Below are 64495 nucleotides of genomic sequence, written 5' to 3'. Positions count from 1 at the left end.
CTAAAGTCAGGAGGGGGGGGGGGGGGTTCGCTCATCGACTTCGTTCACTTCCGACTCCGCGGTTTCGTGCTCTTAGACACAGTGCTCCACCAAAGAGTTGACGCTTGGTTCGCAGCACCCCCTCGCTCTTGGCCTTGGAGCTGTCTCCTTCGTCGTCCACTGCAGGACCGTGAAACGCGAGCGCCTGTGGGAATGTGGTGCCCTCTGTCGGCATCGGATGGAGTCTCTGGCACGACATCACCAGGTGCTCGATGGTCTCCTCCGCGTCGCCGCACGCTCGGCATATTGCTGCCTGTGCTTCTGGTGTTGCATCGAAACGACGGCGGTAAGTACATCAGTGTTCGCAGCGCTCCGGCACGGGCCTCAAACAGCAATGCGCTACCCAGGCCGTTGTCAAAAATCTTTTCGGGTCCGATGCTGTTTTTGCACTCGCGGTACACAGCCAGTGTCAGTTTTTCCGCGAGCGCCTGCAGCCATTGGCGATTCTCTTTTTCCTGGACCCGTCTCCTTGCCTCCTGTTTCCATGCCGTTGCCGATTCGGCACTTAGTAAAAGGCGCAGTAGCGCCCCTTGCGGCGAGGAGAGGCGTTTTGCCTCAGCCGCTACGCTGCCGCGCGCCTCCGTTCGCGCCACTAGATAAGTATTCTAGGGCTCCGTGCGCTGGTATGGTGGCGCCAGCAGCGACCACATCGCCAGCGCCGCCTCGTGGCACTCGCCGCGTTAACCGGACGCTCAGTCACGGCGGGTCTCTCGAAAGGGAGAGCGCGCGCGCCCTCGAGACTGGCCGTGGTGGCCCTGCGCCTTCCTCCATGCCTGATGCGTTCGCGCCAGCCCGGCCGCATAGCAGACGCGCACTGGCCGCGATGCCATTCTAAGGCAACGCCTTCTTCTCTGCGGATTTCAACGCATTGAAAGCCTTGACGCCACCACTGCTGCATTTCGTTTCAATTGCTTTCAGGTTGGGCTGATCACCGATTCCGAGCAACCATGATTGTGTTGCAGTCCCGACGGCACTGCAATATCTGGCAGCGCAGTTGAGCTTATTGAGATTAATGAAGTACCTTTACAGTTTGAGAGAGGGCCCCGCCGCGGTGGCTCAGTGGTTAGGGCGCTCGACTACTGATCCGGAGTTCCCGGGCTCGAACCCGACCGCGGCGGCTGCGTTTTTATGGAGGAAAAACGCTCTAAGGCGCCCGTGTGCTGTGCGATGTCAGTGCACGTTAAAGATCCCCAGGTGGTCGAAATTATTCCGGAGCCCTCCACTACGGCACCTCTCCCTTTCTTCTTTGACGGCCTCCTTTACCCTTCCCTTACGGCGCACTGTTCAGGTGTCCAACGATATATGAGACAGATACTGCGCCATTTCCTTTCCCCCAAAACCAATTATTATTATTACAGTTTGAGAAACAAGGCTCTGACCCAAATAATGAAATCAGCTATGTAATTTACATCCACTGTGACATCGACTATGTGAATGGTCGGCTAGAAATGCGAAAAACGCAAACTTACTACATATATATATCAGATGATAGTGCTCTACATCCTGCAGGATCGACACTTCTTTACTTTGTGTATTCCTCTCAGAGAAGCATAGCTCTAAGCATACAAAAAGACGATGTGTTTCTTGCTAAGTATCTTCCACAGGACTTTAATTTCAGGAATTTCATAAAGACACCAATTACATGAATTATTTTGGTCGTATTTCTGTTTTGGTAAATACTTAACTATAGAAAGGCCGCCGCGGTGGCTTAGTGGTTATGGAGCTTTTTTTTTTTTTTTATTCGAGAAGTGTGCCATGAGGCATAAGTTGAAAAAGGAAAGGGGGGAAGGAATGCACGGGATTGAAAGTTAAAAGAAGGAGTGAAGAACCGTTGCGCTGAGGTAGTCGCAGAGGTTGTTAATGAAGCGGTTGTCCATTGTCCACTTCACGAAGTCACTTTCGCGGTTCCACCGCAGGCCAACCTCCCTGAGGAGCCGTTTTCTGATAGCAGCCGTCGCTGGGCACGTCCACAACAAGTGCCGCACATCACATATGTCCGGTGCAGCGCCACAGTGAGGGCACCTGTCAGGTAGTGGCAGATCTTTGGCACGCCACCGATGACGGACAGATGGTGTCAGAGCCGCCCCTGCCCGAATCCGGCGCACGGATACCTCCTCCTGCCGAGTAAGACTACGGGGGAGAGGGTGCGAACACGGAGGAATTAGAGCGCGTGTTCGCTGGCGCAGAACTTCGGAATCGGAAACGTGGGACAGGAACGGATCTGGGGGAAGAGGGGAAGGTGGCGGATCGTCTAATGTATGAAGATGAGTCATAGCATCCGCTTGAATGTTATGTGGATCCTGGGCATGGCCGCGAATCCAGTGTATGCGCACAGGACATGGATACTTTGCGCAGAGCACATGAATAGATTGTGAAATCTGGAACGTTCGTCGAACAGCCTTCAGCTGTTTAAGGGCGGCGCGGGAGTCGGTGTAAATGTGAACTGTATTGAATGTTGGAACGAGCGGAAGGGAAGCAATGGCATTGTAAATGGCTTGAAGTTCCAATGCCAGGGGAGTGCACGTATCCGCAGTATACGTCGCGCGAGAGTTGAGATGCGGATGAGATGGACTATACACAGCAGTAACTCCCCTCTCTGCAGAATGAGATGCATCCGTGTATAATATGCACCCTTCAGGCAGATACGCTGCTGATACCGACGGGGAAACAGTGGGGCGATTGTCAGTGAGCTGGCAATAGGACCACGGTGGAAGTGTCTTTAAACGATGAAGTTTGAGAGACTGTTTTCGAGCTCTATTTGCCACCCGTTGGTCGATGATCTCACTGAGTGTATTAAGTTGGGCGAACTCCTGTAGCACAGGTATGGGTGTTAAACGAGGCAGATATGTTATGACTCGCATAGCCTCACGATTGATAGCTTCAAGGGAGTCCCACTGTCTGCGGGTGAGACGTTGAAATTGAGCCTGATATACTATCCGTGGCTGAAGGATAGAGCGCACAAGCTGGCGGGCCGTATGAGCACGTGCGCCACCAGAGCGCATAGCTATGCGACGAATCAGACCTAGAGTAGCGTGAGCCGATTTACGGGTGGCTGTCAGCCACGGGGTGCCAGTCCCAGATGTATGGAGGAGAAGACCAAGAATACGAACAGTTTCTACCTGAGGAATCAGAGAATTATGTACCGTAAAATTTAAAGGGGGAGCTTTCCGTAAGGCGGCTTTATTTCCAATTCGAATGAAACATGATTTAGTAGGAGAGAGTGTTAGACCCAAAGGTGGGAGGCGAGATGTCAATACATTCAGCGCGTGTTGAAGGACCGACTGATGAATAGACGCATCTGGATGACAGCACCACAAGGTGATATCATCGGCATATGCAAGCACGCGGATAGAAGGGATGGTCTCTAGGGCTCGAACCAGAGGAATTAAAGCCACATTAAATAATGTGGGGGCGAGAACGGAGCCCTGCGGCACTCCTCTATTGGAAGTGAAATTACCAAAGGGCTTTCCGTGGACACGCACGCTGAAGGTTCGATTTGCTAAAAAGGCGTGAATGGAGAGGAGGAACCGGTGAGGGAGACCAAGAGTTTGAAGGGAGGCAAGAATGGCAGAGTGAAGGATGTTATCATATGCCTTTGTTATGTCTGTAGCGATTACGGTTCGTACAAGGTGACTCTGTGGAGAGTGGTCAAGCACGTCAGCAGCCAAAGTAGCAAGGCCGTCCTCCGTTCCAATATGTGGGCGGAAACCAATTTGGGAATCTGGGTAACAATCATGGGATTCCAGCCACCATGATAAGCGTGCGGCTAGAATGTTTTCATAAAGCTTGCAGATGGTAGGGGTAAGGGAAATTGGACGAAGGGCCGAGAGAGATACTGGAGGCTGACCTGACTTGGGGATTGGAACCACAATAGAATGCTTCCAGTCTCCCGGCATGATGCCAGAAAGCCACACTTCGTTAAAAGTATCAAGTAGGGTTTCCAAAGCCCTCCCTTCCAAGTTACGGAATAAGGAGTTAGGTATGCCGTCGTGCCCGGGAGTAGTAGTAGTTTTTAAACGGTCAATGGAGGCCAGCAGCTCTGCCATGGTGAGGTCAGAAGCAATCCCATCGGGGGGCTCTGTTACCGATAAGTCAGGTGGAGACGTAGCGGTGCAGTCATGGTTTGGAAAAAATTGACGGGCCGCTTGTTGTGCAAATGTGTCCTCATCCACATTTAGCGCGAGGCGAATGCTCTCTGTGTAATCTGCAACCTGAGAAGGGCGCTCCATGGCGTGAAACACTCTCCAAAGATGTCGATTGCCCTGCGTAGAGGACAGGCGGGCACACCATGCAGCCCAGCGTTGCCTGCCTAGCCGCTTTGCATAGCGCCGCGCCCGTGCGGTAGCGCGGTGAAGAGTAGGAAGAGCCGAAGGGTCATCGGGGTGACGAGTAGCGTAAAGATCCGCCTGGCGACGAAGAGCCCACAGATTCAAGAGATGTATGTCCGGGTTTGGGTCATCTTTATTTACAGTAGTGGTAATAGTGTGAGTAGCGAGAACATCAGATAGAGTAGACAATGCTGAAGAGGGGTTGAATGTAGATAAATGATTGTCTGCGCGTACAGAATCCCATGATGTTATTCGTACAGTGCGGCGTATTTTCCGTAGACGCGTAGGCGTGAGGGAGATAAAAATAGGGCTGTGATCGCTACCCCAAGTATCAGAATCAACAGCCCAACGAGGGTTACCGGGGCCTAACCACCAAGTCAAATCAGGTGAATACGGGCCACCTCGTGGGCGGGTAGAAGTATTCGGGTGGTTTAAAAGTTGAAAGGAATGATCTGAAAAGCTCCCTTGGATGTGTGAACCCCTTGAGGAATCCGATGGGTAACCCCACGCAGTGTGTGCGCCGTTGAAGTCACCGCCAACTAGAATAGGGATACCCGAGTTGGTAGAACGTAGAAAACGAACCCATCCCAGATTGGGAGATGCGGAGCCAGGACGACTATAAAAAGAAACTAGAATAAGGGGTGTGCGTGCAGGTTTTACGAGAAGGGCGACAACCTCTTGACGTGTGTTGCACCACCGTGAAAGGTCGAGCGGTGTGTGCGGAACTGAACTGTGAATATAAATTGCAGATTTACCTGGGCTGAGGGAGGAGGCGGTGCAACGGCGATCAGGGATAGACGGTGAATGGTATGCGCAGAAACCTGAAAGGCGTGGGAGTGCATTATGCTCTTGCAGTAGGAACGCCCATGCCCTCAGCTTTCCGTCGCGAAGGCGGATGTTCACTTCAGAGGCCTTATTAGCGAAACCTCGACAGTTCCACTGCACCACCACCGATGATGATGCGCTATCCATGACGAGGCCGAAGAGCTTCCACGATGAGGGATGTCACCTGCTTCATCAGCGCTAATATCTTGTCCACTGTCGGGGTAGTCACGGCTAACAGGTGGTCGGCACCTGATTGTGGGCCAGTGCTTACCCTAGGTGATTCCTCTGATGATTGCTCCCGAGTTATGAGAATTCTTCGAGAGGATTGAGAACGACGCTGTTCCCGGCGCTGGGTGAGTTCGTCTAGTCGGCGGCGAGCCTCCGCGATTGCATTGTCTAAAGCTGTGTCTTCATCTGTAGTATCCACATGTGATGGATGCACTGGACGTTTGGGCGTACCATTTGATCCGGGAAGGTGAGCCGCTTGTGCATATGTACGCTGGCGAGGAGACGTATGGTGAGCAGCAGGCTCAGATAAAGGAAGTTCAGGGAAGTCGTTGTCGTCACATGCGAGAGCTGCAAAGCGATTACTTGTAGGGACATCCATTTTTGCAGGCGACTTGTGAAACTTCTTCGCTTGCTTCTTCTTTGGACAAGCGGGGGAGCGAATGTCATGGTCCGGCGATTTGCACAGGGCACAATGAGCTGTTGGTTCATTCATGTCGGCCACAGCTGCTGGATTAGGGCAGGTATTTTGCATATGTCCTTCTTTGTGGCAGTGATAGCAAAAAATACGACGAGGTCGGAAGGGCTGTGGTTTGACGATCGCACCGTAGTAGGTAAGGTACTTCGGGAGAGTCAACGGGCCTTGCAGGATGAGCAGGTATGAGCCCCGGCGACCCATAGGCCGTGCTTGCAGTACAACATGAGTTGAGCAGCGAATATTTGCGCGCACCTCCTCGGGAGGGCTCGTGCTGTCGACATGATAAACCATGCAGCGGAGTGTGTCAGGACCAGATGCAAAATATATTTGCACCGGGACATGCTTGCTGTCATCCAGGGGGATCCGCGTAACTGCGCAAAGTTTCTGGGCGTCCATCAAGGATGACAAGTTTACCGTGATGGTGTTCGATGGGCGATGGACGACAAACCCGCAGTAGTTCGAAGAGCCAAGGGCATGGTCAATTGTGGCTTGAACATTCCGGGCAGGGATGGCAGTCATATCAAAGCGCAATGTAGGCTTGATGGTAACGCGGAACGAGTTCGCAGCAGGCGGAAGAGAGCCTTGACTCACGGGAGGCATCTGTGGAGGAGGCTCAGACGCTGGTGACGGCCCTTGGTGGGAATACTGAACTGGCGCGACGGGCACAGTTTCTTGAGGGAGTGCCACGGGCACGGAGGCGGTAGAGCAGTCCATGTCACAGGCCAAAGTCGTAGCATCGGAAGACGGCGCAGGCTGGAGGCCTAGAGGCGCTGACGATTGCGTGGACGTGGAGGCTGCGTCAGGTGGCAACACAGCGGGCATCCGCGTAGCCGTCGTCGACAACGCAGAATCCATGCAGACGCGTAGCGCGGCCTCGCTCGGCAGCGCCGAGCTAAGCCTAGCTTGCCCCTGAGGGTTCCGGTTGGGTTTACTCACTTGAGAATGCGCCCGCCGTGCCGGGAATTTCTCCGTAGGGGCGTCGTCAGCATTCGGTCGCACGGAGGGCACTGTCCGACCCACGCCACACACGAGAAGACAGCGAAAAGCGAAAACACAGACCTAGAAGCAGACACGTATCCACCCACTAGGTCTTCGTCTTCTGCTGACCCAAATGACTCGTGTTCGATCCTGGTTGCGGCGGTCGCATTTCGGTGAAGGCAAAATTATAGAGGCCCGCGTACTGCGTGATGTCAGTGCCCGTTAAAGAACTCCAAGTGGTTGCAATTATCTGGAACCTCCTACTATGGCGCCCCTTATAGTCTTCGTTGCATTGGGACTATAAACATAATTAAAATCAAAAGATTAATTCCCGAAATTAAGGGTTTAGTGATGTTGTGAAATCCAAAAAATATATAGAGAGAGAAATTTGAACCACTCTCTATTTCTTTTTATTCGTCTAGAACAGGATTTGAGATCTCATAAATGCAACAAATAAAGATACAAAATTTTAAACCACTTAAGGAAATAAAATGATGCAAATCAATACACAAAAGCTTAGGTGAAACAATGTGAAAAACGACATAAGCACTCTCAGAAGTACGACGTCGCTCCCACTGCATACACACACGCACGAAAAAAAAACTAGAAACAAAATTGACACGCTGAACCACAGATGAGCATAACAAACGAAGACTTAAACTTCAGATGCTAGCTCCAAGAACTTCACCGTAGACCATTTCCTGTAACTGACTGAACGCATTCCTTCGCTCTACATAAAGACATAAAGCAGCTTCTGCCAATGATGTCACGTTCGAAACACCCCAGTCAATGTAAACCCTTTCCCAGTTCACTCTCATGAATTTAATTCCACAGTGCACTCATTTCCAGCATACCCTCTGTGTATGAGCTAGCATGCACGATGTCCAAGAAAAGCGTTTAAATATATTCGGTACCTTGACTGCAGTGTTTTTATAGCTGTTATGACATTGGGTAAACACAGCAGTAGGTAGAGCACCCGTTATTATCCAAGTTTGTTTTCGGCTTCGGACGAAACACCTCACCGCTCGCCTCGCTCACTGCAAAATGAACCAGAGAGCTACGTTGGCTGCGTCACGGCCACCTGGATCGGCGCGCGCGGGGAGAAGCCCCGCAGCCCCGCCGCGCGCGCGTGATCGAGGCGGCCGTGGCTGCGTCCGCCTTTCGCCGCCGCACGTGGCCAACGCGAGCTCGTGTACTTCAACGAATTACCAAGTTGGAAGCATCGACCATTGCTATGATTCGCAGAAACTGGAAACGCGCCTACAAGCCTTGAAAACCCGCGCTCAACACCTATACGCGTTAGGACTGATGCTTGGGCGAGTTGGTATGCCATGTTCAAGAAGAACAGCGCGAAAAGACAAGGACCACAGGAGATACACAAAGACAAGCGCTGACTTTCAACTAAAGATTTATTGCTCGGAACGTGGTAATAAATACATCAGGCTCTAAGCAACAAAAAGAACACATAGGAGTGATACACACTTGTCCACGCACACAAAAAATACCAAACAGATACAGCAGCATTACTTCCTTGCAGATAGAAATTCTAATTCTTTCTTTGACAAAGATAAGGAGGGACTACTGATACATGCGTCATTTAGCCGGGCGATTTCAGCAGCTTCAATGATTTCTCGAGTCAGCGTATTGGGGTGTCTACTTAACACTTTTGTTTGTTGGAAGAATGGTTGGCACGTTTTGCTTTCGCAGTCTCGGCAGTGGATGCCGAGGTGCCCTTTAACAGTATTATAAACAGTGATATTATGTTCTCTTAGGCGCTCGTTCACACATCTGCCCGTCTGGCCAACATACTGTTTCCCGCACGAAAGTGGAATAGAATAAATGACACCTTCTTGGCATGCAACAAACTTATTTTCATGCTTTATGGAACACTTTTTTGGCGTGAATTCATCATTAACTCGTTTACACAATTTCCCAGGCTTTTCGGGAGCCGAAAAAACAACTCTTACTTGAGCTCGGTTGCCTATCTTCTTTAGCTTATGGGAAAATTTATGAATGTAAGGAACAACTGTTGTTTTTTATTTTTCCTTGGCAGACTCTGTCAGATCATTCTTGTTGTTTTTGCTTAAACTTGCGAGCATCGATTCAGAAACGGACACGAGCAGTTGCTTGGGATATCCTGCCTTTACAAGGCGATCAGTTTGCTGGTTGAAACTGTCTTGTTGAGCATGAATGCAAGATTTATTTAGAGCGTTGTAATAGCATGACTTAGCCACGGAACGTTTAACTAGCTTGGAATGCGACGATGCGAATGGAAGTAGAGGCTTGTTGCTTCGCGGTTCAAACGACCAGCAGGTATGATTCGGCGTAAAGCTGAGTCTAAGATCAAGAAATCTAATCGTATTATTTTCAGGAACTTCGGAAGTCAACGTAAATGGATGAAGGTACTGGACAAAAATATCTTGAATCTCTTGCTTGACTGGTTCAAAATTGTGGACATCGGTGTCCAACAGAACAAGGAAATCGTCAACAAACCGAAAACAGCGCAAGGCTTTTGACCCTTCTAATTGTCGTTGGAGCCTTCTGTCCTTTTGTGCGAGCAACAGATCACTAAGCACGGGCGCTATGCATGAGCCGATGCAGACTCCTTTTTTCTGCAGGTAAAGAACACCATCCCAGATTGCAAATGTTGAATTCAAAATACACTTCAAGCAGTTCTAAGAACCCTGAGACTGAGATGCCTGCCTCATTTTGGAAGGCAACAACGTCGTGTTTTTCGATGCATTCTTCGATACATAAAAACAGCTCATCATGCGGCAGTGAATAATAAAGGTCTTTTACATCAAACGAGCAAGCCATGAGGCCTTTGTTCTTATGGGTTTCTAAAACCCGAATTACGTCCTGTGATTTTTTCACCAGAAAGGGATCGTCTAAGGTCAATGAATTTAAAATCTTCTTAAGAAATACTGCTACACATTTTTGCCACGCGCCGTTCTCAGAGACGATTACACGGAAAGGACATTCCGGTTTGTGCGTCTTGGCATGACGCATGTATCAGTAGTCCCTCCTTATCTTTGTCAAAGAAAGAATTAGAATTTCTATCTGCAAGGAAGTAATGCTGCTGTATCTGTTTGGTATTTTTTGTGTGCGTGGACAAGTGTGTATCACTCCTATGTGTTCTTTTTGTTGCTTAGAGCCTGATGCATATATTACTACGTTCCGAGCAATAAATCTTTAGTTGAAAGTCAGCGCTTGTCTTTGTGTATCTCCTGTGGTCCTTGTCTTTTCGCGCTGTTCTTCTTGAACCTATACGCGACGCCACTCCCCGACCTTTTGCCTACCACGAGCTCGCTAGCGACTGCAGCGCCACCTCGTTTGTTTACAAACATGCAGGAGGTCCATACAAAGCGAAAGCTGTCGGCGTTCACTGGCGTTGGCGTTGACAACCTTCTAGTAGTAAGTAATAAGTGTTTAATGTAAAATAAAAACAAAAAGGAAGGTAGAAATTTCTTTCCGGCATTTGCCATCACTACGGCGGCGGCAATTTGAAGATGGGGCAGCGGAAATAAAGGATAGCAGGCAGTTAGAAGAAGTGAAATGAAAGAGGTGAGATGAGAGAAAGGATAAAGGGAGAGGTGATACACTATTTACATAGCAATACATTTGTACAAGTTGTGCGTGTGCAAAATTAATAAAATAAAGGAAAAACACTCGCGCACAACACTTTGCACACATCAGCTTGGGTGGGGCGCCTAGCTGTTAATCGTCAACCTTCTAGACTCCGATTCTGAGGAAAGGATGGGCGCATAACTGACTCCCTTGGTCAATGGACGCCTCAGTCTGCGCCACTGTGACGTGATTGGCGATAACAGCGAGGGCGAAGACAGCCTGTTCGGACTCAAATTTCGCACAGCTACCTAAGCATGGAGGGAATTTCTTCAAGCTGGAGGGGTGGGGGTTGCTGGAAGCTGTCTAAGCACTGACGAGAGAACATGGGGAGAGGATTGAAAACTGATTTTGGGGGAAAGGAAAAATGGCGCGGTATCTGTCTCACATATCGTTGGACACCTGAACCGCGCCGTATGTGGGAAGGGATAAAGGAGGGAGTGAAAGAAAGGAAGAGGTGCCGTAGTGGAGGGCTCCGGAATAATTTCGACCACCTGGGGATCTTTAACGTGCACTGACGGGCGCCTTTGCGTTCCGCCTCCATCGAAACGCTGCCGCCGCGGTCGGGTTCGAACCCGGGAACTCCGGATCAGTAGCCGAGCGCCCTAGCCAATGAGCCACCGAGGCGGGTAGGTCTACAGATTTCGAGGGGGCAGGGAGGTGCGATGACGAATGCTCGTTGCTCCTGTAGGCACGATATGGCGCTACATGCACCAATCATGCAAAATATTTTGTTTCTTGGTCGCTGCAGACAGTGAGGATTTATGGAACAATTCTCACCAAATCGGGTAAGGACTCTATCCAAACTTAGTAAAAAAAAAAGAGAACTTGCCCCCGAATTCTAACTCTGTACGAAATTCGAGCCCGAACAAGCTAGTGGTGAAGACGAGTTTTTGTTCTGTGTGGCGGGAACTTCTGTCAAATTTCTTTTGCGCAAGACATCCGAACAGAAATGCACTGATTGTAACCAGTTTCCTGAAGACGCGGTTAATCAACCTTTTAGCACGAAAAAAAAAATTAGCCCAGCTTCACTGACTTAACGTCGCGAACGCTCATGTTAGCAGTGAAGCTGCCTGGCGTTTGGCTTCTCTCACTCGAAGCTCGGTATCCCTCGTGCGGGCTTCTGGGTTCGCCCGGCAACGCCGTGCCCGTTGGCGCTCCCGACGGGCGGTTTCCTTTCCGAAGAGCGCGCGACCTGAATCATTTTCCGAACATTCAAGAAATGCGCTCCTCCGAACATCTGTTGGCCGACTCCTCTCCTTGACTCCGCCCACCTGCGCCTGCTCCCCTTCTCCCAACGCTGCACCTGTGCTTGGCGCTTGCTCTCTCCCTCGCTAGGCTATGCCCTCTCCACATTGCAGCGCCCGCGTTACCACGCCTTGTCCCATGAAAGTATCGACCAAGAACAGCTTCGCTGTTAATATCCTCTCGTTTCGCAAACGCACCCCATGGAGGGCGGCAACCACGCTGAAGTTGCCAGCCGTTTCGGAGCACTGTGCTGAATGCGCAAGATTTCTGCACACAGCTGGTGAATAGGGCAGAAACATGGAGGCTAACGAAAAGGGCTCAGCATGAAGGCAACGCAGCGAGCTATTGAACGAAAAATAATAGGTGTAACATTAAGAGACCAGAAGCAGGCAGAGTGGTGAAGGAACAGACACGGGTTAACGAAGAAACGTGCTTGGACATAGAACTCATCATGATGCAAGAGAAGTGCTGGAAGAGTATCTTAGAGCATCTTATCAGGATAACACTATCTCGAAGCACTGCTTAACAATTTGTGGCTCTTCAGGTCAGCCTTTCACAGAAAAACATTTTGAGGACTTTCTGGGATTAGTCTAGCTTCTTGGTGAATGTGACACGGTCATGAAAGAGAACATGAAGTGTGTGCTGTGCCGAGGTGTGCAGATCACTATTGCTGAAAAACAATTCAGAACGAAATATTTTACATTACGAATGCTTTGGCCAAGCATATCACTGAAAGTCTGAAAGCTGCAAAAAGTGCTGTTCCATCATGTTGAACAGTACGCATAACATCAGCCACAGATAGTTAATATATTAATTTCATTTCTTGGACAAAACTGGTGAGAAGACCCCTATCCAAAAATGTTTCACCAAGTTTAAACCAGCCAGCGATGCTACTGAAGCAAGCCTCAAAGTGAGTAGGCTCGCGCATGAGCCGAAAAATAAAAACTTTCTTTGGCCCAGAAGAAAAAAGGGTAAACAAGCAAGCAGGCAGGCAGGTCGGTAGGCAGCTTTTCCCTTTGTAAAGAATGAGTGGAGAGTGCCACATTTCCCAAGTTGATATTTCTAGTAACTTGATTGCAGTTTCATCTCTTCCTCCAGATGTGCATTTGGGAATATTTCCTTCTCCCTTTTTTTTCCATTTGATAGGTCACATCTATGCTTTCTATTATGATGTCCTCTGTTGCATCTTCATTCAGGGAGATTACCCTATCGTTACTCTTAAAAAACTAAGCTATAACTGATGTAATGTACTTCAGTGTAGTCTCCCTCAACATTCTCGCTTGGCATCTTGAATCCGTTCCTTAAATTGGTTTTTGGGGAAAGGAAATGGCGCAGTATCTGTCTCGCATATCGAGGAACACCTGAACGGCATCACACCTAAGGGAAGGGATAAAGGAGAGACTAAAAGAAAGAGGTGCCATAGTGGAGGGCTCCGGTACAATTTCGACCACCTGGGGATTTTTAACGTGCACTGACATAGCAGAGCACACGGGCGCCTTAGCGTTTCGCTTCCATCAAAACGGGGCCCCTGCAGTTGGGTTCGAACCCATGTACTTCAGATCAGCAGCCGAGCGGCCGAACCACTGAGCCGCGGCGGCGCGTAATCCTTTCCTGCTCTCCGAGATTCTTTTTACCCAGACAGCTTATATGGTTCCAAAATTTTCATGGCCCACCTTTAGTTGCATCCCGAACTTCAGCCATCCAGCGATCAGTTGACTGCTTTATCTTACCCTAGACGAGGACCTATACCTCCAGTTTCTTTTGTTGATAAGGCTACCATTTTTGGTCTATTTCCCCGAGATAACTAAGTCTTCTTAGCCTCGTGTTCCCGTGAAGCCTCCCATTGACGTTCGATGGCATCCTTAATCTCCTTATTCCACCAGCTTCACAGCTCCCCCGTTCATTTCTAATGGTTCGCTACTTTTTCTTTTCATTTTTTACTGACAAATAGTTCTGATTATAACCCCTCTTTTCCATCAGGCGTTCATCTACATTGCTTCATCAATGCTTGCTGCTATTAGAACTATTTGTTTAACTTTGCATGTTTTCCGGTTTTTGCATCTCTCTTTTGATCAGGGCTCCCATCTGCATAGCAATATGCATGTGATCACTTCCCAGACTGTACTCCACCTCCTCACCTATTTCCATTTTTTTGAGCTTGCTGCTCACAGAGGTCTAGCATTAACTTCCAGTTAGAATCTGTTCCTGCCTCCACGCACTTGCCTGTTTATTTCTGCCACTTCGAAGCCTTTCTCCGGGCTGAACTTCCTATCTCTCAATTAACAGTCAGCACGTCCCCGTCAACCTCTCGGCTCTGTCGTAGCAACTCCGGAACTGTGCACATCGCGATCTACACCTGCTGTGCTATTGCCCTTGCACCGTCAACTCCCTGAGCGAATCTTTCCACCACTTGTATGGTGCCACCGTTGAGGTCACCATCCAGTCCCACCACTACCATTACACCCTGCCATTCTCTTTGGCAGTCTGCCTTTCATCTTTCCTGGCAGTGCGTTTAGTGTCCTCCTTGGAAAAGAACCAACTGATGATCACCTGACTGAGCAGCGCCACCGCGTGGCACTCACGCATTCAGGGGACAGTTTTGCCAGGCTGGTTTCCACGCCTCCTCTTCTAGTCAGATACAACTCAAGTCTGGAGCAAAGCTCCGCCCACATTCAGTACCACTGCACACAATTCCTCCATGACAAAAAAGTAGTCCATTGTTAACAATTTTCGTGCTACCTGAAGAAAAAGCTAATCGCAAGAACAATTAGCCCTATAATTTTGATATCTTGCTCATTTAATAAGCTCCAACATTAAAAAGCTGATGTTTATTGTTCCAGTTGGCTAGCAGAGTAACACAAGACGCCGCAGACCGTTGCCCAGTGTTAACTGCTGTTTTTAAAGTTGTATCCTACTAGAGACACCCTAGCTCAGTATGCCCTCCATGTGAGAGTGACGACCAAGAATCATCACCGACTGCACCGAACATTTTCATTCTAGTCGCAGCATGTGATACAGGCAAAAGGTGTCCTTTAATCATGCCTGGGCCCAACAATGCCAGTGTGAACTTTAACCAGAAATGGATACAAAGGACATCAGCATTCAAATGTCAGTCATGCCTGCCACTCAATTAATGACACGCCCAGTGTATGAATGACATGGCCATCCCAGCGACCATGACAGCGTCACTCTGTAATGGCACAGAGAAGCCATCTGGTCGGGAGACACAGAAAAACAGCAGTGATGTAAGACTCAGAGCACTTTGTTCAAGTAAGCGAATACAAAGCAAATTCTATGCACAAGAAAAAATCATGGAAAAGAAAAAAAACGAACGACACACGTATTTGATCTGTGCAAGGCAGGAACATACAGCCGTGCTCGATAAACACGCATGCAAAGGCTTTTTCACACTCGTCATCCAAGAGAGAAGTTTACAAAAAGATGAGGAAATGCCACTCCTAAAAAAAAAGCAAAAATGGCTACTACCGAGCAAGTCCAAATGGAAACCATCTTGTGGAGAAAACACATGCAAACACCACTTCCTTGCTGGCTTCAAGAGCGCACACCAAGCACCCCGCATCAATTCCTGGAAGTGTCGAAGAAGTCGCCTGTAGAAAGTAATCGCTTGTTAGCGTGCCATCTGTGCAAAAAGCTCTTGTTGTTTTGAAGGTGAAAGGGAAAGGCAGGAGCGGTGCCCAAAGCACACCACACATGCATGCACACATTCTTTGTGCCTTGGGGCTTGCTTCTAAAAATGAGGACAGAGAGAGAAAAAAAATGCCGACCATGTCTGCATGTGAGCCCAAAGAGGCCTTTCATCACAGCCATAGAAAACTTTCCCGGGTGAGGGAGTGTGGCAGCCTGAGCCGCAGTCACGAGCCAAGGCATGATGCAACTACTGCTGTGAATGTTCGCATGACCACTACGCTCAAGTTCTCGGGTGGCACTCATCAAGAGAGGGGGGGCTTTGCACAATATACGGTGGCTTACAAAACACAAATGCCGCCGTTCTTTTGCCATAGGTGCTGACAAAGTTCAGGCCCGCTGGACAGGCAGCGACGCCACCAGTCTTCATGCTTTGGAGTGAATGGTGTTGAGGCTGCTTTTCTTAAGCCTTGCCTCACCTGACATTAGTGTACGCTTGTTCCCTGCCAGCAAGTTGCACTGACCTCTTTGAGAGCACACATACCGATGAGGGCAAGGCTACAGACTAGCCCTTCCAAGTGCTTCAAGATCAGCGCCCAAAGCATTCTTTTCAACGTCCTTTGCCATGACGTTTAACAAGACATCATCCTGCGAGCATGAAGTGCCACCCTTAACACTGAGGACACAAACTTTCTGTGTGGATATCGTAGTAAGGTGTGCCATGCCAGCTGCTGTTGTAAATGGCAACAACGATCAGCTTCAGTGAACCAAAAATAAAGACTAGAAACTACAATGGCTGCTCTCAGTTTTCATTTCTCTGTGTGCCAAGTGCTGCCTCAGAAAGGATGCTGTGTTGCTAGAAACAAAAGGTGCCTACAGGTAGTGGGAAAGGAAATTGTTGGTGCGAACAACACGCCATGACAGACGAGGCACCATTTCCTGCTGACCACAGGGGAACATGGCAAGCACCTACGTGGCCGACAACAGGCACAGTTTCTGCGAGAGTGCCTAGCGTGAAAAACGCACACACCACACATTTGCAAAGAGCACAAGGTCCCACAAATAACACGTCCTGACAGCGGGACAGTGCCGTACATAGACGAAGATATAAACATGTGGTTCTGCTAGCACAGAGTGCTTACAAACTGTTGGTGGCGGGGGACCATGCACACAAGGCCAGTTTCCTCGACAGGGTTTACCACACAGGCAAAAAATGCGCACAGAAAAACACGCACGGTTTCCTTAACAGGGTTTACCACAGGCAAAAAACACGCACAGAACGGTGTACAGGCGGCAGGCTGGCACCTATCATGACACAACACCAGTGTGAGAAAGGGCAAAATGCGGTGTAGCACCCAATGGTTAACTACCGGTAGTGGTGTTTACCCGCTGGACTTGTACCCATGCATAATTCTAATCACACCCTTTAAAAACGCTCAAAGCATTATGCGAATGGCACTGAGAAATCATGCACAACCACAACAGCCCTGACACATTGCAAGATTGCATTCAGTTTATGCCTGCCACCACTTCACATGTCCTCGTGCAACTGATGGAGCATCTTTAGCTACAAAGTAGAGGGCGAAAGATTATCTTTTAACAACCCTTGGGCATCTCAAACATGCTCAAGTGCATACTTGAAAGGTGTAAAAGTAGCAGCACACTGTAGAGTAAAACATTACAAAAACTATGCCGCCCATTCACACAATTTTACATCTTTATCCCTTTCCTGCATGAGAACCCTTTCAACAAGAATTCTTGCCGGCACACTTAGTGCACAGCTTATGACAACACCTATGAACGGCGTCAAAATCACTTTCTGGCATTTTCCTTTATGCAAGGCTGGCAGAGGGAAACCACATACGTGCTCCTAAGCGATCATTCAGCGTTGTCTAAAAGGCAAATGGAAGAGAGTACAGAGGGCCCAGAATATCGTAGGGTGCAAGAGCAGCCTAAAAAAAGCAACCTTAGCCCACCACTGAAAAGGCATGCCATTTTGTAGACAACATTCAAGAACCTGCCACATGCATTCAAAGGATCTGAAAGCTTTCACTCAGATTTTGTCTAGATCATGTGAGCACCTCTACCACTGCAGGAAACTATGCATTGTGTCTGCAGAGCTGGCTTCCCTTTTTACTATGCACCTTCTGGTGGTAGCGTCCCCTTAAGCCACCGTACCTTCCTGAGCAATGCTTTCCACCTGCAAACAGTGTCGACCTACAAATAGCGTCCACCTGCAAACAGTGTTCATCTGCAAACGGTGTCCACCTGGAAATGGTGTCCATCTGTACATGGTTGCACTACGGCTGTTCCCACTCTTCCCATTCTGTGCACCAAGAACAGACATAACTCGCAACCACAGTAAATCGCAGAAATATACAAACATGCATATTTCGATTGATTCAAGCAAAAAGATCAGTCCCCGAGACTTTGATATGCACTGGCACTATGGCAAACTCACAAACCATTCAACACATTACAAGATGGGAGGCAAACGTATGGACGACTCATTGGAAAGACCAAGCAGTACCCAATATGAGCGCAGTGTACATTCAGTTAAAGCACCCAGATACACACGAGGAGAAATTCTGAAGGACATAAGAGAAAAATTAAAGCGCTTGTTTCAGCACACAGGTGACGAAACCCAGCTGTTTACAACAGACACTGGGCACACTGTGTATGGACCAGTACTAAATTCTGCTTACAACAAGAAGAGTGTTCAAAATAGAACAGATACAATGCGAATGACACAGCTTGAAGTGTCATGGTCACCTCAGTTTTCATGTCGACCACATGTAAAGAATCAACCGCTCGTTGCAGTCAAGGCTGCATTAGTGACATACATTGCTCAAAAGAGCTCTAGCAGCCAAACTGGTAACAAGCTTCGAGCTCACTTTTAGTAGCCTGGAAAAGGTTAGGCACCGCTTCCTGTTGGCTTGGCCAATCAATCCTTGTAGTGCACCCTAGAACTAGCAAGACATGCCAATGAATATCTGAAGTGCACTTAAAAACGCACTCTAGCACTTCACTATTCCTCCTCCGATGTGCAATGACAGAGTAGAAAATCAACTGTTATGGTTGTAAAACGTGCACATTAAGCGTCTTCATAACTACAGGATTATTAACGTAAGTGCGCCTACATGTGTTAAAACCCATCTCTTCAGAACCTGACAAACTTTTGCTGACTACCTGCCGACTTCCAGTGAAACCCAAGCCACTAGAAAAGCTTCTGTAGACTTCTTGCTGACTGTCAATAATAAACTAAATGAAAGTTACGTCTAAGTTTGCACAACATAAGCATAATAGAAAGTCAGACCAAAAGTAGAACAAGACACAAAGCTATGCAGACCTACTAGGAAAAAAAACAAAACAAGAAAACCTGCACATGTGAGTGGACCCGTAGTTGACACTGCCGAGAATTGATTTCTAAACTATATGCACTCAAAGTACACGAGTACGCAGCAGCAGTTAGGGTGCAATACCTTGAATACAAATGTAAGTCAGTATGTGCGCAGCAGTAGTTCAGGTGCAATACCTTCAATACAAATGTAAGTCAGTACGTGCAAATGAAAGCTGAGAAACTGCCTTCACAAGGTTGCATGCCAGTTACAACAGTAATTTCATTTTGGGAATTAACGGGAAGCACAACTTCCCTGCCTATTCGTCCACATAATACGACCTCTTTGAGCGAAATGGGCAAAATCCTGCTCGCATAATTACTGAACACACAGGGAACATGAAAACTCCATAAACAGAGCCACCAAACACAATTAAGTCCTCTCTTCCAAACTTAAAAAAAGTTTTTTGAAGAGACAAGCAAAATTCCTCAACTGACTGGCTTGATAAAAAAAAAAAAGATTTTGCGCTTCGACAAAAAAAAGCTGACACTGAGGAAACCATGAAAAGAACATGTTAAACAATCCTGCACAAAAATCCCATTGTTTTTTTCACTAGCAGTGATGAAATTGCAAACTTTAACACATGCAAAGCACACATGGAATTTCTTCTTGTGAAATTACTAAAATTGACTAAAATTAACCCTGCACGCAACTTATCTCCATGTATTCAATTCCTTGATATTAGTTTTTCACTTCCCTGCGCAGCCTCCACTGAAGAGTGTGCATTTGTGAACTCCACGAAATGAAGGCATTGTGAAAGTTGACCTTGATGCAGTGAACTCGCCAAGCTAGCTATCTATTGGCTGGTGCTTCCTTAGCTGGAGTTTGGCTGAACCATTCAACAGTTTCATGACAATAAAACAAAAAACCATTACTATGAGGAAAACATCCATGATCAAACGAGCTAATACAGTTGACATAACGCACCATGCTTTAGCATGAGTGGCGCCTCTCCGTGGCAAACGCAGTAGTCGCTGTAGCTTTCGCTTCTGCGACATCGCACCAGCTGGCATTAAAATCGCTGCAGGCCGGTTGCTTGCACAACTTGGGTGTCAGCGCCAACAGCAGATGTATGGCATGAGTGGGGACGGTGGAGGGTAGCGGTTATGCGAATAGTCCATTTACCAGGCCAATCAATGGCAGACAGGCACACCAAAAAAAAAAAAAAAATTTGGTACGGTTGAGCTCTGGTTAAACCTGGAGTGACGCGAGAGCTACATCTAGCCGAGTGGAACTCACTCAGTCGAAATGCAATGTCAGTCTTTCGCCGCTCCGTTTCGCTGGGCGTTCCTTCTTCGTCTTCGTTCCTGGACGCGGATTCACTCTCTTCTCCACCCCCCACCCCGTTTCGCTGGCGCGCCGCGCCGCCGGCAGCAGCAGCTGCTCCGCACAACGTGACCAGCCACGGCGCCGCCACGGAGCTCAAGCGGTGCCACGCTGAAAGGCTCGAAGAGCTGGCGTAGTGTAGCTCTCCCTACAAAAGGGGACACGCGGGAAGAGGTGGTTGCTTCCGACTCCCGCAGTCTCACCACCTTACACACAGCGGCTTTGTGCAAGCCACGGCGGAGATGGTCCAGCTGCTGCTGCTGCAGCCCAGTCGTCGCATGACCAAAAATTTTCTCCATATTACGGTTTCGAGTAACAAGTGCTTACTGTGAACGTTTGCAAGGTGATTTCATCTACATTTGTTTTTCATTTTGCTTTCCATTCTGCACTGCCTTTTCAAGTATTTAAGCAAAAGCTGTACGTAATGAAAAATTTGACTTTTATTATTTAGTTGTATCCAGGTTTTGCTGAATAGCAAGCTTGAGACTACACAGCATCTATTTCTCAGAACAAGATAATAATAGAAAATAAGACACCGAGAGCAAGAAATCTACCAAACTGGACTCCTAGAAAACTAGAAGCCATATCTAGCGAAGACGTGAACATTCACCTTGCGCTTGGGCTCTCAAGACTAAGAAGACGCAAGAGGAACATCGAGTGTGGTGATTTCTGAACTACAAGGAGAACAAAGCCCTTAACACCGCAGTTGCAAAGCCGCACCATTCCTAGACAAAAGCACATAACAGGTAAACTTTCAGCTGCAATAAAATTTCACGCCAGTTTCCAGCTTCACAAAGCTCCACCCCAGGCATACAAAAAGTCCTCCATATGCACATTTTGTGGTTTTAAAATGCCACACACTGCTGTTAAAATCTTAGTTCGCACCAACCTGAACAAACCAGCTCTCCTGCACTTCCAGTGCCGTAGCTCAAAAGGGGGCAAGGAATATTAGCATTTCAGACAAGAGGTTAAAAATAGCTGTGCCGAAATACTTTCCCTCTATCAAGACCAACACAAAGAGCCTTCTGTCAACAATGAATCATCAAAAAGAATAGGATTATCTTTCTAGAAGCAAAAGAACGTGCCTCTCCTAACTGCACCATCTCCCCTTCACTGAAGCTATCACGAAGTTGAATCAGGGACAGCGGCAGAGACACTGCGCGTGTGAATGTCGCACAATTTTGCTGCACAAAAGCGGCGGCAGCTGTTCTAATGTGCCCACTGTTCGAATCAACAAAAAAGATCGGAGGGGTGGGGGCCAAAGACATAAAAGAAAGGAAAATTCACACACGGCATTAACAACGCGCCCACATGCACACACACGCGCACACACACACAGATCAAACTAGCAAATTCAACATAAGACGCGATGGCGCACTCCTTCTTTACATGGGCAACACGACACGCATCAACTCCGGGCCCCAGCGTCATTACAAGGTCCACCAGCACAGGGCTTGTCAGCCTTGCTGACACACACGCTATCCTAGAATCCATGGCCATTAGCAGCTGGTGGGCACCACATGCCATGCCCGTTGCTCGGCACCTGTCCCACCAACTGGTGGGGTGTGTGACGGTCCTGATGGACCATGCGTCGTCTCTATCGGATGATAAGTCACAACTCTCAAGGCAAAGCTGTCGACACGGCTGTGCAGCGGTGATGCAGAGAGTGATGCGCAACGGTGTGCGGAGAGAAGGTGGCAAGAGGGGCTGGCAATGGCGGGAGGATCAAATGAGGGGGGGCCCCCCAAGGTGCGCATGCCCGGTCATTGTCGGGTGCACCTATGACTCGTCGTCATCAGGGTTCTCAGAGTCGATGAACTCAACATGCGTGAACGGAAAGTGTCCGACGCGCCCCTTCAGCTCCCCTTCCCACTGGCCGTTGATATTTGTCTTTGTCACAGTGATGATGTCTCCCACCTGTGAGAAGAAATAAAATGGGAGAACACCGTCAGTGCTGCCTTAGACCAGCAACAGCACAGTAACGCAGTCGAAACCAGATACACTGAGATCAAAAGGGACCATTATAATGCCATGCAGAGTTTCACGTCCCAAAACTGTTTGTAGTTAATGACAGATGCCATACTGGAAGAGTGTGGATTAATTTCGACCACCTGGAATTCCTTAAAATGCCCTAATATTGCACAGCACACTGGCATTTTAACAGTGTCGCCCTGTTCTCTAGAAATTCTCTAGAAAGAAATCACGGGCATGGCTCTGGCACACAGTTTCTAGAGAGCAACCTAAGAGGCCGGTGGGCCACCTAGGTCACATGACCTTGCGGCATCATCACAACCTGCCCATCGCATAGTAACCAAACTGCCCACCATGGCAGGTGGCAGTTACATTAATGATTGGTTGCTTGGGAAGAGCAACCTGGGTCACACAAGCCCACCGCTGGAAGCACCCACCATTACAGCACAGTGGCGCATCGCTTAACCGCTGCACCACTGCGCCAGGAGGGGTGTGAGCACTCCCAGGGATGTATGAATGCAAAGCAGAGAATGACCTCCTGCATATATGAGCATTAACCCATTACGTTATTGCGTCGTACCCTTCAGGCGGAGCTCAAGTGTGTCCCTTTCAACTTCTGCAGTAAGTTTCCATCTAAATGCAACCTTCACAGCTGGGATCCAATACCATGACCATGGGCTCAGCAGCAAAAGGGCACAGCCACTAAGCGACCTCAGTGTGTCAAGGGAGAGACCGTGAATTGTCAAATATACTATAATGATATTTAAAAAGTGGTAATAGATGCCGTATGTACATGACTGTCACAAAAATTTTTTTGTGACAGTCATTTTCTGAAGTTCATTTTCTGGCGATGTCTTGGGACAGTGTGACTACGCAAACAATCGCGAACTGCTTCAGCAAGTGTGGATTCACGACTGCACCGGTAGCAACTCCGATTGCCGAAGAGACCAGCGACGATTTTTCTATTGAAGGTTGGGAGACACTCGACGTTCAAGCTTCTGCGTTTGACTTTGTCACTGCGGATGACAACGTTGCAACTTGCGGGTTGTGAACCACTGAGGATTTAATTGGCGAAAAAAATGAACAATCTTCATCAGACAGCGATGAAGAGGCTGAACCGCTATCATCGATGGCAGAAACCCTCAACGCCCTTGACGTCCTGCGCCGCACCGTCAGCTCCGCCTGCGTGAGCGACGAAACTGTGGCACGGTTTTATTCTTTTCAGGCTGGGCTGATTGGCGAAATCCAGCCCAAGAAAGTGCAAACAAGCATTACTGACTTTTTCGGCCGAAAGTAATTGAGCTAATAAACTTGTTTGATTTCCGTGTTAAACTTGGCTTGTTTTGGATCATACGAATTCGGGATGATACGAATATTTTTCGGGGTCCTGCGGAATTCGTATCATCGAGATTCTACTGTATTTTATTTTTAACTCCTCGTCAAGATGGCTCTACCATCAAGCTTACTAGTTGCGAGAAGAAACCAACTTTTTGGCAATGTCGGGGCTGCAGAACGCTCGTGGATGGAGGGAGAGGCTATGAAAGTGGAACGGATGGGAACGTGTGGGTATTGAGAGAGAGAAGACAGGAAAAAAAGGGGAGTGGGAAAGAGGAAGATGGGACGAAGGTTTGGGAAGGGCAAAACACAAGGCACTGTGCAGCAAGCAGGCGGTGGCACGGCGGCGGCAGTAGGCTTTGCAGTGACAATAGCGCCGGATCGCCTTAGGCCTACGAGACGCTTCGCAATCCATTCGGCCAGTGCCTGGTAGAACTTTTGATATGAAGAAGAGGATGCAGAACACTGCGTTTTTCAAGAGGAAGGCAATTCCGTTGTTGAAAGAAATTGGCAATTAACTGGTGGCGCAGCGCCACAGACTTAGTACACTGCTTTTGCTCATTGATAAATAAAGCGTTCTGAAAGGGAAGCTACCCATCTGGCGTGGACGCACGAAGTGGCTCCGCGCTTCCCTATGCTGCGAATGTTCGCCCCTTTTTTCCCTTCCCTAGTCCTTGCTGCACATCTACTGTCTTTCTTTTCTCAGCAACCAGCGCTGCTTTTTTTCTAAGTTCATAACCAGCTTAACTTCCCTCTCGCGCGCTGCGTGTTTTGTTTAGAGGCCCCGATACCTTCAAAAAGTTAACTTATCCTCGCAGCTCACAAGCTTGGTGGTTAAGCCACCTCAAAGAGCACCATTTTATCATTTACAACAGGGCTGGCCTGAGAGCTATATACAAAGAGCGATAAAAAGATAATATTTTTAGTGAAGAGCCACAATATAAAGTGGGGCGTGGCAGTTTTTTCTTTATTTCTGGAAACAAAGCTGGTGGTAGCAGTGAATTGCAGTCATGCAGAGATTTCTCACTGTGCCTCTGCATTGCGATGTCCCAGTGGGGAAGCAAGCACCTCTCTAGAACATAAGGGAAGCTGTCTTTAGAGGCAGAAATGGGAGAGGGGGGGTACAGACGCTATAGAGCCGCGAGCCATACTTGGACCTGCGAGGGGCCGCATGTGGCTCGCAAGCCAGTTTGGCCACCGCTGATGTACCACCGCGATGTTGTCATTCCGCAGGAAGTACGCATCCACAGCCGGACATTCTTTAATGATTTCTTAACTATAAGCAAAAAATGCACAGTCATCTATGGAAGGCGAAACGGGACAGCAGTTTCAGTTTACTATATCAAAGTTTTTTGTACGGTGTTCTACTGTACCCTACCACAAAAACCAATGTACGGTATGGCTTGCAAACTGCTGAAGCGAGTGCATGACAGGAGAAAACGTGCTTCACTGCAACACAGCCATGGATACTGATGACCATTCTTGCTCCGTGCCCGCAACAGCTGGACTGCATGTAACGCTGGCCTGCGCCGCTTCTTTGAGCGGCTTGCCAGGTTTATGGGGCTAGGTTACCGGCATCTCGTAACTTTTAAGTACCGTTTCATATAAACGACGATTCTTCGGAAAAACGACCATCCACAATTGGGAGGAAGACCTATACGTAGAGCCGACCAATTTGCAAGGTCTAAGGTAGTTTTGGAAGAGTGGTGGGCAGTATGGTGGCCTCTGCTGGTGCCCGTTCCCGACAGGAGGCATGAAACTCCATGTGCCACAAAAGTCGTTCATTCTTACGCAAATCGGTTCCGCTAAAGAAAATCTGAATTGCCGACCATTTACCCAACTCGTCCATGCCAGTGGCAGCTTCTTCGGACAAGTGATAGGTAGTACGAGAGCAAACTTGCGATAATCTACGGGGTGTGCGTCATGCCGGAATCCAAAACTACAGGACTGACCGCAGCTCAGTGTGCTGCAGGCCAGTTCGGTTAGAGCCAGGGTGGAGCATGCTTTTTTTCTAGCTCTTGATCATTATTGGTTTCAGGCTCCTGCCCTAGTGATTGCATTTTTATGCATTCATTGCTCAGAGTTGAGTGCATGCCGCAATGCCATCCCACGAGAATCCACAAACAGTGCGGCGGCGGAATGAAGCAGGGGGAGGGGGTGTACGCAGACTTATATTTGGAGTCAACTTTTTCTTTTTTGGCCAGCAAGGGCTGCGAGATGGAGTGTCGACACTGACGCAGCCATATACGATAATCACAAAGTCCATCCAACAATGGTAGCGCGTTCCCACTATGAGATTTTTCACCTGGGACCTATTTTTTTATGCTGTGCACAGCTTATTTCAAAATCCGGTTAATTCAAAAACTTTTCACAGTCCAGATGACTTCGAATAATGAGGTTTTGCTGTATCTTCCCGTGTCCCAGGAAGACCAGGAAGTGGGAACTCTGGAAATGAAACAGAATCAACCACCTCGTTGCCGAGGTCACTCACTTCCAACTTGAGGGCTGTCTTGTCATAGGCGTTGGGCACCCGGGCTTGTTTCACCCTGGCCCTGGCAGGCAACTTCCTCTGCAAAGAGGCAAGTGAGAAGGCAGGGACAAGGAGGTCAGGACCAACCAAGTGCTTCAGCACAAAACGTAAATTAGACAAAAATCCAACAGCAGACGAGGAACCACAGGCCTCTGCAGTCCCAGGCAAGTCAGGAAGTGGCTAAGCAGACCTTCTCCGAAGAGAACAATTATAAATGCTAGCTTCCTTATACCTGAGCTACACGGACAACTTCTAGAAGGGCATTTGAGTTTAATGACATTCGACACTCAGAATGACATTCAGACTTCACGGAGTTACATAGTGCTCCCCAACAATTCTCCAAGGAAGTTGGACACCTCAACATTCGCTCGATGTGTTTCAGTGGTGCTGTTCCTGTCGAGTTTCGCTTTTCTCAGCTTGCTCGTTTTGCTTGCTTCTACTGTTTGATGATTATAAATGATGGGGACAGAGCTGCCGCCTACGATGGCTGTCATTTTCCTTCGAGGGTGGCATGCCTCTATGCATTTCAACTACAAAACTGAGAAGGCAAAAACCGAACCCAACGAGAATGAGTATGACTGCTGCTGCCATGTCGCACTGTGTTAAGTAGCCAACCAATTTTTGGTACTCCAATAATTCGGACCTGCGTGATATTTCGGACCTCGCTTAGGAACGGCCACGCACCTTCATAGCAAGACATACTTTTTCATGACCGAAATTTTTCAGACTGAAACAGGCACCATCAATACTGTGGAGATTGTTTTTCTCCTGAAAGTTTATTTTTCAGCTTAATATAGATGCGCGCAAAACAAAACTGTTCCGTCGTCCTTGCAGCTTTCAGTAGATGCTGGAGGATCTGGTGGCCAAAACCCTTGCATCGGGGTGATGACTGGTGCCACCTTGCCGCTGGTCCTTCGGTCACAACCATCATCATCACATTCCCATGCCTCTGATGCAGCTTCTCGTTCGATTTCGGTTTCCCTGACCCTTCGGTCTTGCCGTTGGTTGCAGCAAGGGGTGGCGCACCCCTGAGTCTCTGAGTATCGCGTGGCTCAAAGCTTGGAGTTGCGATAGCCCTCTAAGGGGTTTGCCTGAGTTGACCGGTGCACAACTAAATGCCTCCGAGCCAACGAGTAAGTGACACCATTGAACTGTACAGTTTTGCTGAGACCGCGCCACAAGTCAAAGTTAACTGAAATTCCGAGTTAACGAGGTCAAAGTTAACTGAATTTCCGAGTTAACGAGATCCGGATAAACGAGATTTTACTGCAACCTCCTCAAGCTGTGTGTTCGCTACCAGTGAGCTAGCGGACACCTCATACATGTCAATGCACGCACTGTGCATCTTGATGCACTGCACGACATGCTCATAAAAAGCTTTCTCCCATTTCTGTTATTCTGGTTGCACTACAGCTCACATTTCCTGCGACAACAAGCTACGAAGCGGAGAAGAGTTGACATGCGTTGGTCTTGCCGTGACGCACCACAATTAGCGATGACACAGCACAAGCAAATTAGTACAATAAATGATATCAACACAGGAAGCAAGCAAGCAGGGATAGAAAGTATGAGATGGAGGTAGTGCTACAGCAGGCAATACTCCCACGATCCCTCATGTTGACTCTGAAAACGCACCTCAGCCATCCAATAAAATTTCTAGGACATTTCCAAACAGCAAAAAATCTGTGATGCTTGTACGCATTCCTCACTGTGATTGCCAACAATAGTGAGCGTCAAACCACAAGAATTTTAAATTTGGTCCTAACAGCAGCATCCCTTCTGCCAATGGTCAGCGCCGTGCTCAGCATGCGTTATGAATGTTGGTGCAACGAGCGCAAGGACTGACCTGCACATTAGACGGTGTGTTGTATTTGATGGGGTCGCCAACGGCAGGTGTGGTCCTGACATTGGGTGGAGCGACAGGTGGCGATCCCATCTGCGGGGGTGACACGGGCCCATTCCACCCGTGTCCGTCATTCGGGAGCTGACAGTCATCGAGCTGCAGAGAACAGGGCATGCCGCTCAACACAATATCACTTCAAAGACGCGCCTGAGAGATGTTAAACGCGGTGACAAGCCAAAAAGCGCAACAGCTGTCTGCGCTGAAAGGGTTCAGAGAAAAAATAAAAGCGACAATAAGAGAGCGATGTATGCCCACCTTCTCGACGTAAGGCACAGGAATGGATCCCGTGTGCCCCAGACTGTTCCGTGCCGTCCACCATTGGTCCTCGTCCTTGGAGATGACCGTGAGCACCTCACCCTTTCGGAAAGGCAGGTCATCAGCATCGCCCTGCACATGTCACACGTGTAGTGCAATATGAGGTGTCCGCTTCACCTCTGTGGCACTCCATACAAAAAAAAAAGTAATGCAAACATTAACTTTAGCAAAGATTTCCACAAGGAATCAAATGCACTGCTAACTCTGTTAACATTACATGCATCGCTTTGACAAGCCCTTACTGTAAGTGCATGTCAAAACACTACAGTTATCAAGGTTACTCATAGTTCTTACACTACATTGTCCAACTGCATGAAAGTCTGCACGGAATGTAAATATGTGCGCAGTGTACTCTGGCCACCTATAAATGAACAGGCTGAAGAAGGCAGGACCCTGATGTTTCCATTCACTGCAAAAACCTATGTGTAAATAATGTCTAAATATTTGAATAATGCCTAATGTTAAATGTCTAGCAGCAAGTATCAAACACACACCTATCGCTTGGAACCTAACGGACACATTCTAACGGCCACCTTCCCAGTCAGATGAGACGGTGCCCCACAGAAATGTATCGACCACATGTATTGCATGGCCTCTTCACTACAAGGAATCAAGGGAAGAATGTACACGTGATCTTCCACCAAAAGATAGCAGCCTGTTCCAGCTATTCTGCAAGAACTGGTTACGTGTACAAGTCACACTCACTTCAAGTGACAGTTTAGCAGTACTGAGAGTTGAATAGCCAGTGATCGTCAAATTGGCCTTAGAGAAATGAAGCTGTACACGTTCCATTCAAGAGCGTACAAAAGGCACCCCTTCTGGAACTAGAAATAAGCTATCAACGCTTTTTACTGACAGACACGACAAGACTGTCATGGCACCCGTGGCTACAGTCTGCACATGTGTGTGTGCTATAAGATTTCTCGTTGGCACCAGAATGAACTGAAGGCAATAGTGACCCTAAAAAAATATGCTTTGTTCCCTTTTTGTGTTCACGGTAGTCCAGAATACCTCCCACACACAATAAATACCACTGCTCACACCAGCCACTTTCTAAAGAGCCACAACTAATAAATGAGAAAGACATCACTCAGCTACTCACGCTCCCCTCGAAGTCGTATTTGGCCTTGACCCTCTCCACCTTCTTGGCAGCCTGCAAGAGACCAGGAGGAAGCAGGAGTCATTTTCACGCACAGGAACAATCCTTTTCGTCCAGCCGCAGACAACGCAAGTACCAAGCTTAAAATCCGTAATTTAGCTACACCAGCGTACTCCACCTCAAACTTACAAAGCATAAATGCAGTATCACCATCATCAGCTAGGTTACGTGAACTGTAGGCCACAGGCTTCTATCGCTCATCTCATATCAGCTCTATCCTACACCAGCGTTTTCATTACCTTCATGTCCGCCTTGAATAGTGTTCCTGCATATGCACCCGCAGAGAGCAAAGTTACATAAAGGTCCGCCGTTATGTTCCATGCTCTGCGGGAAAGCCGCTTCTAATGACACAGTGGTGGCTATACAATACCCCCTCAGTTGGACAACAAGATGGGAGTGGCTGGCCCCCTCCTCCTGGCAGTGGCTATACAATATCCCCTCAGTAGAAAAACAAAGAAGACTGCACTCAAGATGGGAGCACCTGGTCCCCTCTGGCTCATACGTAGCCAAAACGAACTGGAATATTTTAAATCAGTGAGACCGTGTGATCGCCGCTCTGCGAATTGTGTTGCGATCGGTGCGGGGAAAACAGCCGCACAACTCTGCTCCCACCTGTGGGAGCATGCATATATATATATATATATGAACACTCGCTCTGAATGTCTTGACTTGGTGTCCGATTTCAGCTCCGCATGTCCCACTGAAGTCCACTTCCATTTCTCCCACGTTTTCATTTCACAATGAACTCAAATTTCTTCTTGTATCCACATTGTTATATTAATGGTCTCTTCAACATTACACCTCAACCACGTCCCTCCTCAATTATATGTGTCCCCAGCTCTCCCCAATCCAACCCTTTAAATACTTCACTGCAAATTTGAAGTGAATACCAGCTGAGAGGTGGTGCGTTTCTACCTGAAAGCTTTTCTAACTGGCATTCCACCACTCCCAGTGTGCAGGACCACGGCTCCTCTGCCGGTCCCAAAAGCAACGTGGAAACTCCCATAAATGCACAGCCATGGAAGGGTGCCCCTGTATTTGTTTTCCCACTGGCTTCACAAAACTTGGCAACTTTTTTTTTCTCGGTCACATCAGGCCATGATGAAGCGCACGCAACTGGCTTCACTGGTAAGTTTCATCACACCACCATTGGCCCGGATGGGTGCCAGCATTGTAGTCCCCAGCAGAGCAGCATGGCAGCCATGCTTAAAAATGGACAAGTAATGAAAACAGAAAAAGTGAGGTAAGCCATACAAATGCACCCTGAGAACATGCGGCACAGTATGTTTTTGGAACAACGTATATTTAATAATTTTTTTACTTTACAACATTGCCAGCCACCTTGAAGCCCCCAAAGCTGTTTGGAAGTATGAATCTAATTTTGACATAATTTGATGTTGGAGCTAAAGGATTCATATCTCTTGACTGAAAAGGAATATATGAAATACGGGAGGGGTTTCTGAATTGAGTTTTATGAAGCCCATGGGTTCCATGGAGTACTCCACCTGCCGCCTTTATTTTGCGACTGACCGTACTGAAATTAGCAACAGCACAATGTTTCACTCTATTGCCAATCATCACTGCTGAAGCAACCCATCTTGTTGCTGCTATAACTGCATTTTCTTCACACGAGAAAAATTAAAAACAATACAATTTTTTTTTCCCTGTTGCACGGAACGTCTCGGAAATGAAGGAATCCCGGCACTAAAACTCTATCCTGTTGTTTATCATAAACCAATAGTAGGATCTTTTTGTTGGCGCGCATTGAGAGACAGTTCATTTGTGGACCTCACTGCAATGCTGTGTTCAAATAACTTCAAAGGAACACGCCTGGCCGCACTGAAAGGTACAAGAGAAGTCAGAAAGAAACGGAGCAAAATGCAGCAGCAGGCTGCACTACAGCAGCATTCTTAGTGGAGCGTTGTAACACCTGATACACGGCTCATTTGCACTAGTGCATTCACCTAATAAAATGCTGTGCTGCGCTGTTTCAGCTATCAGCGAGCACGCACCATCGGATCCACCAGAAGGCGACCCCCTGCATCTGCTTTGTTTTGTGTTACTGCTCACGACTAGACATTTGAATTCTCATAAGAACCGCTATAGAAGGACCTTCATTAGATGGCTTGACAGATAGTAGAATGTTCCAAGACAGTATCTTGTTGTCTGCCTTTGCCTCCCACAATACACGTCTATGCTACCAGGGACACCACTGGAGAACATCATATTGGTTTAGGACAACTCGTCTTTAAACACAATCTATGCAATAAACAGGCGCGTCTGCCTTTCGTGTCAGAGCCACCCCTCCCTGGCAATAAAGGCTTTATCCATTTTGCTCCACAAAAACGTGGCCACTGTGACAGGCAATAAGCTCGCAAAATTGCGATCATTGAAAAAAAATAAAATAAATGTATATGGCACAGCTTTGAGGATGTTGTAATATTAGGCATCGTGGGCTGTAAATGCAGGCTATGCATGTATGCCACCCTTTTCATTTGGTTCTCGGAACTTCAGCACTATTCAAAGACCAGATCATTGTCCAAAATGCTGAGCGCACGATTCCATCTCATCTTTGTTTGCTTTTCTTGTGATATGACCGCCTCTGCTGGCCCCTTCTTCTGTAGGAGACTGCTGCAAGAAGCAGTTTACCTTCCGAACCGCAGCCGGAAAGGGTCTGGGCGGGGCCTGGGCCAGGCTCGGGCCTCAGAATGTGGCCCGCGCAGTGCTCTATTGTACACAACTTCCTCTTACAGTCGACGACCGAAAATTCGGACGCTCTATTTTTAGGACATGCTTGATTATTCGGACTTTTTCCCGGCACCGCCACATGGTCCATAGAGCGAGTGTATAAGAGCACCTCAAATTTCGGACACACCGCAACTGACCACTCGATTTTTCGGATAATACCCAGGCTGCCATATAATGTGTATAGTGGAACCTCATTAATTCAAAGTGCACGAGCAATCGAAAACTTGCCCAAACGAAACAAAATTCAAGCTTAAAGAGACTTTGAGGAGAACTCTATCAGATTTTTTTCGTTAGCAAAATCTGATAGTTCGGCATTTCATGGCGTTGTTGCCGCTTGCCTGGGAGCGAAAGATGCATTTATTTCAAAGAAATTTGGATTTGAAGTTGAAAAAGTTTTTCCCGCCGCTCCGATTCAAACTCGAGAACTCTTATGGCATCACAGAGAACTCTTATGACGTCGTAAAACAGAGTGACGTGAAACGTGACGTAAACACAGACTCCGTGATTTCTGGTGGCTAGCGGTGCGGTCTAGCAGCTGCCGAAATGAAAGCTACCACCGCCGCACGTTGAATTCATCTATCGGGGGTCGCTGCCGTCGCTTCGTTTACGTTTGCACCGGCGTCTTGCCAGTGTTACGATGGATCCCGCTCCCGAACACGACAACGTAGTTCTCGCAAAAACTCCGGCCTGCATTTCAGCGACCTCAGCCCCACAGAGCGTGCGATGCTTTTGAGGGAGCACGGTTAGGTTAGGCGCCGGCGGGTCGTTTCCCCATTCCTCAGTGAGCAGCCGTTGCAAACTAAATATCATAACCCCAGTGTGGGGAGTCGCGAGGGGCCAGGACAAGGTCGGCGGCGTTGCACCCATCGGAGGCTGGCCGGGGCTTTGGGGCTGATTGTGATTGTGATTCCTTGAACGGCGCAGAAGGGCCAAGTTATTTATTTATTTATTTTGCAACAAAAAACGGGTGGGTGCTCAAGGGCGGTCGCATTTAAAGTCGGCGGCTTGAAACTAAAGCCGGCGCACGATGCTTCAACGGCTTCCGCTAGATCCAACGGGTCCACTGGATCGGGCTCTCTCACCCACTTGCATGTGCCTTCACATGTGTACTGTGAATGGATTAAATTAGCCGAGAGCTCGAAAAGAACAGCTCCACCCAACTGCCGAAGCTATTGAATTACGTCACAACATGCACCTCGCCGCGGAGCCGAATCAGTCTGGCCGGGCCAGCGGCGGCTGGCACACTCACCGTGAAATAGAGACATGCTCCAAGTCTCCGCCAGTGAGGTCAGAGTGCGCCGAAGCCGTTGAACGCGTCGGTGGTCAAGCGCAGTTGGAGTATAGAGGGTCTCGCTTTGGCCGATGTGACGTCGCCGTGCAGCACGCGCGTGTGCGTTACGCCGGAGCATAAACGCGCCTTAACAGAGCGTGCGCTTAACCGCTAACCAACGTATTCAGTGGCGGCATCTATGGGAGCCACTGAAACCCCCCGCCAACTCACTGAATAAAAAAACATCCTGTGCCGAGGCTCGGAATCGAACCAGGCTTTTGCTGTTTAAGGCGGTGACGCTACCACTCCGCCACGACGTCTCAGGGTAAATTCATCAATAAAGGCGCATCTAGTAAATGCACTCTTCCGATGCAGGAATCTCCGCGCTTTCGCAACGTATATCCTGGCCTAACAGAGCTAGGTCATCAGCAATTTTTCTTAACTGCCTTGTACCTTGGCTCCCGTCCCTAGCAAACGATTTCCGTTAAGTAGTTTGAAGTTGACTGGTACAGCCGGGAATGTTTCACCGGGCGAGCGTGCGAAGACACAAGTGCTCTTTATACTGCGAACTGCCTCGTACGATCACCGACCATCGTGCCATCATAGTTTTTCATCGACTGTGGCGATCATCTGACAAGCCTTAACAGGCTCCTTCAAAGGTTAACCAGCACTTGAAGCGGCACTTGCGAGTTCCTCTGCTGTTCAGCGCTTGTAAATCGAGGCGCGTCAAAACCAAAACCACGGGCACGCAAAGCTCATACACGCGAAGCGCCATAACAAATCGAAACTCTCCTGGCCGCCTTTGGCGCCGCCAAGCATCTGTTTTCTTTGCTTCTAACATTCAGGTTGTCTTTTGTCTGCCTTCCTTGAGTGATAAAAGTGCACTATCGGTTTTAAAACAAATCTTACTTCAATATTGAACCGCGCAACCTTCCTTTGTCAGCCTCAGAGATTCGCGCCACAATGTAGGAAGGAAAATTCGTCCAAGGTGGTGTCTCTTGTCCTATGACGTCGCCACGCTTGTACTTGCGAGATTGGCCTGTGGTGGCGATACCTGTATTTTGGTTCTTGCTATTTTCTACCTTACAAGAGCTTTGTTTTCAGTAAGAACGGTGTTTTTGTGATCAGGAGCTGGTATTTTATCGATACAAGCCAACTTCAATTTCTCCTCAGTGTCCCTTTAAAGAAGCCTCTTAAATTGCAATGCTGAAATTCTGCGCGAGTCGGCACATTGCGCCCGTGTGGTTTAGAATTTGTACTGTTGTTTAACGTTTTCCCCCCACACGAACTTGAACAGCAGTCCGAGTTCGCTGAACTCATCTGTGCCGAGTCTTTCATCCCGAACACAGGAAGAGATAGCAGCGAACCGTGTGGGAGGCATACGGCTTCAGGAAGACGATGAGCGCGAAATGGTGGTGCATTTCAAAGCAAGGTCGGCGTACCCGCGGCAAAACGCACCACAACCCTGACTTTTCAATCGTAAAACCGTAAACAACTGGTGTTTGGATGACAGGCAAGACACCTCTCATTATACGCAAGCCACCACATGGTGCATATCGCCGGATCCAATACGGTGCCAATTTTGGGTCTAGTCGCTGGGCCTAATGACGAAGGCCAACGCTGAACGCCAACGCCGATGGAGCACTTGCTTCGGCCACTTCTCAATTCTTATTGTTTTGCCATCTTCGTGTTCTCGTTTTGGGCCTATTGTACTGCGGGAGCAGCGCAGTTCCCGCAGCGGCGTGTTCGCTTTCCCGTCTAGATTTTGTCCCAGCCTGTGCGTTCATCGGAGACATGCCGAGAGCAGCGCAGCAAAGCCAGCCAGGCCGAACTCGTGAAAGCGGTCGCTGCCTGTCATCTGTGCACATGGCGTGCAGCGAAACTTAGTCATGAGGAGCATCAGAATGTGTGCAATGTAATTGATGCCCTCCTCGGGAATATTGGCAATAAGTTAGAGATTTTTTTGGGGAAATTTGATTTTTCTGGACTGCCCGATTTTTCGATCGTTGACTGTACAATGAATGGCACTTGTTCACTACACAACTTGACACTTTTTCACCCATTATTAGGCACCAGACCCTGAGGTACTCGATAAAAGTCTGACAGGCGCCAAAAATCAGAACTACAAAATGTGTCCAAAAACATTAGCAACTTCATACGCCACAAGCTTTCCCAGGCTACATCAGTATTTAAAAAGCAAAGAACTATTGATAGGCGAGGTCTGAAAGAAGCCAACCTCAACAAGTTGTTCTTCAAAACCATTCGCAGCACATGACAGGGCACCCGGCGAACTGCAGGACGATCGCGCAGAGCTGTTTCGGCGAACCTGTTGTTTACAAGTGAAATACCAGTAAGCGCATAGCTCACTTTTTGGAAAAACGAGAAGACCGGAACGCAAGACGTGGACGTGAACAGGAGACGAACAGGATGGACGCTCACGGCCAGTTTAATTCAGACGGCGAATGGACAATACATAGACACAGCAAGGACGGAAACACAAGCCAAAATGAACAGGCTAAAACAGAATGACAAGGTAACTATAGAGCTGGCTCGCAGAAATGCTTTCTTAAACAATTCAAATTCTTTGTCGCGTAACAATACAGATGCATTGCTGATGCACTGGTTCATCTTTTTTGTTTATGTGACACGCTTATAAAAGCTCATGCGTAACATTGTTCTGGCTTCTGCAAAAAATTCTTTATTTCTTCACATTTTGCCAATCAATCAAGATCACAATTCCTTAATGTGCAAAGACAGCTGAAGCGAAACTTTGCTACCAAATTTTGATGCTTGGTTTTGATATCATTAATACCCCTGCCCGTCTTACCAACATAAACCTTGCCAGATGCGAGGAGGACCTCATAAACCACACCTACTTCCCATGTGACAAAGCACTTCCCATGCCTCTTCCCGCAAAAGTGTTCCTTCTTACCTGCTGAAATGTACGCGCACAAGCGCCACAGCTTGCAGCTGAGAACGCGACGGGGATGTCATACATGGTTGTCAGCTTTTTCGGGTTGTTGGCAACTTTATGCGGATAAGGAATCATCTCTGACCTTTTCTTTGTCTGGGTGACATTTTTCTTTCACTTTCCTCAAAAGTGTCCAAAGCGAAGAGGATGTAACCAAGTATGGGTAACTGGCCGTCCGTAGTTTCGAAACCTGCACCATGAAGCTGCCTTTGATGGAACGATGGTAAGATTTGTGGAGAGCGGATTTAAGGAAAAGAGAAGTGATGGCCCGTTTTCACAGTCTTGGAGAGGGTGCACTCGGATGGAAGTGACTAAATTTGCCCACGAAAGCAATAAAGCCAAGTACGACTGTCAGAAATGGGTATGTCTGAATCTAAAAACAGCAGGGAATCTTCACCACGAGCCTTGCATGAAAAAGTGAGGCCATTGCCTTCAAGCCTAAAACATCTTGGAACACAGTTTCATATCAGCTAAATGAATTTTTTCACCTCTTTTAGGCACTACTCATTGTTTCGATTCAAGACAAATACTCTCCCACCCAGATAGCATATCTGGTCTCCAAGAAGGCCGATGCATTAGTCTTTCAATGCGAAATACCAAAGTTAGTTTGTTGCAAGGATGTACAAAGCTTCATTGAAAGTGTCACCGGGATCTGCCAAATAAATTCTTAAAGGATCATAGAATCATTTTACCTTCTGAAGATATTAAAAATTCAGAAAAAAAAAAGTGATATCATTACTGGTGTTCTGTAACAAGAACCTGATGCTAAGAAATAAGTAGGGGTTGGAGTTCCGTTTCTTTTTTTAAAATTTGGCAGACTTCTTTGGTGTTTAACATTTTAAAAAACAAGTGGAAAACAATGTACAGGCGAGCAACACACATCTACACTTGCCTCGCTCAGGCCTGTCAACCCAGATTTTTTATCTAGCCACCTTTGTGTTGGAATAACTTTACCTACTTCTGATAAACCTTCTGATAAACAAAGAAGGAACTGTGAAAGCAGCAAATGCTTCACAAACATTTTCAAGAATGCAACCTCTACTACACGCTTATTCTGTGATCACTATGACTGTGATATGCCTATTTGCTACCAGGGCCGGTAGAGACATTAAGGAATAAGCTGGCGAGAAATATTGCGAACCTTGTTCAATACACTCGAACATAAGCTGAAATTGTGTGTCACAGCAGTGGCAGTGCCAATTTTCAAATGGCAGTCATGAAATCTACCGATAATTTTGAAAGACTTACATGACAGCTATGCAGAAAAGGCAATGCTTACCAAAGGGTCAAATATACAATCGGGCGCAGATATATAAAACCCGGATATTTCGCATTAATGGCTACATCGAACAAAAAAATTACCCCCTTAGAAATGCTGTTCAAAAGTACAGGGAAATCGCGCAATGTACCGAACTCCAATTTCAACGATCATTCGATATATCAGACGGCCGCGCCGTGCTCCTGCAAGTGGCGCTTCCCCTACTGGCCTGGTTCCATCGCTTTGCACATGTGGAGATGGGTCAGCTGTGTGGCCTTGGACGCCTGTTGGCAGTAACCGCGGGACGAGGTGAATGTGGGGTGTGCTTTGGGGGGTGGCTGTCAGTCTCTTGTCATATTCCGTGCTACATCAGTGTCATGCGGTGAAGCCAACACCACTAAGCAAAGCGAGTAAAGCAAAGAAAAGCGAGTAAGCTGTCTCCTAGTACACTCCTTTCAATGCACTAGAGGACTGCTTACTTCTTTTTTGTCCCTTTATGCTTAGAGTGCAACTGCACCTTAATTTTAACGACATTACCCTGTTCACAGCGTACTCATAAAAGGCTCAGACATGTTATGATAGGCAGAGGCTAGCTACAAAGCCCCATTCACTGCATCTGCAATGCAAAGCAGGTTTGACCTCACATCACCTAGGGAACAGTGCAATGCCAGCATGTCACTGCAAGAAGCACTTTGATAGTGTGAGTGTAATGTAACCTTGCTTCTAGGTTATAGATAACCTTAAGATAACATCATCTACTGACATATTTCGCGTACCGAATTATGGATATACCTACTTCCCGACCATTTTCGAGTTCGATCCATCTGGGTACAATTCCACGTTGCCACAGATGTTCGATGTGTCACTACTCTGGCATGTTGAAGGACAATTGCTAACAACAATCAAAAGGGCGGAAAAGTGCATCACTTATCATGTCTGTGCCCGATAAGAATCAGCTTTTGGTGATAACCTGGAGGTACGAGATACATATACCCGCTATTGCAATATCCTTTTATTGTTCACAAAAACCCCGCACTGCAATATTTAGATGGGCTTCGATAACACTTGCCCACTCCTGCATGCAAGCTGGTTTCTCAGAATTTTTTTCCCCACACACTCGTGGCAACAGGCAATCTCACAGGCAGTGGTACCTTTACAACGATAGCCTGTCTTGTTTCCATTTGACATGGGATGATAATGTGCTGAACCATTCATTGCAGTCATAAGTTGTATTAAAATTATTTTTCGATGCACAGTTGTGACCCCACTACATCCATAAGAGTGCACTGGTGACGCTCGAGGGTATTCGCTAGTGTACACGGCGTTCTCCATTTGCACTTTAATTCAATGCAGTGCTGACCCAGTTATTGCCAAAACAACCTGTGCAGACGAATTCACATGCCCAACAGAATTGCCAGTCTATCACTGGCGTTCTCAAACTGGATTCTGAAAACCATCTGGGTTCCATGGAACTGTTTTGGGGTTTCCAAGAGGCTAAAGAAAAATAAAGACCTAGCTCGACAGCCTTTGCCATTTTGGCGTCCAACAGTCAGCTTCAGTGGTGCAAGCCAGAGGAGGAGGAGGGGTGAGGATAAGCCGATTAGACATGCCTACTATAGCCTTCTGCCGTGATGCACGGACGCTAAGATGGCAACCACTGTGGCTTGAGTGCATATACCTCCTACATCAGCTGCTGTTTTTATTTTTTTTTATCTGCAGCTTAAAGACCTTCATAATTTACTTCACAGCAGTTATACTTTTGTCTGCTTCTTGCTTGATGATCCAAAACGAAAGAAAAACTGTTCCAAGTCCTCACAAAGAATTATCAGATGCCGCGAAAAAAAAAAACCCCGTCAGTACGGCAGCTTGCATGCTTATTTGGCCTGTTTCCCAGTTCCCCATACATAGATAAGCAGCTCCGACCTCATAGTTCTATCAGAGCTCATTAATTAACTGCACCATGATGGGCATACACACACGCATACACATATATCCTCGATAAAATGCAGCAAAAATCACATATGCCATTCCATTTTGTCTAACAATGTCATTTAACCCTCGTGGCAACCACCCAAAACCCTTGCTGTATGCTGTGTAAACTCTCTCTCTGTCACAGTGCTGCAAACAAGTAGCTTAACTAGCAGAAAAATAGGTACATGTGTTAGCACTAGGCTGCTACAAAACTTTGTGAAAAAATTGGGGAATAAGCAAGTTGCTTTCACTTTGCCAATCGCTGTTTCATTCACTCTGCCCGAAATAATAGAACTCACATGTTTCTACACAATATAATTAATGTCAAGACCAAGGCACACACTGTACACAGGAAACACAGACACGAGACAGACGAGCCGCACTCGATGAAGCCAGCCACATAAGCACAGAGCTGTCGGCCACTCACCGGCCTGACGAGCGGCGTTGTGTCCAAGTAGTGCAGCTTGTAGAAGTTGAGCAGCGACGGGATGTCCGAGAACATCTGGTCGCCAATGCGGAACCGCGTCTGCTCTGCCTGGGTCACCCGGTTCACTATGTAGTGGCTCACCTTGTTTTCTTCCCTGAGGGCGGGCAAAACGAAGATGAGACAATGAACACAACCATCAACACTCGTTTGCATTCACAACCCGTACACACTGACCACACGGTAACCAACCAAGGCGCATACTCTAGCATGGCAATATCCATGACATCCCTTGTAAAGTTCACCAGCTGGCTTGTAAACCAAACGAAAGCTAAAGACAATAGTTTGTGTGCTAGTTTGATGTTCCCTAGCAACATAATGCATGACACAGACCTGAAGAAGGACACCCTCCTGCAAGTTCTTTTCATAACAATCAAGTACTCACTATTTTTTCAAAACATGAAAGCATGAACAATGCTCCCATAACTGAGGCAGCCCAGCTGATATACAGTATATTGACAAGCCACGTCATTCTTAGGCTAATCAACAGGACTTGGGCCAAGCAATTAAAGCACTGTGCTCATCTGAGCGTAGCTGCAAAGCAGTCACAAAGATAACTACCATCTGATTTGCAACCGTCCAGAACGTGTGCCGACATTGAAGAAACAGCACTCCAGCAAGGACAACAAACAAACCATCCTTGGACTGGCTATCAGCGAGGTGAGCTAATCCAAAAGCTTAACTCACAACATGCAAGATGCCAAAGCCAAGCTCCCTTTGGCTGTGGCTAAAGAAACACCATAAAAGACAGGCTCAAAGTCAACTTCATCCTTCAACTGCGAGAACCGAAGAAAACATCGCCAAAATTAGTGATCTCGTCAGGGAAGATCGAAGCAGAACAATCGACCAACTTGAGGTCTTATCCAGGTTATCCTAGACCTCCATTCAGCACAATATGCATGACGATTTGGGAATGCAAAGAGTGGCTGCTAAGTTTGTGCCCAGACTTCTCATCGAAGAGCAAAGGATCGTTGCATGAAAGCAGGTATCAAAGAGGCCGGATTTGCAAGGTGCTTCCAACAATGGACTAAACATTTGGACAAGTGCATTAGTACTAATGGAGAGCACTTTGATGATGATAAAAGATGTATTTGAAAAAGAGTTGTTTGTAATAAACAAAAATAAAGACCGTGCTTTTTATCAAGAAATCCTGTTTACTTTTGGGTCCCCCAACCCTCGTTTTTACTAACTAGAAACATGTCTCAAAAATGGTCACAGGTAGGTAGGTCCACGTTCCAAAAGAAGCTAGATGTCTGATGTGTAGACCAATCCTTAGCCTGATGATGTTTACCACTTTCAAAAATCCACCAATTTTCGTGTCTAACTTCCTATACCTATTATACTAGCAATCCTAATTTGCGCTCTAATATCTGAAAACCTCAACACTTATAAGCAAATGCCTACAGTGCCCTGATGGTTCCACATAATCACAACCAATTTAGCACTCCTCCGCCACAAACTATGTATGGTCTATGGTTCTCAATCCATCAAAGTGCAAAATTATGTCCATCTCCCGCCAATCTAACTCTTCTATAACGTTCGATTACAAGATTAGTGGAGTTTCATTAGAGAACGTTTCATCTTATAAGTACCTGGGTGTTCACATCACTAACAACTTATCCTGGCGCATGCACATAGAATATGTTATTAACAATGCAAACCGAGCCCTTGGTTCCATACGCAGGAATTTCTCTCAGGCGCCATCCCATTTGAAGTTACTTTTATATGAAACACTAATACGGCCAAAGCTAGAATACGCATCATCAGTATGGGACCCCGCACAACTCACCTTAATCAATACTATAGAAGCTGTTCAGAATCGGTCAGCTCACTTCATCCTTTCGAATTATTCTCGCCCGGCTAGCGTTTCCTTAATGAAATCTAAACTTGGTCTGACTAATCTCGCAGTTCGTCGAAATATTTCACGCCTCAGTCTTTTCCACAGCCTTTTCTTTCATAATGAGACACTAAAACAGGAATTTTTTTCTGCTATACCATCATACGTATCATCACATGTTGATCATCCGCATAAAGTTGCCATCCCAACCTGTAAAACGAATGTGCTTTTTAATTCTTTCTTACCGAAGACTAGCACTGAGTGGAACCACCTTCCACCCCATATCGCCTGCATTGAAGGCGCGTCATCCTTCAAGCCACTTATCACCAAGTATGTCATCAAACAAACATCTGCCTCATGATTTTTTGCTTTCTTTTGCCTTTTGCCTGTACTTTTTAAATGTATTTTTTTTCTCACCCACCCTCTCTATAACACTCTGCAAGCCCTGAGGGTATTATAATAAATACATAAAACTGAAGTGACATTTTGCTGAAACGCCCACAGCAACTATCCGCACATCAGTAGGCAAGTGGCCTTTTCGTTAAAGCACAGCTGCTGCATGCCCTTCCAGATCTCTCTGCGTCAAGGCAAATTAATTGCTATAACACAGAGCATCTAGCTAAATTCCAACCACCTGCAGTTTACAGAGCAGTATTAAACTTTCACTGCTGCTGAACAGGTGTTCCAGCCTTCCACTGTCACAGAGACGAACTACCCATGGCTGGAGCAAGCCTTGGCCATTGAGGCACTCATCTCAGTCCCTTTATCTACAGCCATCAGAGGTTTGACACGAAATGAAAATTTTTTTATTCTAGCTGAGATGGAAGTTTGCTGAACTTTTTCCCTTTCACAACTGCCAAAGCTGCACTTTGAGCGGGGATGCATGCCACAGTGGCAGGCTCGAGATTGATTTCAACACCCTAGGGCCCTCCAAGAGGCAGAGCAGTGCCCACTGCTTGGACGCTCTGGACAATGTGGCCACCACATCTGGATTTCAGCCTGCAAACTTATGTGCTCAGCAGCAGGGCCGCTACAGTCCCTGAGGCACTGCGGCAGACCATGCCTAGCCTGCAAATAAATGCTAAGGGAGAGCGTGTGGGCGGATTCCTCAGTGCCGCAAGTGTTTAACTTGTTACCCCTTTTCAGAAAAATCTATTTTGATGCAAGTCCTCAGAACACAGAAAACTTCGGATTACCTCTTAAGTTCCCATCAGGTGCCAGTCAACCCACAGAATTAAGTCAGCCATGCTTTGCCTCCAAGTGGTTCACATCGCTCAAGAACCAGTTCGGAGACCTTCGGTGGTTGTCAGTGAAACATGATGGATGACCAGAAAAAGCCACCACAGCCCTATTCTGCCACCGCCTTTCACAATGCTCAATCCACTTAAAAAATAGCACAAGCAAGGCACAGCACCCAAATGAACGAAGACAATGACATTTGCACCATTTCCTTAACTTGTTCAATCCCTTTATGACAATATTTTGGTTGCACCATTTCTAGGCACGAAGCACACTCAAGATTTCAATTTGCCATAGTTCCACGAGTTCACACTTCTTAGAGGGCACCCACTGCTCGGCTGTCACAAAAATATCACCTATCATTGTGCGCTTTGTGTCCGGCTCGAATGTGATAAAAATGTGGCCAATGAGGGGCAGCACTCACCGGACACAGAGAACCAGGTCGCCCGATATGGTTGTGCTATTGCGGACCAAGAAGACACCCACTTCGTTTTCAGCCATGAGGAGGTCGGACGCCTCCTGGCGTGACATAGGCCCAAAGAACCAGCTGCAGCAGGAAGGGAAAAACATATGCACACACTTCAAAGTCACTGAAAAAAAAAAAAAAACCTCAAGTGCCAAAAGGCGATGCACTATTTTCACTTCCCAGTTCCTGAGAATTATAAAAGGTCAAAAACAATGAATCATCAACATCATCACCCACCCATCTCATCTGCACACCTGACGTAAGTCACCCCCCGCCATGCTTGCCTTCTCTTGGAATCCATTCTGCGACCAGTAGTGACAACTGGGTTAACTGCTTTCCCTATTACATGCCCTGCCCGTGCCCAATTCTTCTTTTGCGTCTTACCTAGGATGTCATTAACTAGCGTTAACTAGCCTACTCTGTCCTCTCATTACCTGACATGTAGCACCTTCCTTTCCACGTCTCACTGCGCTGTTCTAAGTTTAAGTTCAACTGTTCTTGTCAGCCAACACGTTTCAGCTCCATAGGTGAGTAGCAGTAAGATGGAGCTATTACATGTCGGGTAGGGAATTACTAATCATCTACAGCATCGAGAACAGTAAAAGATAGTAAGCTATTTAAAGGAGTATAGACACCTCATTCTGGTGGCATGTTTTCTTCTCCACAATGATGCATAAGACACTATTATGCATGAATCTCCACATGGTATTCGCCTACGAGTGCTTAATAATTTAAAATCGAATTTTTCTGTCAGGCTGTTTCGGTTTCAGTTTCAACAACCGAAAGATAGCTGTGACATCAGTGTAGTTATGTGTCAGGTAAGGCACGGAAAAACTGTGATATACTCGCTTATACATCGTTTTAATTCACCACAGTGCTGAAGCCAGCCTTCACCTAGAGCTGGAATGACAACGAATGTAGAAGCATTGATAATATTGCGGTTATTTCATGCCTCACGTGACCTATAACCTCTCTTTGACGTCGCAGTCATTGTTCAGCTGTTGAAACCGAAACAGCATGAGAAATAAATTCGATTATAAATTACTTAGCGCCCGTAGGTGAGTACCACATGGTAATCCGTGTATAATAATGCATTAAGAATCATTACAAAGAAAAAAACATGCACGCAAAAGTTAAGTGTCTGTACTCCTTTAAGCCTGACATGACTCCTATTAAGCCACTGTACAAAGGCGAGGCATTTAAGCACATCGCACATCTCTGAAATGCAAGTACTATTTACAGCACAAAACTGCTGACATCTAGTGCTTTAAGCTATGCCAGCTGGCCCTTCAATGGACAACAACATAAGCCACACGACACATGAGCTGTAAAAGGAATCTTGAATCCCAGCAGCAGAGAAGAGCTTGTCAGGCTCATTTCTCCCAACTGTAGGTGCACTTTGGTCGCTATGTGCACCCACTTTCAAAAGTGTGTGGGACACTTTATTATTGAAAGCATTTCATTTCCTTGCCATGCTTGCGCATACACTAAAATAGATATCTTTAGCATAATTGCAAGTGAACCACGCAATTTCATACACTGACGCCTGGATGCAAACGAATTAAGATTTCTTCGGCAAAGCTGTTTTCCATAGCCCCGTGATGGTTGGTGTACGTGAACACAAGGTTTTGCTTTGCATCCACCTAGTGGCTAGGCTAAATATGCGGCATCCAAGTCCAGCTACAGTGCTCAACAAAGCACAATGCAGAGTACGAAAGGGCGAAATTCTGCAACAGCCATTTGAAGCCCAGTGTCCGTGCAAAGCACACATCTTGGCACTGCAGCAACAAGCAAGCATGGTAAAAGGAATCATGAAGACGAATTTAACTTGGCCTCTATGGACAGACTACTGCACTCTAAATGACAGTGAGGCTAGTTTCACTAAGGTGAGATTACAGAAGCTAGGAAAAGGAGGAAAACATTAAATACAGGTACAGCTTCCACATGGCCATTTTAAAATGTTGGAGCAGATCTCTGAGGCTGCTTACACTACCATTCGCCTTAAAGGAGTATAGACACCCAATGTCAGTGGCGTGTTTTTACTCTACAATGATTCGGAAGAAACTACTGTGCATGAATCTCCACGTGGTATTTGCCTACGGCCGCTGAATTTTTCATAACCAAAGTTTTCTATCATGCTGTTTTGGTTTCAACACTTGAATAATGACTGTGACGTCAAAGTGAACTTATAGGTCAGGTGAAAACTGCAATATAATCGCTGCCTCCACATTTGTTGTCACACAGGCTCTTGAGGCAGGCTGGCTACAGCATTGTAGTGAATTAAAAGGACAAAGCAGCAATTATAACGCAGCTTTCACATGTCTCACGTGACCTATAAGCACATCTTTAATGCCGCAGTCATCGTTCGGCTGTAGAAAACAAAATCGAAACAGCATGAGGAAGCAGTCAGATTACAACTTGTTTAGTGGTCGTAGGAAAATACCATGTAGTAATCCATGTACAATAATGCCTTGCGCATATTTACAAAGAAGAAAACATGCACCCAAAAATTATGCTGCCTAAACTCCTTTCAAAGTGGTTACGGTGTCCCTTTCAGAAAACTCTTGACGTAGTGGGTTTGAATCGAGCGAATGAAAAAATTTTGAAGTGCTTTTATCACAACAAGAAGTATGTCTTTCACTGACAGCCGAACACTGACCAGCCCACAGAGAGTGACTCACAAAGAACACAAATTCTTCAGTGTCCATTTAAAATGACATTACACAATGGCATTCTGAGGACATGACCACAGGCCAAGGGTCTGGGTTATCATTCGTTGAGGAGTAGACAAATCTTATTTATCACTTTTTAAAACTAGCATAACGGAGGGCAAAGAAGCCCTCCACTCTCAAGCACTCTGTGAAATGGCAGAACCGAGAAGAGGATAACAGGGCAAACAGCTGAGGCCGAGAGGATGTGCAGATAGGAATCAGATGTGTAAGCATGCACTCTGTATGCCTTCCTGATAAAGAGGTCACTTTTTTTCAGACACTGACCTTGCAGGTATGCGTCATGTGGTGTGGTATGCCAAGATGATCTGGCACTTATATATGCGTGCTTCTGGAAAACAACCTTTTGGAAGGTTATTGCCCGTGCTGTGTGCTTTCTGTCACTGTGGTCCTTAGTGCTCTATTGCGCTACAGTACTTTAAAAATGATGCATCAACAAGCCCGACAAACAATCCACGCTACTGAAACCTAGCATCATCTGTGCTCTTATTACCGACATGCATTGTAACGATGCTAGCCGACTCAGGCTGGAAGCACTGCATTTGGTCTGAGCACTCGAGCAGTTTCTTACAATGCAGTGTGTTCTGTGAATCGTCAACCCAACAGTCTCTAGGCAAAGTTGATGATCGACACTGAGCGCAAAGCCAAGCATATGACAAGAAAACTGAAGTCGCACACGCTTCTGCCCTTACTGCATTTCATACTTGCTAAGCGGTCACAGGGAGGCTAGGCACATAACTTACTCACAATAAAGTCATTATTGACAAACATCCTAGTCCACCGACGCTCAGTGAGATCTCAGACAAAATGTTGGCAAAAAAATGGAAGTTCAAAATAAAAGTGACAGGTTAAAACTTCTGGTTTTAGGTTCAACTCTTTAGTTGTCACTTGCCTGTTCTCTGCAGCTCTTACTGCAACGATTAGAAGTCATCACAGAAAATGCCTACTATATCAAAATCGAATGCTCAATTGTTACTAGGCATGACGCAGTAACTAAGGGAATCTCTGCCTGTTAACAACCATACCAACAAGATCTTAAAGCTACAATGAAACAGCTTTCCCAGAATCTCTGCAGTAGAAATATCACAGTATCTCAAATTGTGTCTTCTATTCCATGTCTAGAAGCCTGTCTAAATTGGAACAATAAAACCGCATTTCGGGTTTTCACATGTGGATCGGTGATGAAATGTTTCACGGCCAAAAACATAGTCGGTGGCAATAAGAGGCAAATGCATTCGCAGCATGATGTGAAATACACACAGCGCATATTCCATCTCGCCACTACTTTGCAAAGTGAGAGTCCATCAGCAAGTCCCAGTAAAAAAATGAGCCGATGCTGAGGCAGCGATCGAATTTAAGCCTTAACACGCCTAACATAGGTTGCTGGTTCGAATTCCAGACGTGAGCTAGACTGTAACTTAACTAGTAAGTTTATGCAGCACGAAACACGAAATCGTATGCATGCCGCCACCCCAAAAATTCTGTGACAAACGCTTGAGCCGCAATGTTCATATGAAGATTCGTAAAAACGTGGAATTGGGGGTACATAGGTCGCCAGTTCGAATCCCTGCTGCGAACTAGGCTATACCTTAACTAGTAAGCTTGTCCTGCACAAAGCACTGAATTGTATGACACCATCCGGAACTTTCTACGGCAAACTGTTGGTCCACAAATTTTACACGAATGTCGGGACTAAATGGCCCTACTTTGACGCCTGCCACAGAAGGATATATATAGCAGATAGACATGGTTTAGTTTCGAATTGTAGTGCTCGGGCGTTACGCTGCCACCTGGTGTTCTTTTATTCTATTATGTAACCACCTAGGTTACCATGGCAACCCCTAGGAGGCCGCCATCTTGGATTCTATCTGTGGTACCAGCATTAATCGGTGGCTCGAAACGCGATCAGTAGAGCTAACGCTCGAAAAACTAAGCTGTTGCCTGATCCACTGACACTGGTGGATGAATGGGTGCCGCAAAGACGAGCACCTGCACAAACCAGAATGTGCAAGAATGAAACTAAATGTACAGCTTTATTTGTGATGTATGCCCACACGCACTGCTTTCAACCGCACTGCTTTCGCACTACACTGTATATACAGGGTGTTTCACTTAACTTGAACCAAGGATTTAAAAAGAGCAGTAAACTCCAGCCCACTGAAACCAACCATACATTGTTTGCCATCACATGGCACTTCTCAGAATATTTGTATAATCTGCTTAATTAGTTAAGTAACTGTGATCAATTAAGCAAATTTTCAAATATTCATTTCAGTGCCAAGAGCGTTACGTTAGGTTGTAGAGCAGGTTTAGAAACAACAGATCTAGTTTATTGTAGCACTGTACCTCGTAGCATCCTACCGGAAAGTGCTGACGCACTGTCAAGCTGCTAATAATAGCATCACAACTAATAACTACAACTAAGAACAGCAACTAATAACTAACAAGTAACATAGCACTAATAACAACTAATAACAGCATAAAATTCCTTTAATGGAGTATAAACACCTAACTATTGGGTGCATGTTTTCTTGTTTGTAATGATGCATAAGGCATTATTATACATGGATTACCACCTGGTATTCTCCTAGGATCGCTAAGTAATTTATCAGCACATTTCTTTCTCGTGCTGTTTCAGTTTCAATTTCAACAGCCCAATGAGGACTGTGGCGTCAACGTGTGCTTACAGGTCACATGAGGCATGAGAAAACTGCAATATAATCGCTGCTTCCACATTCGTTGTCATTACGGCTCTTCAGGAAGGCTGGCTTCAGCACTGCGGTAAATTAAAACGATGAAGCAGCAATTATATGACGTTTTTTGAAGCCTCAGGTGACACAAAAGCACTCATTGATGTCACAGCCATTGTTTGGCTGTTGGAACCGGAACAGCATGACAGAAAAAAATTTGATTATAAATTACTTAGCGGTTGTAGGTAGGTGATCATGTGGTGATTAATGCGTAGTAGTGTTTTCCGCATTATCATTGTAGAGAAGAAAACATGCCACCAAAATTAGGCGTCCATACTCCTTTAACGGCACTCTTACAAACAATGACAGCAACAATGGGCAGAAATGTCATCATCACCAGTACACGCACACAGCTATGCAAACTTCCTGAACCTACGCGCGCTGCCTTAGAGCCAATGTTGCGGCATATTTTCAGCAATCCTGCTCATGCCATCACTTGAAAGGCAGAGTGGTGTGGTCAGCCTTGGTCGCTCCCAACACCCTGCGAAGGCAACAACCTCGAGGGGAACATAGACGCCTAAAAGCTGCCTCCTAAAACACTGCGCACGCGGAAACGCTGTTGCTATTTATGCATTCCAGCCTCCATTTTCCCATAATTGGCTAAAAACTACCGCAAGCAGCAGCCCCCCCCCCCCCCCCCCCCCCGCCTCGCGGTCGTGCGCGGCTCGGGCGGCCCACGTAGCAGCGAAGGTTGCCGCAACCGACAGGACAGTTCCCCCCCCCCCCCCCCTCAAGGTTGGCGCAGCAGAACCAAGGGGCATTTATTTCTTGCAGTAGACACCGTGACGCAAAACTTATCAGGAAGACGCTGCCGACAACGCGAAACGCTCGTTTCCAACCGCGTAGGCCTAACCGAGTGGCCCGTGAAACACGATCTTCGGCGGCAGACGGGGAGGGGGGTTCTACCCCCGAAATAAACGGAGCGGTGGGGTGCGACGCTCGCGAAAGCGGCTCCCCGGAGGTACTTTCGTCAGAAAAAAAAAAAAGGTTGTTTCCAGCTCGCAGCGCAACGAAAAGAAAACAATAGCTCGAGGAACGCAGCCTTCTCGAAGGAAACGGTTGAAGCGGCACCCGTCATCGACGGGCGTCCGGTCCGTGCGGGCGGCCGCTTTTATCGCCTCAGAGGCAGCTGCCCGCATAGCCGCCCCGAGCGAACCGTGTCATACACACGCACACATACTGACCTGTTCTTATCGTACGGATCAAAGCTCCCGGCCATGTCTCCCTGTATGTCACGCCACTTGCGCAGTCACGGCAGGTGTAAAGAAAAAATAACAGGGATCACTGTGACAAAGCAGCAACCCGATCCCGGAGCACTTCACACCACGCCACAGGGTGACACCGGTGTTTCCGTCGGAGAAGCAGCGCTCCCGGAACCACGGCGACGTAGACGCACGGAATCGATCACCTCTCGAGTCACAACACGGCCGGTGCTCGCACTGGGAGTGTCATGCAGGCGCCGGATAACAAAAAAAAGTTGGGCTCCACTTGAACACAGGCGTCAACCGCTCGTCAACAATGGGGTTCCTTGCGCGGTGTGACACAAGATCGTGCAGTCCTCCGCCCGGTGCACGCGTGCTCAGACGAGCCGTAGCATTGAACGGGAATGCTAGGTGACGGGGGTCGATCAGGAACAGCAGTGCAGCGGGTTAGGCCTAGCGATCGTCGGCGGGCCACCGCTGTCGCAGGACGAAAGCGCACGGGACAAAGTACGCCTTCCTGGCGCCGCTAGGAAGACCGGAGCGCGTTCGCTGGGGATCACCGCACGGACACGGCCATCGCTGGGCACCATCACCACGAGAAGCGTCGCATATTACGTGCGTACGCACGGACGAGCAGCGACGACGCACGATAGGAAAGCCTTGCAGAACGACAAACAACAAAGATACGCCGCTAGGGCGGCGCTAGAAGACGCACCAAAATGTTGTCATCACCATCCATGTCATCATCAATACATTTTAGCATGGAGAAATGACAGTCGCGTCAGGTACACATTCAAGGCGCTTCACCACAGATTAGGTTGGTTATGCTGCGCTCTCTTACGACCACAAAAATTTGAGACTACATTTATGTTAAAATGTCACGGCCTCTGAAAATGCAGATCCAGCCTGCGGGCTGGATCTCAGTTTCTTTAGATTTTGTTACTGAGGTGCAAAAAGAACATTATAAAGTGCCAACGAACCAGACCCAGGTAAATTGCCATATGCTACCCTCTTTCAGCAGCCACGCCCTGTAACTACCATTTCTGAGGTCACCGTTAGGTCTTGCAGGCTGTCGGAAAAACATCGGAACGAAAATACAAGAATCCTCCGCAATGCCCATAAGCGTAGACGTGCGTGCGAAGAATATTACAGGGCCGTTAGTGTGTGCATCTAATCATCGCCACTGGAATCACCAGGGTGTTGATGACACACCTTGAATACCAAGAGTGGTACCAACCTCGTTCATATCTATAAACGTTGGTACCAACCATCGATGGTACCAACGCACGACTAACGTTACTGGCGTCAAACGATACACGAGCACGAGAATTCAAACGCGAGCGCAAGAATCCAGAAATTACAGGAGGGAGGAGAAAGAAAAAAACATCCAGCTTTTATTAGTTCTAAAGAGTACTTATCGTATGTCATAACCGATAATTCGTCGGACGACTATTTTGCTGCCCTCCACATTGAAATTTAAATTGATGTTAATTTGCTTTTCAGGTTCCCGTTTAGCTTTTATTTGACGCCGGTAGTGCCCATGTCCTACTTGGGTTATTCTCATGGCTTTGGAAATAAAAGTGTTTCCTTATAATTGAAACATGGTACAATTTAATACAATCCCGTCAGTTGCGCGAACTGCGGACTGCAGATTTAACAACGCTAAAAAAAAATAATGTATACTGGGGCGGGTAGGAACACACACGAGGTGGCCAGCGGTGTGTTCCTAACTGTGGCATCATTAAAACGGCAGAATGGTTTGTTGCACTAATAAAAATTATCATATCTAAGCTCACCGGCTTAGCGCATTATTCAGCGAAAGCTATGATTTGCATTAGTGGCTAAGGGCCGAATTTCGATTGAAGCGAAATTCTAGAGGGCCTTGTACTGCGCGATGTTAGTGCACGTTAACGGCGTCACTCAAATCCTGAGTCGCTTTGCAACGTTAAACCCCCATTGACTAAACTAAACTAGACAGGCCCATTTTGAGGTTTCGCAGGCGACTGCCCGGATGTACGTCTCACAGGCACATTTTGGCGTCCATACGCTCCCGTGCATGATCGATCTTCTTCCGCTCGCGGTATTCGGTTCGATCGCTTCCCCGCACACTTCACGAACTCCGAGGCCCGTTTGTGCGAAGCGAACAGTCTAGTTTACAGTGTTGTCTTAATCGCAGTCTAAAACCTCCATTTTTTTTTTAGTAAAGGTAAGGCGCATGTCAGTGGACACATCAATTACGCTTCGAGGTACGTACGTGACTTTGGTGTCCACGTAACGCGTTACGTGCAACGCAAATATATGCTTCTGCTGAATGATTCGTACAAAGCTATTACAGTTTTTGATGCAAAGGATTTTGTACAGCGGGAGCTGTAATAGCTTTGTACGAGCTATTTAGTAGAAGAAATTTAAAGGGTACAACGGTAGCCGCAACACGTTACGCGCAACGCATTTTTTGTAGGTTCAACATCAGCACCACGCAGTTCAAAGCGCGACTGAGGTGTCCAGGTACCCAGTCAGCCTGTTATGCACCTTTTCTTTCTTCAAACCCAACGGCGTCTTAACCCTCCGTTGCTTTTGAGAAAGTAAAAGACGCTTAACTGCCTCAACTTCACCGCCAGAGCACGGTTGAGGTATCCACTGATCCTGTCAGCCAGTTATGCCCCTTTTCTGATAACCAACGGGCTGTTCAGACTATGAATAAGCAATTAGACAATTAGCTTCGTGAAAAAGGGCCCTGGAGTCCGTGAAGTGCGCCGAAAACGCGATCGAACCGAAGACCCCGACCCGCCGCGGCGGCTCAGTGGTTAGGGCGCTCGTCTACTGAGCCGGATTACCGGCGTTCGAACCCGACCGCGGCGGCCGCGATTCGATCGAGGCGAAGCGCAAAAGGCGCCCGTGTGCTGAGCGATGTCAGTGCGCGTTAAAGATTCCCAGGTGGTCGAAATCATTCCGGATACCTCCACTGCGGCATCGCTTTGTTCCTTTATTTCACTCACTCCTTTATAAATTCCCTTACGGCGCGGTTCGGGTGTCCACCGAGATATGCGGGACATTACTGCGTGATTTCCTTCCCTAAAAAATTAATTTTCATTTTTTTTCGAAGACCGGAAGCGGCAGAAGGCCCAGTATGCATGTGAGCTTATGCCAGAACGAGCCTCTGAGACACCCAATAGGCAGTCACCTGCGAAACGTCAAAATGAGCCTGCTACTCCAGTCCTCTCGGGCGCTAATGCCAAACAGCTTTCACTGATAAATGCTTTAATCTGGTAAGCTTAGATCTGTTTTATGGCAGATATGTTCATCGTCAGCCTGACTACGTCCACTGCGGGGCAAAAACCTCTCCCATATCTTTCCAATTAACCCTGCAGCCCTTGTGCCAGCTGCGGTCACCCTATCCCCGCTAAGTCCTTAATCTCATCCGCCCACCTCTTCTTTCTTAATATTCATCATCATCGGCCTTACCTACGCCCACTGCAGGGCAAAGGCCTCTCCCATGTCTCTCTAATTAACCCCGTCCTTTGCCAGCTACGGCCACCGTATCACCTGAAACTTATTAAATTAAAACTCATCTGCCCGCCTAACTTTCTACCGCCCCCTGCTATTACGACTGGGATGTATAGTTAACACGCGTTTGTTCCCTCGCCCACTCGGCCCGCTTCCTGTCTCTTAAAGTTACACCTGTCATTTTTCTTTCCACGGCTCGCTGCGTTGTCATTAACTTGAGCTGAACCTATATTCACTACCCTCCACGTTTCTGTCCCGGCATAGGTGACTACAGGTAAGATACAGTTATATTACCTGCAGGGAGAACTGACGGTTGCGCACTTCATCCACCATAGAGAGGCGCAGGGCAGCCAGGGAGCAGGGAGATGAGGTATTCCACCTTGGGGGATTCCCCTAAACATCTGACCAACACTGTTCCTACTTCGAGTTATTGATCAATTCGCTCTCGCCCTACCATAAGCTTGCCGTCCCGGTTAGCACAGTTGGTAGAGCGACTGCTCCGGTGAAGCGGTTTTCCCGGGTTGGAACCCCGGACCAGGACGAATTTTTCTTTAACTGCGAAGTTTCTGAGAAAGTTGTGTAGCTTTCCTCTGTAGCCGTATGGCTGCGCTTCGGTGGATGCCAATCAGTAATTACTGCCTTATTATGAGGTTCAGTGTTTTGCATATGGCTGTTGTTTGGCATGAAACGTGGATTTAACTTTAAAAATATACGACTATTTTCGCGGAAAGCATCGGAGAAATGTTGTGAAAATTTTCCATATCAACTTAACACTTGTGTTAAAATTTTTTGAAGAGGCAAAACGCGCACGATAAAACAATTTCACCTCCGCGCATGCCAGAATATCGCGGCGCACAGCGGTGCAGGTGCGGACTCAGAGGCATACTCCACGTTTTCTTGCCGACACTTGCCAAGCCAAGCAAGCATGCCCAACATTCCTGGGCAAATATTTTGAAAATTGGAAAATTGCAAGGTACTGTTAAGGAAATGTTCAAGGCAATGGTTCGTTCTCGCGATGTGTAGTAAAATCTTTCTTTTGAAGTTTTTCCATCGCTCGCATCGAGCAGTTCATACCGCCATAGAATATATGATTGCATGGAGAATGCTTTTCACGATAGCAAAAACGTTAACAGCAAGAAAATGGAAGCCTGCCGGCAGGAGATCTGGGGATATGTTGATTGTTATAGTGAAATCTTACATGATATGAAAAATTGCATCCATAAAATCTTTCACGCTCAGAATTGAATTGCTCCTTATGTTTGTCCAGAATTTTTGGGGTGTAAATTAACCTCATGTTCCCGGCATTCTCGCAGTAAATGAAGGGCGCTTTGAGAAACTCACATTGACGGTGACGCTAGCTTTGCATCCAGGTAATATCGATAAACTGCATGAACGTCACAGCGGCATGCTTTGTTGGACGACCAAGAGTAAGGCGAAAATCTGTGATTGTCAAATCTGTCTATTGCTGCGTATACCGTGTAAGCTTCGTGCAAAAATTATGTATGCCTCTTATGGAGCTTACGGAGTCAAGTCCAAGAACAGTGCGAAGAACTTGTGCGGTGGAGTCCGCATGGAAACCTTGCTTTGCCACCTGTGAGAGCACCGAGCGGTTTCTCTTGATATTTCATATACGTGTTCATGTTTTCAGTACCCTACGCATTCTCTCGCATAATTCTATTTTGTGCACTCCCGCTTCTATTTCAAGACGGTTTCGCACATGAGATGATGCCTCGCTTAAATACTGTGAAGCACGGTGGCCCACGTTCGGGAGGCATGAATCACTCGCGCGTCTGAGCGACTGGGCGAAGTTTCGACTTTACTACAAGGATCCCTAAGCACACATAGGACGCGATAATAGTGCGGGGGCTCAGTGTTTATCTTCATATCGGCCGTATCTGAGAATAAATACTCTCCCGGTTTTCTTGCAAAAGATGGTGCTTGTGAAACCCTTGCGAAGTAACAATGGTAGCAATTCTCATAGTTTGTGAAGCCTCGAAGGGGCCAGAACGCGCGGCTTTCCGAACTGCCGTCGTTGTTGTGTTTGCAGCCTTATTTTCGACTCGCCCTGGACCCGATTCGCGTATTCGTCGACGACTGAGTTAAATTGCAGTGCGAAATTTTTGAAAAAAAGAAAAAGGTCGTCCTGCATACGAGCAAATACGGCAGTCCAGCTTTCTCGCCGTCCAAGAAGTCAGTTTTAAGCACTGAAATAAAGTTGTCCAAATGGCCGTTGGAGCGCCAAGGCTTAACGAATGCAGGGTTCAAGGGCTGGAGGACATCAACTTAGTGACTACAAAAGTTTGCTCAGATAATCTCCAGAAAGAGCAGATAAATTCAAGGAAGCAGGAGATTCAGTGCGCGAAAATGGAGGAATAGATTAGATGGCAAAACCGGCATACTGATGCTGCATATATAAGTTAATTTTTATCACTAAAATGATATTTCCCCTGTAAGGCCCAAGCAACAGTGCGGCTTTAGTGCACTAATTGGGCTATATGTGTGTGCGACATCAAACAGAAAGATTCATTAGTTACTAAACTTCCACTGCAACAGAAAATAGCTCAACAAATGGCCCTTGTTTTTAAAGATTGATCCTGAATCCCTCCGCGAGAGTAGTTTATCATTCACGTTATAATTCACTGAATGTTCCTAAAGCTTGTATTAATCACAAAAAAAATTACTTTCGCCATTTCACTGAAAGTGTGTATTTGGGGTGACACTTTTTTGCATGAAAAAAAAATCAGATCTTCAGGTTTAAGCTGGTTTGGTAGCGCATTTTCTAGCCTTGAAATAATATAGAACTTGTCATATCACATAACTTTTCAGGATTTGTCAATCTCAAAACATTCTTTACCGCTTTTCTCATAGCCTATGACCAAAAAGCTGGCTTTTCCCGACGCGACAACAAATAGCTTTTACATATTTACTTCTTTTAATGCTGAAAAACTCTGTCTTTCCTGCGGCGATATTTCGGTTCTCATTTCGTAAATTTTTAAGGAAAATGCATGCTTGGTTTAGTTTATCAGGTTTTAGCGTCCAAAAGCGACTGAGGATATGAAGGACGCCGTGGTGGAGGGTTCCGGGTATTTCGACCACCCGGGATTCTTTAAAGTACACTGGCATCGCACAGTACACGGGCCTCTAGAATTTCACCTCCATCGAAATTTGCCCGCCGTGGCCGGGATCGAACCCGCGTCTTTCGGGTCAGCAGCCAAGTGCCATAACCACTGAGCCGCCGCGGCGGGTGCCTTCAGATACGCTAGGGTGCTCACGTCCAGCCTGAGAGAGAAAGGGACAAGCTATAGCCCTATTGCAAAATTTATATAAGTTTGAATGGGTCAGGAAATAGGATTATGGCACATTTGGTTTGGCTTTATAGGATGGACGTCCCAAAGTGGCTCAGTCCATGAGGGACGCCGTAGTGGAGGGCTCCGGATTATTTCGACCACCTGGGGTTCTTAACGAGGACTAACAGCGCACAGTACACGGACCTTTCCCATTTTTCCTTCATCGAAGTGCTACCGTAGCGGGCGGGTTCGAACCCACGACTTGCATGCACTGTGTGATTTAAGGGCACGGTAATTAACCACGGGTAATCGAAGTTATACGGAGCCCTCCACTAAGGAGTCTCTCAAAGGCTGAATCGCTTTGGAAGCTTCATCCTATAATGTTAAACGAAATGTGCCATAATCCTATTTGTCGACCTATTCAGACCTGTACACATTTTTCAATAAGGTAATTATGCTCCTGGAGTCCTGGTCACTTGTTTAAGTTGGTGGGTTGCGGCTGCGGTTGTACGTGGTGTCAGAAATGACACCCGTCACAATAAAATCGACCCCTCTTCCTAGTTTCTCGAACGTTTCCACAGTAAACATCATGCGCTTCACTGAAGGCAAGTTCATCAAAAAAAAGAAAATCTAAATCCGCTATAAACGCAATGAAAGTCGTCTGAAGAGTGGGAAATGCATATGGAAGCATAACAGACGAATTATGAAATTCTTCCTTCCTTGAAATAAAACTCGAGATTTATGGCCTGACCGTGTGAAGATTTTGCTTCAGTGTAACTCCCTCTTTCTTCAATGCCCGACTTATTGTAGTCTGATTTGGGGAATAACAAAAAAAAAGCAAGCATTGACAAATTAGTAAGATTACAAAAGAAAATGGTGGTAGGATAGTTGTTAATGCACCATTTGCTTCGCACATTTTAAATAATTAAAGCAAGAAATTCATACCATTAGCCATTACTCCACATCTTCTGTACAGCGATTAAGGACAATAGTTTATTTTATGCTGAATAATCGCCATTAAGTCTCGACCTTAATACATAAATCACACGTTTTACGAACATGTGGTGCACTTCGACACACGAAAATAATCACGCCTTGTGATCATTAAGAGGCAACCTTTCAATGATGTTAAATAAGTTTAATATCAACGGAATAGATGTTTGTCGCCTTTCTAAGAAAGACTTCAGTATTTTGTTCTTGTGATGTACTTCATTAATCTGAGATCAGTATATTTTAAATACGTACTTCTGTGTTTATATATATATATATATAATATACTATATATATATATATATATATATATATATATATATTTAATATGACTGATATTATGTTTGATGGGATGGCAGCTGTTGGTACAAATGTAGGGGCAGCCTTCTCTAAAGGCGAAAAAAAAAAAGATTATTTCAGAACCCTGGCTAGGCTGCGCAAGATTGGTTCCTTGATTCCGAGACACTAGGGAACACAATTAACTTGTAATAAACCACGCATTCTATAGATGCACAAGGATGGCAAGTAAGGCTACACGGCACTTGGATACTTTTTAATTTAAGATAGCACGATGCTAGGTAACGACTGGCAAACACCTCCACACAGCCTCGGACAAGGACGAGTGGGTTTTGGAGTCTCTCTTTTAATTGTCACCTTCGCGCTGTTGCAAATTTTAAAGCTGGCGTTTCCTTGTCCTGTGAGTGCTCTAACACATAACAGATTATCGTAAGATGAACATGTAAATATCTTTTCCCAGCAAACAGCAACCTTCGCATTACAAATATTTACAATGCACGTAACCTAGAACACAATAGTGAACTATGATTTTCATATCTCATGTTTAACCCTGCCTTAAATGGCATAGGCATGTCGACGTAAGCATTTAAAAAGAGCGTTAAATTATCGCTTACCTACAACAGCTACTAAAAGACTGAATCAAAGAAAGCAAGCGATACGCTGAAATGTTTCTGATCTGGCCATTCTCAAGTGCACACGAGTAAAATATTGGACGCACGCGTTCATATATTACAAAATTACTATACTCGGTAAAAGAAATAACACGCTAGAAGGCTTGTTTTTCACTGCACAACCCACGTTTTTCCTCTTACAGACAGGAAAAAACAAACAAAACACTTTGGCCGTTTTGTGCCATGACGGTATAGCGTCGGAGCGCCTTATGAGGCTGAGCGCGTTCTCCGAGTTTGCCGTTCCGGCCCCGTATAGTTGGCCACTGATTAATTGTACGCAAGCTACTTGTTGCACTGGCGCCCTTTACTGTGTCGCCGAGATGTCAGTCACAATGTTCTCGGACTTCTCTTTTCCGGCAAGACCTGAAGTCCGTAAACAGGGCTGTCGCTGCATGAACTTATTATTGCCCACGCCATTCTGCTGCAAAAGGGAAACAATCGAATTCTCTTGGCAAAGTGGATAAGTGTGTAAGCCACTAAATCACTAGCCACTAATCGTAGGTACAAGAGGTTGGGATTGCTTTTCGTTTGCCATTCGGACAACCATGCGCAAACGAAACGCGAACCCAATGAAGGAGATGCAGGGTGTGGTGCTTAAGGCGCACTGCACTTAGCGCAGAATGATGAAAAATGAACTATGAAAAATGAATGGGTCCCCGTTTGTCGCATTACTGGTGCGTCGACGATAATGTCAAATTCGGATTAGTTAGCTATCAGGATGAAATAGCGGCAGATGCGCAGAGGCGCCTATACTAGCGCAGAATGCTGACATGCCATATTGTGGCCTTTTGGATCCAAGGACGTAAACTCCTAGGCAAAAGTTAGAATCCCCCCTCGTGTTCCAAAGCTTGCCACTCTAGTGTTCCTGTATATGCGGGAACATACGTAGGAACACTATGCCACTCTGCATGGGGGCGCCACTTGCGGAAGCCCTCCTGCTGGCGAGAACAGTACACTGGGCCAGCCTCTATACAGCAAAAGGGCGCCCGCTTGCAGAATAGCAAGGTTTGATACACGATGTATATGTGCAGTTTGTTTCGTATGAAATTACTCCATACTGCCATCTAAAAGGCACCTTATAAATATCTAAGCATCAAATCTTTAGCCCTGACGATGAGGTAAAACTAATTGAACTCTCTAAAAGGAATTTGAAAAGTGAACGTCACTAGGCCTTTAAAATGAGGGCACTGAAAAAGCACGTACGAAGCCAGACCTCAGAAAGAACAAAATTAGATAAAATGTAACAAAATAACAAAATCCCAGATCAAGGTAGTTATTTACGGAATAACCAGGGCGCCATGAAAATCGATGGACGCCATTGGCTGGCGTTCGTTTTTGAGTTCCGCTTCCTTTTTGAGTTGTGTCCGACTATAGCATATTTTTTTCTTTTTATGCAGTTCCTTTTATCTAGAAAAAGAGCAATAAAGCCATTTTGTTCAGTTAAGAGAGATCTATGCTTCATAATTTTTTTCTGCGGTTGTGTGTGTTGGCGCAAATTTCTTCACTATTGCCCCATCCGCTCTGTTTGGGTAGACCTGGTTTGGCATGAGTACAAACCCGTGCTCCTGTTTGAAATCAGTAACTTGACGTCATGAGATTTTGATTAGCCAGCATCGGGCTTAACATTAGGCTTTGACTTCCTAGAGCCCGCAGGAACCGCTCTGTCACGCAAGCAGTTATGTCTTAAAAGCTATTCTCAACTTCTTTTAGCTGATGAATAATTCGCACAACTTCAAAGAAACTGAAAGCTAGTGAGTAATCGGGGAATCACCGCTATACGTTTACCAAACTCACATTGTTTAATTCATCACATTGTCCCTTGGGTAAACAGTCTTGCGGGTGTGTCAAAAGCGAAGCCTGGAGAATCAGGAACAGCCGCGTTACGCGGGAACGTCCCAGGATTCTGGAAACAGCACATTTTTTCCGGGTTGCTCGTTGTCGTCTACGTGAAAGCTCGATGCAATATCACGCCGTTAGAAACGGAAGGAATACAGCCAAGGAGGAAGCGTTACGCTTAAAGAAAGGGACGAGGAAGTTCGGTGCATCGGGGAGCGTATCGGTACAAGAAAGATTATGTGGTGATAGCGATGGAGTGCACAATAAGCTTCCTCTACTTGACGCCGTTATCGCTATTGCTGCAGCAACCTCGATTGTGCGATAACCTAAACGCGATAAGTGCAAATGCACTTGATGGAAACAGATGTCTGTATTCAGGTGACAGCGCAATACATGGTTCGGATGCTGAGTGTTTCTTTTTTTTTCCAAGGCTCCTTACTGCAGGAACACAATAAACAAAGCCGGTAAGGTTTCGTAGAGTAGCATGGAAGATTGGTTTGGTTTCATGGGGGTTTAACATCCCAAAGCGACTCAGGCTATGAGGGACGCCGTAGTGAAGGTCTCCGGAAATTTCGACCACCTGGGGTTCTTTAACGTGCACTGACATCGCACAGCATACGGGCCTCTAGAATTTCGCCTCCATCGAAATTCGACCGCCGCGGCGGGGAAAGAACCTGCGTCTTTCGGGCCGGCAGCCGAGCGCCGTAACCACTCACCCACTGCGGCGGCTGTAGCATGAAAGATTTGGGTAACTTAACGCATGTTGCCTATGCGAGCTGAAGGCGGTTCTTTTTGCCCTTCGATTGCCATACGCCATAACTGTCGTTGTAATCTAATCAGTCAGACAGACGGGCCGATGGCAAGAATCGAATAAAATCGGTTGAAAATAAGGCTTTACAGCGGCCTTACATTAATTGGATGCTTTCTATCTTTGCTTACTCTTAGAGCATTAAGAGTGGTTGTTGTTGTTGTTCTTGTCCTCAATTAGAAAATGGCGCGTACCCACCGCGCTGGATTCACCAAGACAAAGGCAGCCAGTAAAAAATGGTTAAAAATTGTTTTTCAAATACAAAATAAACAAGGAATGCAAGGTGGGAGATTAAAATTAGGGCCAAATCGTTTCCTGTGAAATGCGCGACTGAAAATGAGAAGATTGCGGTACGTGAAAACGTTTCGGTGGTTTGATTACGTATGAACTTCGAACGTGAGCAGCCAGAACATGGAATTCAGGAAGATTTTAATATGGGAGCCGTTTCGTGTCTAAAAGGAAGCTTTGAATGGCGGACAGCACATTCCTCATGCTGTGCCCAAGGGCACACACTAAATAGAAAGGAGTAAAAAAGGCAGTAAGCTGTCTTCTAGCACAATCGCTTTTATAACATAGAGTGCCCTAGAGGACAGCTTGCTTCCATTTTTACTCCCGGATGTGCGCTCTCGTGTTAAGAGTGTAGACGCACCAGGAGAAAGAACGACCCCAGCAGAAAAACTCAGACCTAGCTGTTGAAAGGGATGTTCCAGCAGGCGCCTCTGTAAAGGGGAGAAGCAGTGGTCTAGACAACAAGAAATGATCTATCGTTTGGGGTTCAGCACAGAACGGGCTTAAAGGGTAGACCGCTAGACCGGACCTACGGGCGTAAAAGTTTAATGGAGGTACGAGACAATGTAGACGCGTGAAAGAAACCTCAAGCTTTCGCAGCCGCCATTCTTTACTGCACCGCGGTAACAGAAGCTTCTAGTAGTCGGGGAGGAAGTAAGCGCTGAGGCTCCACAAGCTTTCGCAGTCGCCATTCTTTACTGAGCTGCGGGAACAGAAAGTGTTGGTAGTCGGGAGAGGAATCAACCGTTGAGGCTCCAAATTTTTTTACTACCTTATACCTGCAATATCTTGCCGGTGTAAGATATGCACAGGGCGGGAGGGAAATTTTGACGGGACCTTGGAAAATTCCTTGGCCAATGTATCTTCAACCTCACTTAAACTCAGGCACAGAAACAAACAGTAATAAACACACGTGAGGTGGTACCACAATTTTGAGTAAGCGGAGTGCCTGTGACTCAGTAGACACGGTTGGTGATAACAATGGGATATTGCATCCGTCATAATTATCACACGAGGAAAAGAGCTGTTTAATTTGTGCAAAGCCAAGAGCACTGCTAAAAGGGCGTCCGAATAAATATGGATGTAGTCGGGAAGACGGAGTCAGAATGACCAGTTTAGAGAGAGAGAGAGAAAATATCCGACACCGGAATTTTTTTTCACTCCGTGGGGCGTCCGTCGCAATGACAACATGAGAGTGAAATACCGTCAGGTAATCTTCTAACATACTGTCGAGTACACGGAAAGGCGAAAGTTTTGCATTGTTTGGAAAAATGTCATCAAAGACAATCTCAATTTATGTGCAGTTGGCGCACACAGGAAGTATATCCGAAATGCGGTCGTTTAATAAGTCAAGGAGAGATCACACAAGACAGATCTGTATGCAGATGAAGGCGACTTCATTATCCTCTTTTGGCTTCTGCACATATGATTAGGTATCTATTTGCGTACGTGCAGTAGCACATGGTTAATGTCATTTATGGGCACAGAACAACTTAAAATGATCCAGCTTTATCAGTTAAAACACAGATGACGGTGAATGGCAAACTTATCTGGAATGTTTACTGCTAAGCCGCATGAAAAATTCACAATCGCTGGGTGTTGCTTACTTGACATTCTCGTTTTGTCACTCATCCGTCTTGGAAGCATCTTCATCAGCGATCCAATTGATTTTAAATTATATCTCTAAAGCGTGAATCGAACATGGTTCCACGCCTGCTATCTTCAGAAGTAGGCACCGAATTCTTCTTAGCCTATCATTTATTCCTGTACTCTAAACAGAAAGATACTGTTTGGCTTACAGGTCAATTCTGTTATCAAAATACAAGAGCGAGTTTATGGTGATATCTTAAAACCAGCGAAGTTCTACTTATTAGGCATAGAGGAAGGAAAGAACTCAGGGGAGGTGTTTACGTCACATTTTTTTGAAGCATCTCCCCTTTGCTCTCCCCCCCTTTCATGGCCGACGTCTCGGCGCACTTGAGCATGCGCAGCAGACAATTTAGCAGACGACGCCGCTGTGCCCCGCGTTACCATTGGCTGCGCCGTCGGCCAAAGACTCCCAGTAGTCCTTGCGAATGCGCGTGACTTCCGGCACGCCTTCTGGAGTGCAGCTCAGATGGCGAGGGCCTCTCGTGAGCTATCTTTTCTTCATGTACTTCGGCTTCACGCCGCCATACTGGATCAATTTAGGCGCCCTCTCTAGAATGTAAAAATTACCCATACGGTAGCGCTCCGACGAAGGAAAACGAATTAAATACGCAATCAACAAAATTTCTTTTTCTCAACTGTATTTGAACTGTGTGTACTTGAAGTTGATTTCTACCTCGCTTACACCATTAGGCGAATATGATATATTAAGATTAAAGGGACAGTCTACTGTCGTAGACGAATGTCAACTTATTGGCCCATTCTAGTAGATCGTGTTTCATGGCGGCAATAACGAACCCATAAAGAAGGAACTCTCCGTTTTGGCAGACATTTATACTTAAAATTGCCAAAGAAAGTAAGGTGGACGGATGGATGATAAGAAAGCCCCCCCCCCCCTCCCCCTTGTGAAACGGG

The 64495-nt window shown here is 46.7% G+C and overlaps 1 protein-coding gene across 7 annotated transcripts; it reads right to left on the bottom strand.

The window, feature by feature from the left end:
• Positions 1-14991: 14991 nt before the first annotated feature.
• On the bottom strand, positions 14992-50931 carry Crk (Crk proto-oncogene, adaptor protein). Of its 7 annotated transcripts, XR_013309716.1 has the most exons (11): positions 50235-50931; positions 43530-43652; positions 39973-40126; positions 35582-35671; positions 29271-29321; positions 28109-28240; positions 27797-27949; positions 25912-25989; positions 18926-22031; positions 17625-18872; positions 14992-17590 (listed from the first exon to the last, which is right to left on the bottom strand). XR_013309716.1 is itself a non-coding variant. In XM_077642982.1 (9 exons), exons 1-9 carry the CDS (start codon positions 50267-50269, stop codon positions 21894-21896), a joined length of 954 nt encoding a protein of 317 aa, XP_077499108.1. In that variant the 5' UTR covers positions 50270-50931; the 3' UTR covers positions 14992-21893. The 7 variants fall into 7 exon arrangements, 2 of the variants coding, with proteins under 2 accessions (XP_077499108.1, XP_077499109.1); XR_013309715.1 differs by having other exon boundaries at positions 14992-18872; XR_013309719.1 differs by lacking the exon at positions 35582-35671.
• Between the last annotated feature and the right edge of the window lie 13564 nt (positions 50932-64495).

The sequence above is a fragment of the Amblyomma americanum genome, chromosome 11 (assembly GCF_052857255.1).
Source record: "Amblyomma americanum isolate KBUSLIRL-KWMA chromosome 11, ASM5285725v1, whole genome shotgun sequence".
Classification (NCBI taxonomy): domain Eukaryota; kingdom Metazoa; phylum Arthropoda; class Arachnida; order Ixodida; family Ixodidae; genus Amblyomma; species Amblyomma americanum.
The sequence above is the reverse complement of the archived record's forward strand: the minus strand, read 5'-3'. Positions and strand labels throughout refer to the sequence as shown.

What these genes read in the sequence shown, in the direction of transcription:
- Crk (XM_077642982.1), bottom strand. Translation starts at nt 50,269, where the DNA reads ATGGCCGGGAGCTTTGATCCGTACGATAAGAACAG. An exon ending in GACCTGGTTCTCTGTGTCCG is followed by an intron (nt 40,127 to 43,529) that starts GTGAGTGCTGCC and finishes GCCCGCCCTCAG; the next exon opens with GGAAGAAAACAAGGTGAGCC. An exon ending in ACACACCGTCTAATGTGCAG is followed by an intron (nt 25,990 to 27,796) that starts GTCAGTCCTTGC and finishes GCCTCTTTGCAG; the next exon opens with AGGAAGTTGCCTGCCAGGGC.